Raw genomic sequence first — 68,392 nt, 5'->3', positions numbered from 1 at the left:
ATATGGAGGTTGCATGTACGTTCTTTGTAAAAGTTCTGTGTAATATGAACGCAATACCCGTTTCGAAATTAATTAAATCCCTTTATTGTTTCCCTGAAGTTTGTGAAAAAAAACTGTGTACAAAATATCTCGGATAACAATTTAACAAATCCTCCATACGCTTACCCTCCAGGGGCTATGCGATAATATTATGATGTTCGCGGCTTCGCCCCCGTAGTGAAACAAAATTCTCATCTAATGATCTTTCACAATATTTAAAAACCCATGTCACAGTCTAGTCGTCTGTCTCCAGGCACAAACATGACATCACAATCATTGTGGCGTGATAGCAAGACAAACAAACGCATTTTAATATTTATTTTTTTGGGAAATCGCGCTATACGCTCCTTAAAATATTATAAATGCAACATTTTAAGCGTATAAATATTTTATAATTCGGTGTACTGGTTTAAGTGGAATACAGATAGATACAAGTCTGATATTATATATACGTTTCTTAACGAAGACTTATTACAATACATATTCTTGTTTGTAACAAAGCTAAAGTATTTCTATAGCTCATGCGCTATTTTTCAACATACGCTACATCACTGTAAAGTATCATCGAAATCCGTTCAGTGGTTTTTGCGAGATAGAGTAACATACATGTACCTATTAATCTACATAGTTACATAATACAATTCTCATATGTAGACACTATTTAAAAAAGGAAAAAAAACAGTTTCGTATTGTGTTAATCTAATGTATAAAATTCTCATGTCACAGTTTTCGTTGCCATACTCCTCCGAAACGGCTTGACCGATTTTGATGAAATTTTTTGTGCTTATCCGGTATCTATGAGAATCGGCCAACATCTATTTTTCATACCCCTAAATGATAAGAGTAAGGAAGAACAGCGCTTGCCGGGTGCAGCTAGTACATAATATAAATAGGGTTAGTTGGTTAATTCACATCGATAGTTATACAACGTTATCGCGCTCACTCTTTCACAATACAAACAAAAGAGATAGATTGCTTTTTTGCCTTCAGCATCAGCCAGCACTGCTGGAAGCTTAACTTTAAAGTCGAGCGAACTTCACGTTAGCCGAGCTTAATTGTGAAAGTTTGTAGTCAGTTCGCTTGTAAAGAATTTTTTCAACAAAATTAAAATATAATTTCGTAAACAATAACGTTAATTCGTTTATAAACTTCGACTTGCGTCCCCCGTCGGTCTTTGTTTTATAATCAGGTGTTTTGTTCGCATCTTTAGCTGTAGTCGTATTTAACTTTCTAATCGCTGGCTTGGGATGATTACTGCGTATGGAATTGTTTATTTATTACACGCTTTTTATTAGCTTTACCTGTATGTTTGTAACCGACTTCTTTGGGCGCGATTTTGACCCACTTTAAACGGCCAGATTTCGTTCAAACTTTGTAGATTTATTGAGGACCGATGACAATACATTAATTTGATAAAATTATTCCATTTTTCAATTTGCAAAATATGATAAAAGCGTGTTTTTTAGTTTTTTTAAACTATTATTATTATTTATATTATAACTATTATTATTATTTATATTTGTGCTCAAACATTCAAATAGGTTTTGTTATAACGTAATATTCACGTATTTCGCAAATGGCGGTCTTATTATATAACAGGTATCTCATCCAGGCAACTAACACAAAAGAGAATGTTATAGGTATTAAACAAAAAGTAGAGACACCAAAAAAAGTTAAATAAACCTTTAAATAAACACTCGTTTTATTATTTCATCCTATATAAATAAAAATGAATGTTACTAAGCGTAAAACTCGAGAACAGTTCGACGAATTCGCCTAATTTTTATGTTTTATTTTATTGAGGCACAAGGAAGGTCCATATGGAGAGGAAAAGTGGTAGTAAAAATATAAAATAACTAGCATTTACCCGCGGCTTCACACGCGTTAATTCAGAGTAGTTTAATAGATATTATTATACATATAAACCTTCCTCTTGAATCACTCTATCTATTAAAAGAAACCCCATCAAATGCCGTTGTGTAGTTTAAAAAATTTGAGCATACAAAGTTACATAGGGACAGAGAAAGTGACTTTGTTTTATACTATGTAGTGACACATATATATTAACTTTCATTATGAATACATTCTTGAGCGTATTTCAGCACTAAAATACCAGTCTTTCATCTAGAATTCATATTTATTCATCAACCATCGTGTATAACGTACGAACGTATTGTCCATTGACCGAATTCCATGGTCGCATAATAACACTTTGTCTTGGCGAATAAAAAATAATACTTCATAATAATTTTCATCATATCGCGTCTTATAAATCGGCTGCCGCCGTGAGCGTGTCGCGACTGTATAAATATTAGTCCAAGAGCAAGAGCAGCTGTAATATTCAATTAAAAGTGTGATACAAAATATTAGGGCCCGGCCTCTACCGTGACTACGTTGTTCATTATTCTTTAAAAAAAAGACTGTTAGCGGTTTTTAAACGCGATTTATTCATAATATTATTTATCCATACACTTCGAACGCTTTACAAAGGGAGACTCATTTTTTCCAGTTCAAACTGGTTTTCATTGGGTTTTCTTCTGTTTGATTATACGCCAGTATACTTACATTTAGAAATTCAAGACGTTTTAACGCATTATAAACACGATCTATTTATTATGTTTTTCATGATATCAACGATTCGAAAGCTTCATAGCGAACATTGTCACATGACACGTGACTATCCGCCTCCTGGTGGAAAAATGAAGTAATACTTTTTCATATAATCCAAGTAAGTACTATAATTATATTATAGCATTGAAATGCTTTATAAATGAGAAATTTTGAAAGAATAGAAAAAATTTGATCACTCTTTCGGGTTCTTAATCATCTCAATAGATGGCGTGGGGTGCCCCTTAGGCACATGAAACCGAAAGAGTAGAAGAAATTCGATTACTGTGGCAGGATCACGGGTGGCCGAGAGGCTAGGCGTTGCTACGGTTAGGCAAGAAAAGCAGGTTCGAATCCTGCCTCGTGAACAAATTTTTTCTATTCTTTCAAAATTTCTCAAGTACTATAATTAATTAAAGAAGACATGTTTGCATGTTCTGTTTGATTGCAACAGCATGAAAGGTTAAGATACATCGATACTATTTTTAATGTCGCAAAAAACTCGAAAGAGATGAAAAATAACAAAATTATGTAAATTTTCAATAGCGAGAGGGAGCAAGCGAAGCAAGAACAATTGTAAAACCCTTAACCCCTTCTTTATTAGCATTATATTACCGAAATAACCCACGAGAATAAAACAAGAACAAAACATGCCTTTATTACTGAAATTGAAACTTTTGGTAACAAGCCAAGAATACCCAACATCACCGTTTAATAATTTCTTATTACAACGTCCGCTTTACCGTTACCGTTCCTTATATAAATACATTAATTTATTAACCTTGAAAGTTTTAATGTCACAAGCAGGAGATTAATTTAACAACATATTATTCAGTTTAAGCGTAAGTTTAGGTATAAATTAACATTAGTAATGATTTTATTTACTTTGCTGTTATTTTATATTGACATATAAATAATACAAATTAAAAAATATTATTTTATGAACATAAGTTTAAAGTATAATAATAATAGAGAATATTTATTTATCTCATTATGTAAAATAAAGTATTCTCAAAAAACATAATTTTGAAAACACGTGCATGTATATTTAAAGAAAACAATCAGCATCTCTTAAGCTCCTCCCCCACTGTTCATCCCTTCCATTAATCTAGCTATGTGAACAATATTTCTAGCTAAGTATCATTTATTCTGACAGCATATATTACTGATGTATTTTACAGATGACTAACCCTCCCCATACGTTTTGTAGTGTGGGAGTTAATTCATAATAATTCATCATCATCAGCTTATATGTGTTTTCTCTGCAGGGACACGCGTCTCCTATAAAGGATCTGGCCATATTCCATCACGCTGGTCAAGTGCGGGTTGACAGTTGTCACCTGTCGTCGAACTTGTGTATCTTCGACATGCCGGTTTCCTCACGGAGTTTTCCTTCACCATGTCGGGCGGTGGTGATGTGAATTGTGTAAATTAATTTTGGCATAACAATAATTCAAAACCCGGAAAGGACATAAGATAGTTTTTACCCCGGTAATCCCACGGTATCGGGAACTATGTGGGTAAAATCCCGGGACTGACTATCTCTTCTCTCTTACGCGGGCGAAGCCACGGACAGACAGTTAATTTTATATAATCAAATAAGAATAGATACATAGAACTAAGCCTCTTATTAATTAGTTTACTATAAATTGATTTTCTGAAATTTATTTTATCGAATGCATGCCCCGCGTCCACTAGGTGATTGCTTCCACTGGGTGAACTATAACTATTCATAATCCCTCGATCGTGCTCAAATCTAAATTCAGCTTTAATCCTAGATGAAACAAAATATATGTTTGCTTAGCTATACGGGTATTAATTTTAAATTAACCTAATTAAAAGTGAACTTTCATATTTATTAACAAAACAATTACTGCATCTAGGCTGTATCAACTTAGATATAACAAATTACCTCGCTATTTCTGTATCGGTTATTCCAAAAAGGAAATTATCATATTAATTAATAAAAAAGTACTAAGTTTTATATCATCATCATCATATTTTTCCCATTGCAGAGACACAAACTTAATAATTGGGTTCGGCCATAATGCACCACGCTGACCAAATGAGGTTGGCAGATGTCGTTGGCCTTTGATTCTTCGATATGCCGGATTCTTGCACAGATAAATTGTATAAGACATTCATTTATTGTACGCTTGTCCAGTCTCGAACCCCCAAAATTCTGAATTACATCGAGGCCATAACCACTACTCCCGCTTTTAGTTTAAACTTTTAAATCAGCAATTCAATGTGAAATGTAGCAAGCAGGTTTAGAATTTTACAAGCTATCTCATCTTGCTTTCAGATAATTTATATTACATATTTCACTTCTATTTTCAAACTTATCAAACACAGAACAATTAATTATTATCTACAAAAAAGGTCAACGTACCTGTTGAGTGATAACTCCATATCTAAAAGGAGTCCAAATGACATGAATTTCCCTATGCACACAAAAAGAAGAAAAAAAGAGGTTTTATCGATTCATAAAAACATAAAACAAACACAGTCAAATTGAGAACCTCTTTTTGGGAACGTTAATTGCAAATGAATGGTTACTAATTTCTACATATACGAAAACTTATATATACAATCTCATTAATAATAACTTACAGCACATTCAAAACTCGCTAATGTAATAGTAAAATCGCTATATAAAATTTAGAATGACTTTCACAAGCTATTTGTAGATTGCCCCATAAATTAAGGCGGCCATCGCGCCCAATTACATCACGACTGTCGTAAGATATCTTGAACAATGATTCCCCACGCTCATGTCCAACAAGGCAGGCTGTTGACAAGTTCGGAAACCTAACTGCGGACCTAACAACATAGTCTATTAAAACTTTAACTTAGTTACGTGAACGTGTTGGAGATATAGTATATTACATTAATTAAATGACTAGATTGCGGTCCCTGTACATTGCAGTTTATGTAGGTTTAGTAATTTATATGATGACTAGTTTCATCCGTTGGCTTCGCTTGGCTGCTTATTAAAAATAACTGCATTTAATAAATTATTAACTAGCTGTCTGCCCACGATGATACCTAGGGTTTTGCTAGCATATCTGTCTGCTGGGCTTTCCGATATACAAGTCCTTTCTCGAGTCTCAAACTATATAAGTGCCGATTTTAATTCAAATCGGTTAAGTGATTTATAGCGATAAGAAGACAGACAGATAGATAAATTTACCTATTTAAAATATAAGTAGCGGTTAAATATAGATTTTCTGCCAAACAGTTTTAAAAAAATTAATACTATCGAAGAAATAGATAATAATAACTGTACTGGCTTTCATAATTTAAAAATGACAACATCAGTTATGTTAATAGTTATGTTCTAAATGCATCTGAAAGTACATATACTATATACATATAGATAAATTATAACGTTTGTAGGTCTATTTGTTTATTTTAACATTCGAAACGACTTCAATTTTAACGGGACTTCTACGGTCAGATAGCGGGCTTACTTATTTTACTTCTTCTTCGCTATTTACAAACCTAATTAACTCGAAAAATACTAAAAAATATACAAATTATCATAAGATGAAAACCGGCCTACAAACTAGCTAATTTATCAATCTTTTACGCGTACTAATTTCTGTTTGTCAGTCTTTATAAATTCAAAGACATCCAACACAAAAGGTGAAATTATAAATAAACAGCGCCTACACCTGGCCGTTCCACCACTCATATTAATCTCAAATAGAAATTGGATTCCTTTATTTGCAAAACGATTATTCCACGCTCTCATTTCTCATTCACTTCTAATTTATTCCAATTATAATTGGATTGAATAAGATAATTCTTGTATGTATATATCAAACAGTCTTCGGATTCTTGGCTAAGTTGAAATAAATTGGTCGAAATAATGATACGGACTTCAGATGTTTTGTTGTTATGTGAAATTTAACGGCTTTTAACCTTGTTTTAAAGATAAGATTCTTTTGATCATTCCTTTTTAATACAGTGATTTTTAAAGCGCATTCGGGTTATTTATCTGTATATCTGTATTTTTATATATACGTCGAAAAATTGTTTCCAAACACTACTCTGCCTAAACGTGCTCCAAAATATCTTTTAACTAAAATTCGACCTATTAATTATCATCGAATAAGCTAAATTATACATGACAAGTTATCGAATATCCATTTGCGATTAAAACGGTATTTAATACATTATATTGAAGTCGTCGTAGCATGAAACGTGGCTTTAAATGCCGCATGTTTAGAAATCTATTACGATATTCATGTTTATATAAGTCATAAAGGAGTATTTAATCTGCTAAATATTATTTGTATTTAAACCACACGGGAGGAATCAGTCTCAAAAAAAAAAGGATCATTAAAATCGTCGGTCAGTCGAAACTTCTAAGTTTACAAAGCCAATAACTAATCGATTTGACATCATCTTTTTTGTAGTCAGCTGAAAACAAAATGGCTACTTATCTTAACAACAAGAAATGCATAATAATGCATAAAAAACGCTCAAAAACACGCAAACACAAAATCGCCATGTACCTACCAACCAACAACCATCGCGCCGAAACTGCAACACAAAAGCTAAAATATTCAATTCGATTTAAATAAATTAACATATACATAAAAGCCTTTCAAAAACAACGCGTACGTCGGTGAAGTTACAAAATAAATCTCGCGGTTTTGCGAACTCGTCACGAATTGCGTTCAATTGAAATAATACACTAACTTTTGATGCGGTCTCATTACTCGGCGACATTTGTCATTTCAACTCATTACCATCACGCTGGCTGCGGATAAACTTTTGAGTGTTGGGCCCGCGTCACACTAACAGTGGAACACACGGGAAGGAAGTATTTATACAAGAACGAAAGATGCATTCGAGCATGGTTCGGCACGAATTGGGCCAGCTCGCACCGGGGAAATACTACACCCCCACAGAAAACCGGCGTGAAATAGTGGCATGCCACTGTGTTTCGTACGGTGAGTGGGGGAGCCGGAGGCCCGTTTCCTTTTCCTCACCCGTCCTAGTCCATTCCTTCTTTCCAGTCGTTAATCCTTTCCTTTTCCCTTACCCCATAAAAGCGGGCAGCGCATTCACAGAGGTACTACCTTTGCGAATATTTATGGGCGGTGGTGATCGCTTACCATCAGGCGAACCACAAGCTCAGCTGCCCGCTATGACATAAAAAAAAAAACGAAAGGCAGAATCACTTGTTAAACAGGGACAGCGGAACACACTAATGAAATCTGGAGGAAAATCTGGAGGTCTTCAAGAGAAGAGTCAATCACATCTCAGCTTAACATCAGGCGAGATCGTGGTCAAGCGCTTCCCTATCATGAATAAAAAAAATGAAACATTGTACAAATATAAAATCACACAAGTATGTGAGTAAATAAATAAACACAACAAGGAAAAAAGCACAATATAAATCAAATCAAACTACATCAAAACAATCAAAGAAGCAGTAGATATTAGAAGTGTGTCATAGTAACCCCGTCAAAAAGGAGACAGCTCAGCTTATGCAATGCTTAGTAACATTGACAGCACTATTTTTAATTGCCCCATTTAAAACTAAGTTTCGAGTGGCAACGCGAAGCTTAATAGAAAACCTAATAGATATATAATAAACTTACTTTACATTTTAAAAACCTCGTCATTCTATATTTGGTTAGAAAGTAACCCTGCTAGTATTAAGATGTTTTTACTCTAGACTGGTTGGTCATTAAGCCTTCTATTGGCAATAACATGCAGTTAATTAAACGTTGTGAAAAGAAAACATTATTTGCACGATTCAATGAAACATGTTGCCACAGTAGGTATGTTTATAATACATTTGGTGGTTCAAATCCATAGAAACAACATATATATTGCGAATGATTGAGCATGTATTAAAAGAATAGTTACGTTCATTCGAAAATCGTTCGTTTTTCAAATTTTAAAATGACATAGACACAAAAGAATTGCCAAGTTCTCTCGTTCCATTTTCAAATGTTTAAATTATCGCGTATGCAAAATCAATCGGGATTGCCTCAACACGATTGGCTAAACAAAACCCTCCAGGTTACATATTACGGCTGCGACTATCGAGACTGCAACGTACTATTAATCGTAGTCTAGATCCGCAACTAATTTGAATAAGCTATAGCAATGCCTCATTACGTGTCATGAATGGAATTCGCAATTCACTCCTTCTTTTTCTTAAATAGCGACTCCCGATCCCACAGAAGACGAATTCTGCCTTCATATTTTGGTAGTCTGATAAATATTTTTTATGGATAGTGTTTCATTAAATACAATCATAATCGGCATGGAAAACTTATAATCATGCGATGTTATCGTTGGCAGATCTGAGATTAGTCTAGATGAGTCTATAATGACTACCATTTAGTTGGTCATGTTAAAGATAGGTCAATTGAATTGTAAAAGACTGTCATTTGAATGCTAATAGTGTGTCATTTTACTAGGATAGCAGACTTAGCCAACTGATTAATAAACGTACACTTTTCTAAAATTAATTAATATATGCGATACTTATATGTACTTACATTCTCAACCGGTATATGTGCGACTAATTTCAAATGTTCATTGAACGTATTCAAATAACTGAAGTAGTCAGTTTTAGCTATTTCGTCAAACATATCCATAACATCAGTCAGGGTGTTACCAGCACCGAGCACAAGATTCTGGTCCATGTAGTAACCTTTCAAGGTTGCTACAGCTGATATATCTATTAGAAGGCGAGGATATTCCAGAATGGGGTATACACCTAGAAACCAAATAAGTTTAATCGGTAACGTATTAAAAGAATCGTTTAAAACATAAATAAAAGTATTGTTTGAATCTATGAAATAAAAAAAACTGCCATCCTCTTTTATTGGTTGGGTTGGGTGCACTTGGTTTTTCAAACATAAAAACATATTAAAATATTGCAATCAATATTGCATTATTTCAAAAAAGCTTCCCGCCCACGACTTGGTGTAGGGATAAATAGACATTCTGAAGTTACTACCGCATAGCTCCATTACCGTAGGATTTCCGGGATAAAAGCTATCATATCTCTGGTTTTCAACTATCTCTTTACCAATTTTCATATTAATTAGTCCAGTTGTTTTGTTGAGAAGAAGAGACAGATACAGAGTTTTAAAATTAAATTATAATGATAAATGGCAAATAAAAAGAAAGACAATTAACATAATAGGTTTAAGAAGAATGGTTTTATCATATTATATATTATATCCATTGGTATAAAAGGATTACTTTTTAACGAAAACCTAGCGATAGATAAACTACTAGCATACATAATAGAGCAGCTACGTTTCATAACCCACTTCACTGCAAAGAAAATGGAACAGACAAACGAGTGCGAATCTAAAACAAATGAGCATCGCAGAAGTCCAACACACACCGGCGCTACAATCCGCTTGACAGACGGTATTGCTATGCAAATGCTATCACACGTAATCAGCCAGCACTAAGACTATTAGATACGTAGTACGCACACAGCGAGACAGCGAAGGCGTCGCTTTAATTCGATTCGAGTTGGTGCAAAGATGACTGTTCTATGTGATGTTTAGTTGCAATTTAGTCTGCAAGTTCGAGTGTGTGTTGAATAACTTATTAATGGTTCGCTTGTGGATTACACCTCGTGTAGCGTTTCTTCGTTAAGCGTTTGTATGAACAAGTAGTTATCTGTACCAATTTGGAATTGCTGATTGTATTAAAATAACAGATTTTTCCTAAATGCAATTGAATGTATACACGGCACTGTACCAAAACCACTAATTACAATTTATGTATATCTGTTCGTATCGGGGAACGGCTGAACCGGTTTTTACAGAACTTTCACTGGCAGATAGATACTGTAGTAATGATGATGTGCAACCGCGAGAAACAACAAGTTGAAAATAAAAACTAGTATATAAGGAACATATACACAGAAAGTTATAATCAGTTTTCAGTGCGAACACTCCTTTATATCTATAGGCTCGATGGATTTTGAACCAAGAATCAAATGACACATCTAAAACTAAAATTTATCAAGCAGTTAGTGATATAAAATATAATATACATTAAATTCTTTTACTGAAAATAAATCCTCCTTTTAACGTAGTCGGGTAAGAAATAATCTTCTATTATATCATAGAGTTGATATACATACAATCTTTACAGACTAGCATATCGTCTCCTCTATTTTTAATGTCGATGAAAAGAATACCCTTAATTACCGAGAACGCTATCTATTTAAATTTAGACAAGATCACCCACAAACAGCTGTAATTACACTAATAGATCAATCTAAACTATACGTAATTAGGTCACGCGAAAAAGCCTCGTCACGCAGATAGCAATTTGCATTGTCATGTGACGGATGAAATGGCATTAACTAGAACGTATACTTAATCAAGCCATTGTTATACCACTTGAATAAAGAAACAGAGACGGAGCTTCATGTTACAACGAGAGTAGAATAACCAGAGACAAATCTTTAGGAATCCATAGACAAAAACGACAGAGCACTCGCATCAAACGGGCCATTTGCGAAACCTCTTTCCTCTGTGTACTTCAAAGGCAAACGATTTTCACGTATTTAATACTGAACTTCAAGCGTGACGTGCTTGTATGTGTGACACACGCAATGAAAGAGGTTTTTATATATCATTATCATCATCATCATCCTCAACATTATCATTGTCATCATTATCATCGTTATCATTATCATCGTTATCATTATCATCGTCATCATCATCATCATCATTATCATCATCATCCCAATCTTGTATCCGCTGCAAGGATACGGATTACTTCATCATCTATCATTTATATCATATAGGAACAATGGTGATGTAATGTGGAAATAAATTAAAAATCTATTCCTCTAAGGCCCGATATTAGTAATAACACCTTAAAATGTATTCAGTAGAACTCAGTTTTACGTAAGCGAGCTCACATGTTAGTACTTACCTCGATTAAAGGTAAACCGAGTTTACCATTAGATTCACATTCATAGATAAACGAATTTGCAAAATATCAATTAAACTAGAAACTAATCTACTAAATTTATGTTAAATATGAAGAATACTCAAAATATTACATTTTTATACACACTTCATAATATAATGAAAATGACATTGCCGATAACAGAAATTCTCTAAACGTGTTCAAATATAACGTACAAAATCGTAGGTGCAGGATCTAAACTTGATTTTGCTGGAACTCAGTTTAAGCGTTAAAACTCGTTTTATGTGTCTTTGATTGCTGTCAAAATATTGGTGAAACCGGCCCTAAGTAAGTTAACATGAAGATAATTCCGTTCAATTTATCAAAAGTCTAATTTAATATTTTCTTGTTTGATTTTACGCGAGTATCATACATTTAGGAATTAAAGTCTCCCCGTGACCACGCTCGCTGTAAAGTGTTCGAAACGTCGGGTTAATAATATAATGAATAAATCGCGTTTAAAATCTGTTAAAAAGTATTTAATTCCTAAAAGACTATATTTAATAAATAGACTATATTAATAATATAATGAATAAATCGCGTTTAAAATCCATTAAAAAGTCTTTAATTACTTAAAGTCTAATTTAAAGTAAACAATTATAGTAAAGAAATAAAGCACAAAACTATTGCAAGTTAACAGCAAAAATTCAAACTACGTAATATTTAAAATGAAGCGAATTTTAATATTAAGCAGACAAAATGCATAATTCGTAAGATGCGTTAGTTCAATGGACCTTTTGCCTTGAGATTTATTTGTGGAGGATAATATTTTTATTGTCTGTCTTGGTTACGACAAATACTCCAGTAAGGGTTAATGCACACTCAATCTGAAACACGCTTTAGAAATAAGGACTAAAATGGTTGTTAAAGTGTCAATATTAATAACAGCGAGTGTATTTATTTAATATAATATATATTATAATCCTATCCTACTAATATTATAAATGCGAAAGTTTGTAAGGATGTGTGTGTGTGTGTGTTTGTTACTCTTTTACGAAAAAGCTACTGAACCAATTGCAATGAAATTTGGTACGTAGACAGCTGGATAACTGGAATAACATAAAGGCTTCTTTTTATCCCGATATTCCTACGGGATACTGACTTAGGCGGGTGAAACCGCGGGGCGCAGCTAATGTAATATAATAATTCTTCTTTTGATGTTATGATTAATAGGTAATATATATAATTATAAGATATAACACATTTAACTACACATTTAATATTCCTTTAAATTAAAAAAAAATAATGGAATACAAAATAGAAACTATTTGGTGTTTACAACAATTCAAAATGTCAACGATTATGGTCCTTTTAATTTTTAGTTGTATAGCATTGAAATGCGTTATAAATGAGAAGTTTTGAAAGAATAGAAAAAACGTTCTCATTTTTTTTCTATTCTATCAAAATTTCTCGATTATGGTCATTCAAAAATTCCCTGTCACCACTCTAGCATTAGCACTCTAGTATACGTTGCATAGCGCCTGTCGTATTTTATCAGGTTTCACTCTAACGCGAACGAAACGCAGCGTTTCTGACGCTTCATGAGCGTCGATCCGAACCCACTAAAATGAGAATGCACAATGACAACTGCGCTCGTCTGGCAACTCCGCCAAGTATTTTAATCAACGACAAAGTAAAGTGCTTTACGTTAAATTCGTTTAACAAACTTATAAAACAACATGTGGTTGTTAGCGACAAAAGTATGAATCTGTACTGTATGGATCAATTACTTATTTGAGTACAGAATGTATGTATGTTTGTATTGCCATATATTGTATAGTATACTTTTATTATTGAGTGTGTTTTTTTATATATAGCACATACGCACTTTTTATTTAAAGATTTTTATAAAAAAAATTCCTGCCGTTTTAAGAGTTGCCTGGTAGAGATGGCTAGTTAGCGATAAGGCCGCCTTTTGATTACGTTTAATGTAATGTTCTGCTTGTTTGTTTGTTCTTAATAGCAATTAAGAATTGCATTTGATTTAATTTCATTTCATTGCACTTTTTTATTATTATTAAATTTAAAAAATTATCAAATTGATCCTGTTGAAAACCAGCGCCAGGTAAAGTATGGCCGAAGCTGAACTAGATCCATTATGGTGGTGCTGTGGGGCACATTATTATAACACATGTTTTATTATTTTGTCTCGTTATTTTTTGTTAAGTTTAATTGTTCTGTGTATTTTCTTAGACTTTTTATGTCTTCGCGCAAGTAGTCAAGAAAACAAATAGACAATTTCAGATTTTTCGAGCATAACTCCGTTCCCATAGAATTTCCGGGATAAAAACAATCCTATGTCCTTACTGTGATCAAACTATCGGTACCAAATTTTATCTTAATCGATTCAATCGATTTAGGAGTCAAGAAGAGACAGATAGACAGAATGTCATACACTTTCGAATAGATATTAAATAAGTAGGGACTATACAGAGATAACATATGTATTTGTAAGAGTATTATCTGGATCTACTGCACTTTAATACCTACATAACAGTGACTATGCGTATGGCAAGTTTTAGCCCGATCGGACTCAGATCGAAGTTAGGACTATGTTAGGACGTTGATAGATCAGTCAGTCACGTTTGCGTTCTATATATTAGCATTTTATTATTATCTTTGATGCCAAGAATTACCCCAATAATACTAAAAAGTCTGGAGAACATAAGCTAAAATCACTACCGGCTAAATCGAATTTATAGTATTTAAAACATTAAAGATCAATTAGAACGAAAAGAAATGAGATCGTTTTTAATCGCAAAGCTTTTAATGTATGTATGTATGTTTATAAATGTATCGCGCGAATACTACCTAACAGATTTAAGTGATATTTGGCAGTGATTATTTTCTCGCGTGTTCGTCCGCGAGTAAAATCGCGCGGCACAGCTAGTTTAAACACTATTATCAGTATTGGTACAAAACATAGGCATTCACTATGTACAATTTACATTGAAGTATAGACAATTAGGTTTATAGATATAGTAATATGACTTTACGCCTCGACAAATGTTCATGGGCGATGGTAGCGCTTACCATCGTCCGTCCCACCAGCTCCATTGCCGACTGTGACATAAAAAAAGGCATATACGTATGTAAGAAGTTATATAGTCCCCAATCGCCCACTGATCATTTCCAATACATTACCCAAATAATATTGCGTCATATAATCCTTCAAGTATTCTTTTGAAGCCATTCCAATAACATGAACGGTGTTTATTGGGTTTCCGAATTGACAGGAGATTTGCTAGCGTTACGTTTATTGCGTGTTATTTATTTTATTAGGAACTAGCTGTTCGCCCCGGCTTCGCCCGTGGTACGTATATAGCCTATGTCGCTCAGAATAGTTTCAGCTATTTAATGACGAAAGAATTTTTGAAATTGGCCTAGTAGTTTTTGCGTGAAAACGTTACAAACAGACATAAGTACAAAGGTTTCCTCTTATAATATATTACTAGCTGTGACCCGCGGTTGAAACCGCGTAAGTCCGTATCCCGTAGGAATATCGGTATAAAAAGTGACTATGTGTTATTTCAGTTGTCCAGCTATCTACGAAGCAAAATAGTATTATTATTCACCAATAGATGTCAGGAAAAAAAAACACGAATACGACATTTTCTAAAAAAGATTCCTAGCTAGATCGATTTATCGCCCCCGAAACCCCCTATATACTAAATTTCATGAAAATCGTTGGAGCCGATTCAGAGATTCCAACTATATATATATATATATACAAGAATTGCTCGTTTAAAGATATAGGATTATAATACTAGTGTAAACTATCTACGTCCTCGACTTCGTTCACGCTTGTCTATGAAAGTCGAAGACGAAATTGAATGTAATAAATAATCTAGGACCAACAACGAATTTGAATCTATATTCAAATTTGAATTTAATTCTTTAAAATAAAAATTATAGCCAAATACGTGGAAGCTAGGTACATAAAAAAAAGTTTGATCAAATACAAAAAACTTTTTCATATTCGTTACGGAATTTCTCAAATCGGACGCCGCGCTTAAAACCCGCGATTAAAGCTATGCAATAGCTTAAAAACGCTTTAATGATAGAATCAAATTATCTCATATGCTCTTATGCAGAGATACGTAATCATTTAATCGTGGTTATTACAATCAGGTAATATAACACTTCTTTTAATTGGCAACTCCCGGTCCCACTGAGGGTGGATTCTGCGAGTGTCACGTTTTGTACAGGTAATCCTTTGATTACCTGTACAAAACGTGAAAAGTCTCTACTTTTGTTGTTGTTTTAAAAACAGGTTGTATTATTTTACGTACTCACATATACTCTCATCTCAGAATATGTTTTGAAATTTGTTAAATCCTGGCGATCCTTATCAATATAATGAGATAAACTCGTGAAATTATTATATTGTCACCGCTTCTTGACAGGTGTCAAAAGTTTGAAATCTTTTCGTCTAAAGTGGATCAGAATTGAGTCTAAAGGAGTCGCTGTCATACAAACATACAAGTGACGCTTATAAAAGCATGTAAAAAACAATAGGAACAACATAAGTAATACCTAAACACTCAGATGTCAAACGTACAAAGTTAACAAGCGATGGAGCGATAATATTTCAGTTCAAAAATCAACAATTGACAGTTGTCAAACTTTCAAATAAAAAATTATTGTTATTCCCAGTGGGACTGATTATTTATAGATTATGTTCTGTCAGGATTAGTGACGTCTCTGTTAAAGACCTAAATCCCACTTAAAAGTTTTAGTGCTTTTACAATAAGCAATTTAAGCAACTTTTAAGCAACAAGCCTCCAAAATTCTGTAAATAAGAAACCCATTTAATTTAAAGAGAACTTTATAAATAATTCATAAAACAAGAAAAATATATTTTCAGATGTCTGAAGAAATAAAAAACTAAAAGCGCCCCAAGTCGAGTTTAAGTAAGCGAATTTTGAAAACAGTGATTCTGTTTCGCTCAACTTCGCAGTTTCCTACAACTTACCGGAGCTTTCTTTAAACTAAGTTATAGTCTGGGAGGTGGTTGTTGACATTCACTGTATATGTGACCCAATCGTTTTCTTTTTCTACTGTTTTTTACTCTAAGTCTTTAAAATTTTATAAAATTGATACATTACTAAAATCGAACAGCATTCGCACAGGCACAAGAACTGCAAAAGTTTATGTGCCATGGTGATCGCTTACCCTCAGGGGAATCTACAGCTCAGCTGCTCGCTTTGACATCAAAAAATAAAAAGTCATAAATTGCTACAAGTTCTTCGGAAGAAAATACAGGAAACAATAATAAACAAAAGCCTCTCCTCCTTAACTCAGTTGTTTCTGATGTATTTATCCAGTCAATTTCCCGTTTATGTTGTAAACAGAGTAATGAAAGACAAATATACATTGTTTAGCAAACGAGTTTTAGCAACGTTATAGCCGGAATTTCGATCAGAACTGTTTATTCATTTACCTTACTATTTCATACAGACACCACCAAATCATTTCCATATTTGTAAAAACAATAATTGTTACAGTGTAAATTGAATTGGTTCCTACGAATCTGTTTATTTATTTGTTTATACGTTACCTTTTCCTTAACCAAGAGACGAATTTCGAAATCATTTTTACCCTCATATATTTTTCGAGAATTATATTTCTAATAGCAATTCCATTTGGAACTACTTTAATTTGCAAATCTAAGCCGAGTTTAATAAACAATCTTTTTACAAACATAAAAAAATATTCATGAGATAACGCTGTTCCTCTATCTAACAAATAGCATCACTCAATCAATCTCGCAACCGCCTCTCTGCCTACTCAGTTGTATTGTGTGCATTAAACCACATTTTCCGTGGGCTAGCCCCGAGCTCAGGGCATTTCATCTGATTCACAAACTTTGGCGACTGTATCTACGTATAGGTGTTTGGAGAGTCTCCTTGCGAGTAGTTTATATTTTTATTATAAAGACTATTACTCGCTTCTACTTGGTTAGATTTTAATACATGTGCTTTAGACAAATATAATATTAGCTGCACGCCCCATCTCCCCAGGGAAGTCATTTTTCTTAATTAAAATAATATAAAAATATCCTATATTTTGAGTTGGATCAAAATGCACATGGTGAGCAAATTTGATTAAAATCAGTTGAGTAGTTCAGGAGTCCATCGCGGACAAACAATGTGACATGTTATTTCAATATATTAAGCTTGACATCGAATACCTGCATCCTTCAGCCGGAACCACTATTTGATTCGAACTCCTATTGAAAATATGTTCTATATATCTGTTTCATAATAATCCACTACGCTGGCCAAGTGCGTATTGACAGATGTCACTTGTCAACTGTCAGCTTGACATGCCGGTTTCCTCACGATGTTTTTGCCCCACCGTTTTGAGTAGTAGCGATGTGGATGGTGCGAAAACTTATTTCTTGCTATTCAGGTTTCTAAACTCCGGCTTTTCTATTGAACTCCGAGGTCCACTGAGCCCTGTTCATGCCAACCTTATTACAAATTACCTTAATATAAAATTTCTGTGCATAAATCAAAGAATTTATTAGTGGACTGAGGGCTAAATACAATAAAAGTATAGGCATTTCACAAATGTTTATTGTTTACTTCATCGATTTTATTCAAAAAGGTGTATACAGAACTATATTTACCAATAACAAACTTCAATTAAACTGCATAAAATTCATAAAAGGACTGAAATACGTTATTATCCAATTAGATCAAACTTGAAATAGTCTTCAATAAAATTGCGATATTATAGCCGACTCCGTGCCACTGGAGACTAGAGAGAGAGATATTCGTATCCATGAAGTTTGCTTTGAAATACAAAGAAAATCTATAGAGACTACGTACACTGTACAGTCGAATAATAAATCTAACTATACGTCATTAGGAAGCATGTGTACAATTTACGTTAATGTTCCTGAAATCTATGGAGACTCCATTCTGTTTAATATTCTTATATTTATTTATCTCCGGTCATTGCTATATTAAGTGAATTAAAAAGCACGTTAGCATTCACATCATAACAATATAAGATTGGGTTATTAGGAAATAAATAATTTCTTTGAATTAAGGAAAATTTTGTTCTTAAATTGAAATATCTTTAATTGTAATAAAGACATTTTCTATTTACTTAAAAAAAACATAGGAATATTTTTCCTGCATGAATATGAAGAATTCACAAAAAAAAAACAATATTAATTTGTTCCTTTTTCATCATTTTAATTATTTTTAAATTTATTTTACCATTCTGTATTATTTTTAGCGTCAATATATTAAATTATATATTACATGACACACCCTACACCCCTGCTACACGCTCAAATTTCGCAAATATAAATCTTACCTAAAGTCACAACCTAAACCCAATCAGGATATGACAATAAAATTATAAAAAAAATGTAAGTATTTTACAATTTTTTTTAACAGTACTTAGATTTTCGAACAGACAGATGGACGTATTTTTAAACCACGCTATGCCACTGCCCTAAAATAATTCCTGAACGAAAATAAACCCCTCCACACCATTCCCTGTGCGCAAAACAAACGCTTTCATTTCGCGTTTTCGCCGGCCGTCGGAACTTATTTGCATAAGTAAAAATGGCAAATGGTCCGAAAAATTTTCCAACTCTCATTCCCCGTCACACTGAATACCATTGTATCGCTCTTTTTCTAGTGATGACGTATTGTGCATTTTACTGAAAACTGTAAAGGATCGTTTTAAACGGCTCAGCAATTTGAGATTTTAGGTGAATATTATAGTTAGTATCGGGCAGCACCTCTAGCGGTTTTTAGAGCAACTAAAAGTATTTTCGAATTACAAAGCTTCAATTTGATCAAGCATTTATCACAATCCTCAACTCTTATCTTAAAAAGTTACGTGGAGAAAAAATATACATACGGTACGATAGCTTCATTCACATTTCCCAACCATCTGACATTAGGTACCCCCATAGAGATATAGTAAACAAGCAATAACTTTAAGACTTATAGAAATTAAAAACTGTTTAACGGATTTTAAACGCGATTTATATTTATACGCGATATATTATTAACCCGACGTTTCGAACACTTTACAGCTAGCGAACCACGCTCGATTTTAGGAAATGTATAATACTCGCGAAAAATCAAACACAAGAAAATACTAACTTTAAAACTGTTTTTTTTTCTATCATTCTAAAGGAGTTCAAAGTATAAATAACATTAATAATATTTGTCTATCCTCAGAACACTCGCTTAGCTCCTTAGCTCCTCCCATAGCTCCACAGAATTCGCTACAGAATTTGCTTTCATCACGTCGAAAGTTCTCGTAAGGCGCCAGAAGCATCACTTTGGTTAGCCATTAAAGTCCCAATATGGTGTCCCTTTATTTTGGTGTCAATTTTGATAATTATGCTTTTTCCGTCATGATAGCTCGCGTGATGGTAAGCGATCATTGCATTGCCTCCGCTTAAGGGGTAAAAGATTGACGACAGGAATATAGGAATTGACTGGGAAGGATGAGGAAAGGGATACGGGTATTACAACGAACGAAACACGTGGAGTTGTAAGTGTATGCTACTATATCACGCCAACTTTTGTGGGCGTGTGGTATCTTCCACAATGCGAGCTGGCCCAATTGGTGTCAACGCGTGCTCGACTCTCACTCTCAACTATTTGATTCAACCCTATCATGACTAACCTGCAGTTCCTAATGATAAATGAGAAATGTGTACGTTTGTCTCTTTGTTCGGCCGTCTTTCACGACACCAATATGTATGAATCAATTAGTATATTCTGTAAAGAAATATAACTACAAAATATCTAAAATACTGAACGTTAAACTGTAATATATCACATTCAAATTATTTTCAATGCAGTGGTTCGCAATATTCTGATTAGATAAACAAGACTAATGATTAATATTAAGCATTCAACCATGATTTTAATAACAAACAATCACAATCAAACAATCTGTGTTCCTATTCAAATAAATGAAATTGGAGTGTATATTCTAATATTTATGGTACGAATGTGTGTGTTAAATTCATATATCTATCTATCATTGTCTCTCGTGAAAAAAAAAACAGACATATATATACTGTTTTTTTTTTTCATTTAATACTGCTCATGTAATAAGGTGTAACTAAGGCTTCTTTTATTAAAGAAAACTAATTAGATCGTAGGCGAAGTCCTGAGACTGAATACTGTCAACATTTTAACAAAATATTTACTGTATTACGATAATTAATGTCACCTTATAAATAACGAGACACCTTCCCACGAACGGTGATTAAAAACAGATTCAGACATTCTAAAGGAACAAAAAAAACAGACTTGCATACAACTATCGCGATGAAATGAATTTTGAATATGGAAGAACGCATATTAAAGTAATTCAATATAAACGAAGAAAAGAATTTCAATATAAACTTAGACACAGTGAAAACTATTTGTGTAGAGGCCGACAAACCACGCTGTGAACTCAGGTATAAAAACGAGGTAAAATCCGTGAGAATTTACTATCAAGCGTAATTTGATTAAAAAGTTATTTTATATTCTACAAGTAATTATAATAATAAACCGCTTTATTTGTTATGAAACTAAAAGCAATTTTATATTCATTCAATTTGGTCAATGGAGCATTATATAATTTAGTAAAATTTAAAAAGAATCTGTAAATGTTGTTTTTGGTTAATTAATTCCATTTCATCCTACCGAAATGGTGATGTTTCTATATTGTAAAATCATTCATAAATCGTTTAACATTGTGTTTAACATGGATGGTTACTTTTGAAATAGCGTTTATGACAAGACTGTGGTAAAACAATTAATGTTCAGAACGCAGAATGGCTTTTGTTTATTTCTACAACGCGTCTCGAGCGTTTTGATTGGAGCCATTACACGAAATGTGGATCTTTTGCTGTTATCACAACGTTAAGTGACATTTTTCAATCTATAAATGTATGTAATAAACAAATTTGAAACACATTCACGTTTCGCACTGGAAAGATACACTATAAATTAGCGTTAGATTAGAGAATTGGTTATTCAAACCGCTTCAGCTACTACACTGTTACACCTGAAGACATTGATAAAGCATCCTTAATGCATTATATATTTAAAGACCATTTCCCAAACGTACAAAGCAATTGATTGCCGTGCCTGCGTTCGAACATTCCTCTCCGTAGAACGTGGTGACGTCGCGTTTTTATGCCAAGATTGACGTGAGCAATTTCATCGTGAATAGCCAATTTTTCTCTGAACTTTTTTTGGAACAAAGAATTAGGGACAGGAATGGGGAGTGTAGCCGATAAACCTTAAGTTTGAGAGGAAGTATCGCCTTCTAGAAGTAATTTAATGGAGTAACAGATAACCGTAAAGGTTTAGATTGTTACACATTTATCATCTGATACCCAAACACCTAAAAATACGAAAGTTCAGTGTAAATGCATCAGAAGTGAACACACACACAAGAACACCTCACTTATTTTCCTATCGCCAAGATAAAACACAATGGTAAATCTGTAATATTTATCAAGCGAACTACTTCATACATGTAATTGCTTTTTTGGCTTGCACTGAACATAGACCTAAAAAGTATACTACGAATTGTGCTCCTCCGACGATTTTAGGACATAACATTAGCCAATGTGAAGAACTCTTTTAAGACAAGATGCCCAAATGACCACAAAAATTCAAACACGCTTATACAAACTGCCACATAATCCAGAATTATCTGTGTAAAATTTATGTTGACATTCTTGTATTCTATAAATCATTTCAAACTCCAGAACCACATTAACCGCACATTTAGCTAGATTATAATGCTGCAACAAGGATCTTAATGAAATAAAACTATTTACAACTCAAGCAATTTTGGCAAGAGGTAGGCGAGGTGGAGCTTCTAATTGCTACATTAAGTACTTCCATACTGTTTACCTTAACCTATAATTTGCTAACTGGAGCAAACTAACTTCGAGTAAGACCTACGTTGGTGCGTTTTATTAGAGGCTGCCTACATAGAACAGGGTAGCCAACGTTTGAGTTTAGATCGAACGTACTCAGACATTTCTCGTTCTGGAGAGCAATTGTGGATCAGCATTTCTTATGAATTCTTCTTATTCTTGGTTCTCACAGTTTGGGAGTTACTTTTCTATTGTCAAGACTGGAATAAGTGATTTTGAAACGTAAAGCTAAATAGAATAGAACTAAAATCGATCGTACAGCTTTTGGATTCAGTCGAAATGGAATTATTTAATCACGATTAACAATTGCCTTACAACTTCACAACACAAACAACAGATTTGGATATAATACCAGCTCAGATTTGCTTCCATTAATCCAATTTAAAGGAAACCATGGTTACAGCAAGTTAGTTTGAAACAGCTACCTGTCAGTATTGTGCATGCAACTATGTAGTCGACTGTACAACACAAAGAGATGGGGATTACTCCACCTGCTTCTGGGATATTTATGGACGCATGTCGATATTTAGAATATTCCGTATTGTCTCTTACAACTAGATGACTAGTACCTAATCTCTACGTAGCATAAAACATATTTGCTTCATCTGACCTATGTATGCTAAAATCTTTAAAACTACGCAACGGACTTTGATAGGGTTTTTCTGAATAGATAGAGTGATTCAAGAGGAAGGTTTGTATATACGCATGTTTAATAACATCTAATAAACTACTCCGAATTTAATACTTGCGAAGTCGCGGGCATAAGCTAGTAAATTATAACTCGGTACGCCATAAGGCATATAAAACCGAAAGAGTAAAATAAATTCGATCAGTAAGGCAGGACCATAGGTGGCCAATGACTAATGCGTCTCCCAAGTATGACGAAAGACGCAGGTTCGAAGGACGCCTCACGATCAAGATTAAGAAATAATTTTCAAATATACATAATTATTTATATAATATAAATTTATTATTTTATTAATTATAATAATAAAAACTAAACCACTTCAAATTGTCAAGACTAGATCAAATTTAAACGAAACCACATGCCCACTGATCACTTTATGAATATTCACGTGAGTTCTAATACTATCACACCTACTCCCAACTTATTATAATTAATTACTTAACGTATTGCAGTATAAAGCTGTTATACATACAATAGCCAATAAAAATAACCATTAGAAATAGATTACGCATTGCCCTTGCCCTACAAATAAATATTCATTAGCTGTATCAAATATCATAACAGTGGTTGCTACCCCGTTGAATAAGGAAGTTGGCAAGCACGCTCGATTCCTATCCAAAAGCTATCAACTGTAATCCAAGATTAATCCGACCGGTCTCGGGCAATATCAGTGATTTATCACCAAGTATTCTGTGCTGTCTGGGCTGCGACATCAATCACTGAGCACCATTTGCTATCTCTGTGCAGTAAGTGATTACCTGCGAGTGGTTCTCGTAATGGTCAGTTAAAAGATGCGTTAATTTAACGCTAATTCAGATTATGTCATATTCCTCAACGATAACTTTTATAGACGTTTAAGGTTCAACTCTTCCTACTAATATAATATAATAATTGTATGTGTGGAGGGACAGAAGTTTGTTACTCTTTCACGCAAACACAGCTTATCGTAAATATATTAAATTTGGTGAAGAGATAGATTATAGTCTGGATTAGCCTAAAGGCTACTTTTTATCCAAGTACCACGTGAGTGACGCCGCGGGTTACAGCTAGTCAATGCATATATATCTAGCTCATTTACAGTCGGACCGCGGAGCGCGCAGGTTCTCTTAATGTCCTCGAACTATCTTCGCCAATTTATTGTTCTGTCGAGTTAAAACTTGGTTTTTGGACTAATTAGTAATGTAATTGCTAGAAGTTTTGTTGAGAACTGTTTTATTTCCGGGAAATTTTAAAGTTTCAATTTGGCACGTAGTTACAGTTTTCAGTTCTTGTAATGTGCTTTAAAAGGTTTTTTGTCAAGGGGTTTAAGATAAGTGCGTTAAATATATGACACGATATATTACTTCGCTCAATTCTTGATGTTTTATTTATTATTTTATCGCCTACCTACAGTTATAATTAATTAAATGTTAAAACCAATTTCTGTCTAGCGAAACGTATCTATCGTTTTCTTAAAATAATCCACAGCCTTTTTTTAGTGTTTTAGCATTGAAATACTTTATATAATCGAATCAAACCCCATCTCGTGACCAAAATTTTTTCTATTCTTTCAAAATTTCTCAATCCTTAGTCTTATTTGCTAAAATATAACAATGTGTATGCTATGATTTAAATAGCTTTATGTGCATGTTTCATTGTTTAATTTGTATTTATAAAGTTGTATCAGCCTGTTAAATATTTGTGTTGTTCATGTTTGTGTGTAAATTTGTATTTATTGCGCTCAATTGAAATTTAATATGAGATAAAAGGCATTGGAAAAAATTGTCAAGTGTTAAACCAGTAGCGTTATTGATTCACATATATTATTTTGGAAATTTACAATATATAGAATATTTTGTTATCTATATCTATAAAAATACTAGCTGATCTGGCAAATGCTGTTCTACCTGACTCTGATCATTTAGGGATATGAAAAATAGATGTTGGCCGATTCTCAAGCCTACCCAATATGCACACAAAATATCATAAGAATCGTTCCAGTCATTTAGGAGGAGTATGGTAACCAACATTGTGACAAAAGAATTGTATATATATAGAGATATACAAACATGTAATTACCAATCTCGGACGAAATAACTATTCTATACAATTTTGCTCAAATAACCTATTGTCCTACTATCCTACTAATATTATAAATGCGAAAGTTTATAAGGATGTGTGTGTGTGTCTCTTTTTACGCAAAAACTTCTGAACCGATTGTAATGAAATTTGGTACGTAGATAGCTGGACAACTGGAATAACATATAGGCATCTTTTTATCCCGATATTCCTACGGAATACGGACTTACGCGGGTGAAACCGCGGGGCGCAGCTAGTTGCGAATAATCCTAAAGGAGATTATTTTTTTAACATTTCATCCTAATTTAATTGCTTATTTCATTATATACTGTTTAATTACTTATTGTGATAAATACTACGAAATCCGGCTCGAAGGATCAATTTGGATGTCCTTTACACAACATAAGACACCAATAAATATACATAAATATACTACAGACTCGTCTAAGATATTACGAAGAACGCTCCACTGAATCTATTATACATTCTAGAAAAAGTGTTCCCCAAATAAAGCATATAAACAGGGCAGTGTAAACAAGAGTAAAAGTTAAAAGTTATTACAAAATATTGGCTATAGACACTCGCTATGTCTGCTTGCAATTAGTGGCAGCTGCTGTCTACGTGCTCTGGCATAATGATCGCCACTGATGAATTTTAATTTATGGCTTTAAGTGACATCTTGATTAGAATTAATCCGCTATTAAAGTTGGAGTACACGAATTAAAAATGTATGGGAATAGGGAGCTACGTCAAAACGTTTTAAGAAAATTGCGCGTAATGCTTGATGAATTTGAAAATTGTATAAAAATCGAACTAGAGAAGTGAGTATATTTAATTTTAAACATTTAAACACATTGAAAGTATTAAAAGTATCTAATAGATAGGTCAGCCATGTCTAAAATGTTGAATGAAAAGGTAGAATGAAATAGATATTTAATTTACTAAAAACCTCAACATCGAAAAGTTTATATTCAATTTTCCCGCCACTTCTCCGCAAATCAAATGAACCTGATTGATCGGCGTCTTTCGTATTCATTTTCAGGGTTCCGTATAACAATGTTTTGCATCACAGTGACATAGCTTTTGTAGATAGATATATATGTTTTCTTAAATACAAAGTGTAAATGTTTTTTCGCTATTAATTTTTTTATAACTTAGAAAGACACCGATAAGTATTAAATCCTGTCTTTCCATAGTTTACATATTTATTAAGAATGGATTTTATCGTAATATATGATACTACCACAAATATAAGTTGACGTTAACGGAATTAAATACAACACATAACCAAATTAATGCTGCTTGCGGGTCGCGAACTGAAACCAAACTAAAAGTAAATTCAAATTGATATCTTGGATTTTTTTAACAAAAAATACTATTTGAAAGAAGAAATTATTTCGACAATGCCTTTACCAACACACCATAAAACGAAGATGTTTTAATTACAACATAGATCAATGACATCCATAAAAAACCTTCATGCAAGTCATCTTCTAGGTGCAGAAGTAGAAATCGAACCGAAAGAAATTATTTCTACGGTACCCATACCGTTCTGCCAATTCGCTCTTCACTTCTTTCAACTTCTACAAGACCAACCGTGTTTCCGAGATCTATGAATAAAAGAATTCCTTTTAAACTTACGTTTTTGCAAACTTCCCGCCGTTTTAATGCGGTCGACAATTTTACAATCTACAGTCTTCAAGAAATCATGAGTGGTTTGACTGTTTAATAAAATATCATTTCGACTATTTCGATTTAACGAAAAAGAGCCGTACTCAACCGTCTGATGGCAATTGAGCGATAGTTTTCTCTTTTAAATTGTGATTAAATCACATTCAAAATCTGTTAAAAAGTCTTTAATTTCTAAACATATATCCCCGTAACATCAAGTAAGAAAATAGATTTCGTCAGTACCAAATTATTTTATCGCTTTTCGTTTAATCGTTGAAATCGTTAAAAAAAACGAACTTTGAAATAAATATATATAACAACCTATATAAATAAATAAATCATTTCCTAAATTGATAATCATCTCCATATATAAAAATAAAACTCAATTTCCTTTGCTCTCAACAAAACAAAAAAGTATAAACAAGTAAAATTTAATATTAAAAAAGGCGTGGATTCTTTATAGTCAGCAATAAAATCTTAACAAAGAAGAACTACATAAATTTTCGCCAGACATTATAAAAGTGTTATCTATTTAATCTTCATGCGATTAACAGGCGCCAGTCGACATCAAGATTGTTTCGAAATATTTATGAGACAAATACTAGATCAGTAAGCATACGACGGCTTACAAGTGACAATGATATTTAAATTGATTAGACCATATTGTGACCGTAAATTCTATTTTCCGTACTCACTACTATAAAGTAGCATTATGAATCAAACAACATGCTATATATGCATCAAAATTCATTTTCATATTGCAGGAATAGAGAAAACGACCACTAAAATTCAAACAAACGTTTTACAACTTACTCGAATTACTTACCTCAGCCAGTTAACGTCATAACGATGACGTCATAAAACTCAGCAAGACTGCACACAAGAAATACTCCAGCTTAAATTACTTCTCGAACATATCTCTCGGACTACACCGCAATTTTCTTTCCAGACATCTAATATTTATGGCTCCACATAATAACTACGTGGATGTAAAATACATATGATATAAGCCCTCGTGTATACGTTAGTTAGCTAGTTTGGAATAACGCTGAAACACGGAATCTTTTGGGGATAATACTCATTATGCTTTGCTCAATTGTGCTGGTATGCATCTGGTATAAATATCGTGGAAAAAGTCTCCCGAGGCTCCCCTTTGTGTTTCAATTGAGGGAAATATGAAAAAGTAAGTGTATAATTGAATTGGCTCTCCGTTTCCTATTGAAAGTAATCCTGACGGGCTTTTACTTTGATCAAATTTTTCAGGACTGTTTCGGTAATATAATATGACAGGGTTGAAGAATTTTTATTGGGATTGTGCAATTTGATGCCAGAGGCTAAGGTACCTCGCTAACGGGTAACACGTCAGCGTTTTGAATAATTTTATAGAGGAATATTTTACGGAAATGTATTGTATACATGCTTGACATGCGACTTTTCACCTCACTGTATTGTAGCTTTTCTTTGTAGATATTTCCATCCGCTTTGATACTTCTTGCATCTTTTGCTCCCGTGACTATAAATCTCTAGACCTTATATCCATTATTCCATTTAATGACGTATCCAAATATTCATATCTTTATGCAGAATATTAGTGCGAATGTATAAAGGTGCTAGCTATATCGATTAGTTGATTCTTCAATAGTTCTTTCCCAACAGGAAAAATCATGCAGACGTATCGAAAACATTTTACATACATTTCGTAAATTCAAATTCCTAAGAATGCTCTTCTCAAACTCTTCTATGTTAATAGTTACTATTAGCACTAACACTAGCATAACTTTCCTATATTTACGTCAACTGAAACGAGTATCCAATATAAACAAATGGCTTGTTAAATTATAGTATACTAAGCTTCAACAATTACTGCATCGATCTGTACATGAGCGCTCTTAATTATCTGGAGCAATTTATGACCGCAAATGAACATCTTGGGTTGCGAGCTGCGTCAATTTGTCGCTCCTACAGTCGACAATAACATCTAATACAATAACGACATACGCTGAACCACTATAATTGGAGTGCAAGATTATGGAATTAGAGATTAAATTAAACCAGACGTAAACTAGTGAAATAGCAGCATGCCACTGTGTTTCGTACGGTAAGTGGGGGAGCCGGAGGCCCGTTTCCATTTCCTCATCATATTTCCTTAAACAAAAAAAAAACGAAATATGGAGCTCTAAAACTTTGCTCCCAATTTGTGTAAAATCCCGTGTCCCCTCGCAATAGGACAGTTACATATTTATACATCTGTTTCACTAGTTGATATTTTATACGGACAAGTAAGTGGTTAGCCTCCTATCTCTAGTCAAACCGAGGCTTTTTTATTATTTTATACCGGGAATCGAAGGCAGGGCCCCTTAGTTGTATCCCCACGCGATACCACCGCAGCAAGGAAGTCACTTCTAGTCTTTTGTAAAGTGCCTAAAAATTCACTTCAAAAAATCCAAAATATGTCGCTGGAATATTCCAGAAATAAATAAACTTTCGATACCAAAGTAATCCTTTCGAATACAAACAAGAAGTCACCTTATAGGGTAAGTGTATTGAAGAAACGTCATGATATTTGAGGAAAACTTTTACCATTACCCAGTGTCGGAAAAATGGATGAATATCATAAAATTCAGGCGTATTTTTGCAGGTCGATATTATGAAGTGAAGAGATATTGTTATTAGTACATTAAGAAATATGCTACGAGCGACTTTTTATAGGGTAGCTTGTCTTTCTTTAGCTTAAAAGTTAAGTTATGTTGTAGTTACATTGGAAACGCATATTTACCAATTTACGTTCAAGTAAATCTAGAACACATATTTTGTCAATTTCAATAATATACTAGATTCTCGACCCGCCTCCGAGTTGAGTTGCTCTCTGAGTTGACGTTTTTTGTAAGTTTCCGTTTTAAGAGTACACAAAAAATACAATACAACAATAATTATTAAGATTCTTCCTGTTTTACCCGCATACAAAATCGTAAGCCAAACCGTTCATTGCATTTCAATCTTTTAGATTTATTTTTGTAAATGGTGTCCCATGTTGATCCTGTGTCATAAAAAAATATTTTAAATTCAAACTGTGTGATACTTTGAAAGCGACAAACAAATTCCCGAGTAAATTAACAGTCTACAATTAGCGACTTATCTACATGTCACATTTTTAATATACCGCCATCTATCAGATACCAAAAGAAATATATACGACTTTATGAAATTCAAAGTTCAAATACACATTGAAAATCTGACAGATTGTCCCTAAGAAATTAAATATTTTTTCGTTGCAAAAAGTTTATAATATCTGAAATCAGACCTAAAAATTATACTATAAATTTGCTCAATATTTGCTATATCAGTATAAATCAACATACTTTCGAATTTATAACATCACTAGCCCATACACTAATATTGCTTGCACTACGTGAAACAAAGTGTGAATGAATTTTCGCAGGTACATCGCGGTTAAACACATTTCGTTTTCGTTTATTCTAATAAAATCAGATAAAGATCAATATATCAAAATAAAATGTAATTAAAATCAAAGCAAACAAATAGTATTATAAGAGCATATATAAGGGCCACCAAGTTCGATGCTAGTCACTCCCCTAAACAGTTTTCTACATTCATTTAACCTAGAATAAGAAAATCGTCTCCCATCAATTGTGATAAGGAATATTTTTGCAAAATTTGAAAAATATTGCACCAAAGAATTTCTGATAATCCTTTCTTATCGACTGCGTTCGTCATGCAAAGAGCACAACCTTCAAGATTCAGTTTCCAAGATCGTTTAGGTTTACTTTGATTCATACATAAGCCATAAGCATTTATAGAGATTAACAGATTGTGAATAATCAGCAAAAAACGAGTTTTATAATGCCTTAAAGTATATGATCTAACTGCAGTAAAAATCGTCAAGTGCTAATCGGGCTCATGGCAGAAATAGATCCGAAGCAAAAAAAAATGGTTACCTATCCAATTTATGACCTAACCAACTTTGCTTAACCTCGTAAATTCATTATTTGTTGATCGGCAACAGAACAAACCAATGTTACTGATGTTCCTGTTTTTTTGTTCGATGAGAGGGTAAGCGGGAGACCCGTTTTCCTTTCAGTACCCTTTCTCAGCCCTTTCTATTTATCTCCTCGACGATCCTTTCTTTATCCCTTTCCATTTAAAGTTTGCAGTCCATTTCTAGAGGCGTAAGACATGCAAACGACTAAGAATGCCGGCCGAGACCATGTCACGTTGATCCCTGAAACACGTAATTTTATCAAAATCGATTGAGTTGGTGAAGAGTTCATTGGGAACATACATCATGACACTGGATTTTTAAATATTAAGATGGGATTAGTTAATAATTTATCCTGTTTTTCAATTTCATTTTTTATTTATTTTAGCTTTACAATAATTTCTGTACATATCACATAAATGTAATCAGTTTATGAAATTTTATTTTTAATGCCTATCTACAATGATTTGAGATTAATAGAAAAAAAGCATATAATGATTTTATGAGTGCATTTAAACGTGTGAGTTTTCACAATATCATTCTGTATTAAGTACAAGTAGGTACGATACTAGAGAGAGGTGAGATAACATTACAGTGTACAAGAAAATTCAAGACGATACCACATCGATACTATTTACATGCCATATCAGTTGTGGAGGTGTTTTAAAAATACACCTGCCATATAATTCTCTATTTAAAAAGAAAGTGTTGGTTAAAATTAGTGACACAATAAAATACCAGATAAAGTTGTGTATTTAAAAATCTAGTTTTATCTTAGTAGTAGTAGTAGTAGTCTAGTATAGTTAATAAACTGTCAAATACTTGAGTACTAAGATTATTTTTATTTATTTTTTATTTTTTCGTTAAAAAAAGCACAATTCTTATGAGAAACCATAGATAACAAAGAAATTCACACAAATTCGTAAAAAAAAAGAATGTGTCATCGCACAATTTGTTTAAAGAGATGTAAAACATAATATAAAACCGCACCATATTTCTAAAAGCATCGAACATTCGAGATGATTTTCAAATACCAGAAATTGTAAATCAAAAACCTTTTAACGGAACGCCACAACACTAATTAAGTAAGGTACTTCATACAAACTTCCATGGAACCCAATTACGCGCGTAATACAAAATATTACGCGAAATAATAGCTGAAGTACACCCACTATACAACCGGGGATCCGGGAGTAATTTTCTTTATTAGCCGCGTCATAAAATTATTACGCCTATACCCCTTAATTTTTAATAACCGCCCGTCATTTTTTTTCATCATACCCGTTACGAGCGACTGAATAATTCCCGCGTCAATTTTAATATTTACCACATTTTCTGTATAATCTGTCCTTCGGCTTTGTCATAGTCTGTGACACATGACATGACACTTATGAAATCGTTTAGGACCCCCAAATAAATGACCTTTCGTTGAATGCATTATTCTTTCGTTTATCTCTATTTACTGTGATTCTATTTTTGTGGTTAGCTCATTAGCGTAACAATCTGGAATTCAGACTTCAAACAACAGGGGACTTAACTTAAAACCTCAGCTTGGCTCAGAAGTTTAAAAGTCTAATGATTCACGTAGCGCATTTAAAAACAGCTAACCAATGATGCCACAGGATGCTTTTTTCTTTTGTTAGTACAATATGTGCAAAAATATTAAAGGTTTTGCTTCACAATTTCATGTTCCAAATTACCATAAATAGATAATATCGACTAATAGGTCCGTTCCTATCATATTTAGTCATATTTTGGCATACAAATAAATTATATAAAATCCTTAGTTCAGGAGAATTCCACCGTACCGCAACAGATTTGCTTCTAATAGAAATTTCCTAATTCTAATTTATTCTCTACACTTCTGTTGGAACTCATAGTATACCCTTTACAGTATAAAGCTGTCCATTCAAATTCCAACATATTCCATTTACTTGTTTAATCACTTAAAAGACCTGGTTGCTTTTTGGATAAATCCTCGGACGTATAAATTTTGTACACCACTTGTGATTATAAAAGACAAGCTGCGTCCCACGGTTTCACGCGCGTAAGTCCGTATCCCGTAGGAATATCGGGATAGAAACTTGCCTGTATGTCATTCTAGTTGTCCAGCTGTCTACATACCAAATTTCGTTTCAATCGGTTCAGTACTTTTTGCGTGAAAGAGCAACAAACACACACACATCCTTACAAACTATCTCATTTATAATATTAGTAGGATGGGATACGCAGTGTTTTAGACATATCTAATATTAACAAATAAAATTTACCTCTATATCAATATTACATTAGAGGAACAATATGTGAAAAATTTATCACATACCTTCTGTGTTGTTTGTTTTTTAATCAACAGACCAGAAGTACTTAGCCGAGGTTCCCAAAACATAAGAAGGTTCTCAATTCGATACTATTTATTTTTAATCTGTTACTCTATAACTTTTGTGGGTTTTCAAGCGATTTTAATGTTTGTTGTTGATAAAACATTGTTGTTATTTGGTCCCATTTTAGAATCTGTAGTATCACTTCCCCACAGGGCGACGGTAACCGACATAACCCACGGCTCCATCCCCGGGGGCCGTGGGTATCTATGCAAGATTTCCCCACTATAAAATAAAAAAAAGGGCGTCGGTAACCTTTTTTGTAGATAATCATTATTTTAATCATATAGAATGTGGGTCAAGCCCTCTTCAGATTCTCTCCCTAAGATCTCATGTAAATTAAGAAATTCAACTAAAGTACTTATATACGAAAGCAATTAAATGATCATTCGAAGGTTTTGGAGTGAACGAATTTAATTTGGTTGGGTTTTTCGTGACATATTAAAAACTAAATTTCGCCTACATTTATTCAAAGTAGATCATACTCGGTAAATATGTATGCTTCTATATAAGTATATAAGTGTTCAAAATTATTATTTTACTCTGTATTCTAATGTTATGAAACTGCCAGATAAAAACATAAAAATCTCTACCTATCATTAGAGTAACTTTACCAATAAAGAAAACGTTTCCACGTTATTAAAATAATTTCACGAGCAGGATGAATTTTTACGCTAAGTTCAATTGTTTGTAGTTATTCAACTCGAGACTTATCTACCCTAGACATAATTAAAAAAAAATAGTCATTACTCAGTTTCACGTAAGAAATTACTGAAAAGTATTTGTACTAGATCCTTATCAATAGTGCTAACAACTGGTATCATTAATTTATTTAACGATATCAAATATAAAATATTTACCTTACCCTATAATATTAAACTAAACAGTTTGTTTCTTTGAACGCGCACATATTAAGGACTGCTGATTTTATATTTCACTGTTGGATAATCCATTTAGGAGGACAGAAATAGGAATGGATTGGGAAGGGCTAGGAGAAGGAAATAGGCCTCCGGCTCCCCCACTCACCGTACGAAACACAATAGCAAGCTATTATTCCACGCCGGTTTTCTGTGGGGGTGTGGTACTTCCCCGGTGCGAGCTGGCCCAATTCGTGCCGAAGCGTGCTCGACTACCACATCCAGGTTATATAACACGACGTGGGTGAAACCGTTGAACACATATCCACATTATTGAAAACCGTGCAATATTATACGAATAAGAATTTCCATTGTACGTAGCCGAATGCGAATATTTCATTACCCAATTCAAAGTAAAACAATAGACTGAAACTCAAAGCGCAAAGACCTAACCAGAGCATATTTTACGACTGCATACCAAAACGAAGCAATGAACGTTCCTACCCCAATAAAAGCCTAATGGATCTTCTTACGAAACTCCCATCTCAAATGCGAAAGTTCACTAATCGATTTCGATACATTTCCTTCGATTTCGACGTGTTTAATTAAATTCTTTTATTTCGCCTGTCACCTTTATTGCTTCTGTTGTTAATTGTTATTAGATACCGTACATTCATTCACGGCTTACTCAAACAATGTGACACGCGGATGTTTAATGATCTAATTAAGTATAAGTGTTGCTTTTTACTAAACTGAATCGAACTAAATCGAACTAAATCGATGTTCGTAAAAACGAAGGAGGTTTCGACTGTATTTTTTTTTTTATTTGCTACTCGTTAACTCCGTTAAGTGTCAATTTATTGACGTATTTTTGCGTTTGATATTAAATTGTTGAAAGAATTATTAAATAGCACAGATCACTGTCAGCTACAGTCGGCATTATGTTTGTTTTATTTGTTTACATAAAAAGATATATAAGTTTATATCTGCTATAAAATTATCGTTACAGACATTGCTTAGCCCGCCTTAAATATCAATTGCTAATAAATTAATTCATAAATTACTAAATTCTGAGTGTGATAGTGACAGAACGCTAATCGAAATAGAATAATTAATAGAAGTCGCACAACAGCTAAGATTTCAAATGCTAAACATATACAGATTACTAGTCTATTACTTTTTGGCCCTGGTCAACTTGGACCGTGGCAAACATTTCATTTCTAACCTACGTAAACAATCGATGCATTAAACGAAATGTTTAAAAAAAACTTCAATTTGTCACCAACATGAATTACAGAGACGTCCAAAAACGTTATCCCAAAAACTTTAGCTCTGAATTATTGCCTTCAAGAGTTATCAGATGGGAAGCAAAAAATTTGCTCACAGAAATGGGACAGAAACTTTTTGCTGGCGAATAAAAGCAATGTCTTGTACTTGAGATGAATATGGAAACCTTTGTTTTAGCAGGAGTTTGAATTTTCGCAGAGTGAGCAGAATGGTCTTCAATATTTCGTGCCCAAAGGGCGCTAAGGATATAATGGGGTCTCGCTTTTATGTCTATCATGATTAAAAAAATAACTATTACATTTATATATAGAATAACAACTTCCTTTTGGTTTTGCCCGCGATGAACATTAATAAAAACTGATTAGTTACCATAGATTATACACTTATATGTTAGTAACCTCATTGACTTTATATGCTGACACTTCACAGATAACATATACTAGCTGTGACCCGCGGTCGAAACCGCGTAAGTCCGTATCCCGTAGGAATATCGGTATAAAAAGTGCCTATGTGTTATTTCAGTTGTCCAGCTATCTACGAAGAAAATTTCATTGCAATCGGTTCAGTAGTTTTTGCGTAAACGAGTAACAGACGCACGCATACATATGCATCCATCCTCACAAACTTTCGCATTTATAGTATTATTATTCGCCAATAGATGTCAGGAAGAATCATAATAAATTGGGACTACTCAAACGCAAGTAAGTTTAAGTCGATAAAACACGAATAAAACACGAATATGACATTTTCTAAAAAAAATTCCTAGCTAGATCGATTTATCGCCCCCGAAACCCCCTATATACTAAATTTCATGAAAATCGTTGGAGCCGATTCCGAGATTCCAATTTTATATATATATATATATATATATATACAAGAATTGCTCGTTTAAAGGTATAAGATAAGAGCAGATAACACAATAACAGACTATTTACGCATTAAATATATACCAATTATCTAATTCTATTCTTATATTTTTTCAGTTTACTGTATTATGATATTCTATATGAATAAATACGATAATGTAGTCAATATAAATAAAGAATTAAAGATTATTTTGAAAAGCATTAAATTCTGCATGGAAATAAATAACCTTCATTAGTAAGTAACAAGAAAATACGATGACAGTATAAATATTCATCAAGATTTGACATACGTAAGATGCCTCTTCTGGAAAACATTACAGAAACATTAAAATTCAGACAAGATCACTTGATTATCGTCACTTTTGCATATTGAATCTCAAAACATTTATTTTTCGAATTGACTTAATCGAAACCAAAAAATACTCAATTCAGTTAAATTTTTAGTTAATGGCAATTTTGCTTTGTACAATTCTACTAGTGTCCAAATAATACTCATGACAACTATAAACCATATAAGGAATTGTCAAGTGTCAGATGCCAGTGTCAAAGAAATGTCAATTGAGTCAAGAACAACGGTCCTCCTTTAATCTCCGCAGTATCAAAGAAAGGTAATTAGCGTCAAGTTTTACAGTTCTAGTAATGCCAATTCGTGAGAACAGAGCCCCCATTCACGCTCGTAAACGAAAGCGCTTTGCGACTTAATAAGATTTTCAACTGCTAGCCTTCAAACTTCTCAATGCTAAGCTATAAAGTAGCTATTTTCATCGAGTTCGACGAAAAATTTTTGAGCTTAAAACTTTATTCCAGATAATATGGAATCCCGAGTGTCTATTTTATTATTAGAATATTTCATACACATTTTAATCCGAATGAAAAAAGGTGCAGGGCCTCAAATCGACTCTACCCACATGGTCCTAAAAATTTTACTTAGTTCTATTTTAACTGTCAAAGAAATAAATATATCAATTATACAGATTGCGCCAATGTCTACGGTATTTTCTACATCCGATTTGAAAATAACTTTAAATGCTTAAAATGTAATGCGTGTGAATTTGTGCCTACGTCCATTCTCGGTTCTTAAACTATCTCCGTACCCAATTTTATGTAAAGCGGTCTAGTAGTTCTTGAGATATTATGTATACTAACATAGATTAAATTTCATACAGATCATTAAATGAATCAAAAAACCTTGGCGATTTTTTATCGCCCAGAATCTAACCTATTACATATTTCAGAATGTTTAAATATATTTAAAAATGATGCCCTGAGTCATTATACACTAAGCCACTTATAAGATAGGTAGATACGTAAAGAGATTCAACAAAACAATAAAGTTCAATTTGAAACTAATTTGTTGCTTGGTTCCCCACCGCTTAATGGCGTGGATGTAGAAAGTTTAGGAACCTTCCTTAAAAAATTTTTTCTCATTATTATTTATTTCATTCTGTTGTATATATCTGTAGATATGATTTTATAAAACATATAGATATACCCAAAGAAGAAAGAACAAAGGAGTATCAAGTATGTATCTGTACGAATTAGGCCAGCTCTCATCGGAGAAGGTACCACACCCCGACAGAAACGCGACGTGAATTAGTAGCATGCTACTGTGTTTTGTTCAGTGAGTAGAGGAGCTGGAAGCCCGATTCCTTTTCCTTATCCTTCCAAGTCCTTTCCTTTATACTTTTAGGGGTAAAGGATCTTAATAAAAGGGGACAACGCAATTTCAGCTGCATGAACGGTGGTAATCAATTACTATTAGGCGATCCGCCGGCTCCGTTGTCCGTTGTTAAATGTTTTACTTTATTAAAATAGCTATACAGTTTTGTTTTATTTTTATTTTCAACAATACCGAATCCCCTCTCATTCAGTTCTTCGACACTATCGATATACATATTTCGATATTTTAAAGAAGCGTGAAGCACTGTTTTAGTATACCAATTTCAGAATACAAATTACGGTACACTTTCAGGGGAAATGCTTAAACACGACGCCTGTTTTCGACTTTGGACCATTTAAAACAGATAATCCGCAACTTTTCTTTTCAGGCGCCATTCTAAAAGCGGAAAGTTTATTTCGATCACGAAACTGATAGCGTTATTCGAGAAAATTCCGTGGAAGTAAATTAAGTCACGGCTGTCACGTTTGAAACGCAATAATTTTACTTTTTAATACCGTTTTTTATCGGATGGATGGTAATGGTGGGTACACACATTCAGTGATGCATACTGGCTTGACAGTTGGCTTGAACTGTCGGTCTTAGACTAACATTCTAATTTTCTTACAAAATGTTATGTTAAATATTAATAATTACCACTTCAATATAAGTACACCTACATATTTATATGTGTTTCCTAAAAATATAAATGAAAAGAAAATAAATGGTGTGGTTCACCTTGTTTATCTATAACAAGCTTCTTTAAGTGATTAAAAGAAATCAGTATTTAGCTATAATAAATAACAACAGATTTTTAAGATTTCTTTTCCTAGCAAGCATTAACAAAATTATGAATTTATACGTTATCCTTTCCTCATTTCATCTCGCAGGTCATAACGTTAAAAATAAATCTCGATCGTGTTCCGCCATTAGAACAGCAGATAATATCCCTGGAGGCACCTTCGCTGTCATCTATTAAAATATTTGTTTGTCATTTTTGCGAGGCCAGTTCTACGCATACTTATACTTATACTTCCCCGCAGCTGAATAAGATATTTGATGAAGCAATTTGAGTTCGCCTTGAATACTGATAAGTTCTAAAAATATATTCGACTATTGGTCCGCACCGGCTTCTTCTGTGGTACAAAAGTAGCCTATAGCATTCAGGGATCACGTACCTATCCAACGATAAAAGAATTTTCGGAATCCGTCCAGCAGATCCTGAGATAAAACATGTAAATAAACAAAGATACTCTTTAACTTGTTCTATTAGTTTAGATGACAGATTTTAAAGCAACGCGCTACGAATGTCCGTTACTTAAAAGGTGTTGGTTAACCTTTAAATTTATATAGTAATACATGATAATATTTATCCAACAATAATTCAAGTCTTGATAACTTTTGGTGCCTCTTCTTAACAGTCTTACGCTGTCCTAATTTCAGACCTTAGTCTCGTTTCAACAAATACAAAACTTTACTGGACCCCGCCCATTACATAAGTATATTATTATGAATGTAGATTCATCATCTAAAAAAACCCCTAGCCTATAACGCTTATCCCAAATATCCACTGCTCAAAGAAACATCTAATTACAGATCCAATAATCGCGCCCATCAGCCGTAATGGCATTTAATATCCTAGTTTTATTCGCAATAAGCTGTTAATGAGCCATTATCTTAGGTACCCTTCGACGCACTTGCCAAAACGCACCGGCTCTCAAATATCTGAGGCGTAGTTCCTCGCACACAGATGGAGTTAATAGCTAATAATTTTTGTGGTAAACTCTATGGCTTTTATTTAACATATAAGTATGCTAAACACCAGTTTGACGCATGGGAAAAAACCGTCTCGACATCGTAAAATGTGGTAATCCCAGACAAATAAACATATTTTATTGTATTTATTCAATCTGTCTACAGATTCGGGGTTTTTTGCTTTAGGCTTTTAATTGTAATATTAACAGTCTGTTTCGTTTAATGTTTAATAAATACATAATAAGGTACACCATATTTGATGTAGGTAATTTAATTTCGATGTAATTTAACACTTTGACACTGTTGTAGCTTTATTAATATCAAATAAGGTTTTACCTTTGACGATTATTGCTCCCGTTCGTTGGCGTCTATTAGTAAGCATTCCATAAACGTATTCGTGTGAAAAAATAAAGGTTATTACGTTTGTTTATGTATCAACACTGTAGTAACCTTACACATCGCAATTATTATATATAGCGGTTAGTTCTTATCTTGTAAGAAAATTCGGTCTTTTTTCTGAATAATGAATATTTTCTACAATAAAGGTACCTAGGTACCCTAGACGTTGAGTGGGGGTTTTTCCACACAAGGGTTTTCTCCACATTCTAAAATGGGACCAAATGAAAACAGTTTCCTATTAAAGAATCATCATGTTATCTGTTGATAACCCACAGAGTAACAAAAAAAAATGCTATTCAGATTCAGAACCTCCTTCGTTTCTGGAAACTTCTGTTAAAGACGAATTTCGAAACCGTAGCTGAATATTTCTAATTATAATATCATTCCGTTGAATTGAATTTGTGTTGCTTGGTTGTAATACATAGAACTTGTTAAGATTTCACCGAAGCGACGCAACACAAAGTATAAATAACTAGCTTTTCGCCCGCGGCTTCGGACACGTTGTCAAAGGAAATGCAGTCCTGATTTTGGTTTTACCTGAATTATATCTGTTACGGTACAATTTACTGGATAAAAACTTTGTACCAAATTTCATCCAAATCAGTTCTGCGGTTTAGGTGTAAAGAAGAGACAGACAGAGCTGAGAAAGCGACTACACATCTCATTGGTTTCGTCAATACCTTCGAGATAAAAAGCTAGACGTGTTTTTGGGTGGTCTCTCCCGTAGCCTTTTTTTATTATGTTTTATTTCATCATCGTCATCAGCCCATACATTTTCCCACTGCTGGGACATAGGCGGTATGAGGATACAGACAACGTTGGCCGAGTTGGCAGATGTCACATATCGTCGAACTTTTGATCCTTGGGCATGCCGGATACATCACGATATTTATCTTCATCGTTTTGAGTAGAGTTTTTGACTTACCATCATAGACTTCGTCACCCATCAGGTGGGACTGCGGTCAAACCTCTACCTATCACTACATAGTATAAAGCAAAGTCACCTTCTGCGTCTGTCCCTGTGTTTGCATGCTTAAATCGTTAAAACTACGCAACGGATTTGATGAAGTTTTTTTAATAAATATATATTTAAGAGGAAGGTTCATATGTTATGTATAACATAGAACATCTATTAAACTACTCCGATTTTAACGCATGTAAAGCCGCAGGCAAAAGCTAGTCTCTTATAAAAAAACAATAATCATAATTTAGTTTAGGCTGTTGCTTAAAAATTTATACAGGTATCGAATAAAATATATTTTCCATCGAGAATTATAAAACGTATATTAAATATTAACAATATCCTGATAAAAATCAATATACAAGGAAAATGTTTTTTAATAACGTTCTGAAATTTATGATTTCGCAATACTTTGAAAAAGAAATATCGTATTCGAGATTCACCTGGAAAAATCGCTAACAATATTCTTTTATAATGTTATATTAAAATTTAGTAATAAGAATTATGCTTCTTCACCACTTACTGATGATATTAGGCACATAATGGCGTATTTACGATTATGTGATACCTTCAAATATATATTTATAATTTTAACAGATAGTGAAACATCCAGAACTTAGAAACGGGCCTTAAATTGTTATTTGAATAGATATTTATTTAGTTACGCTAAATAGCAAAATCCTTTCCTGTTTTAATATTTGAGAACAAAACAGCAACCATTTGATATTCAAAAGAAATGATCAGGGAAAATGTTAAATATTTAAATAAACGTATTTCTAAGACAAAACCAAATTAACTTGTGGAAATTATATTCCTATAGAAAACGAGATAAAAAAGCTCTCAAAACACTCTACAAAACCACTTCCTATCTTCCAAGAATATTGCTAATGCTTCCCGTGCCTTAATTTTCTTACGTTTCGCTGTTTACTTTCCTCGTTCATTATTTTTGATGTGGATGCAATTGGTTTGAACGACGTCGTCGATATTTCTTGAGAATCAAGTGTATTGTCAATAGTATAAAGAGTTGTTGCATTATCTGTAATGGAATTTCTTTTAGCCACTTCGTAAGTCGGATGACTGTCTTCTACTTCGTTTATATCTATACTAATAAGCGGCATACCGCTCATTGCCGATTCGACCTTACTTCCAGTTAACTTCTCAACTATTTCTATGCTAATATTGTTTTGCTTATCAATTTCTTGAGACATCTTTTCTATTAATTCAATAACGCTTTTATTCAAGTCTTGTTTACCGAAATCTTCTTGGTATTTATTTCTATCAACTGTTTCTTTACTTGAATTTAATGAAATAACATCTAGTTCACCATCATCTTTACGTGTGTGATCACTGTCAACATTTCTTAAAACTTTTCTCGTTGAAACAGTCGATCTGTCGCTCTCGTTATTGATGTAAACATTCAAATCCAATGTCGCATTTTTCACGTTTTCATCCAAACTTTTGTCAATCATATTGTCAATTAAAGTTTCCAAAGAGAAATTTGCGGATTCCGTTTTATACAAATACAATGCTTCCGAGTTAACATCGCCATTTTCCCGTTTCGTCAGATACTTTTTCAAGTATTTGGGAGTAAAATTTAGCGGCTCATGTTCTGAAAACATCGACGCAAAAAACTTTGTTTGTCTCGTGTCATCGTTTCCCTTAAAATGTTTTATTTCGCTACGGGGCTGTTTGCTGTGAAATACTTGTTTATTCAGTGGCCACCTCGTTTTTGAAAGATTTATACCGTCCCCCTTCAATTTGTCCGATTTGGTATTCTTAACTTGTTCTCGTAAATTATACCTCATTTCCAATTTAGGCAGCCTCTTGTGCTTTAATACTAACTCCTTAAATGGATTTGGACGCAATATGAATTCATTTACCGGCCTCTCCGTCCTCCCTGGAACATTATTTTATAAAGTTAGAGTACGTAATCAAATTATATATCTGATCTAACTTTTTTTATCGAGTTATGCGAATAAATGTAAAGAAAATTATCACCGCTTACAATATTCATAGTAAAATGTACAACAATATTAACCTATTTCGAATATTTCAATTTCAATGGAAACAGCGAACGTTTTAGAAGTACATTTTATTTTAAAAAATTAATGTAATTAAAATAGTTTTGCGGCGGTGGCGGTAAATTTTAAATTATGTATTTTCACGATTCAAAAGCGCTTCTGAAGGAAGTCCATTTAAATGAAAAAATGTTAAAATTTGACTATGTTTGAGTTTGACAGTCATTATTACTATGACGGAAATAACGTTCATTTTTTGTTACGTAAATATTTTAAAATAAATAAACGCAACTAGAGAGTTTTGCCCGCGATACCACTCTCTCTAAAGTGAAGTATTCGTACAGATTAAATAACAACGCTTTTGAACTGTATTGAGGATATTTTATATTCAGAAAATGTAAATTTATAACTACGACTATTATCTCATTAACTACAGTTATACGAGTGTTTCAAATTAAAATGAAAACTGCTGCTTTTCGTTCAGCTTATTGAGTTGAAGCCATTGTGTAAGATTTGTGTTCTACTACAATTGTTATTGTATTGCGCACTAACTTATTATACATTTATCTACTATATAAAAATAAGTCGGGTTTTCCTTCCTGACGCTATAACTCCAGAACGCACGAACCGATTTCCATGGTTTTGCATTCGTTGGAAAGGTCTCGAGCTCCGTGAGGTTTATAGCAAAGAACATTCAGGAAAAATTTCAACAGAAAAGTGTGAAAATCATTTTTCACATACAGCCATCTGGTGGCGAAACGGAGTTCGCCGGGTTTGCTAGTCTACTATATAAAAATAAGTCGGGTTTTCCTTCCTGACGCTATAACTCCAGAACGCAGGAACCGATTTCCACGGTTTTGCATTCGTTGGAAAGGTCTCGGGCTCCGTGAGGTTTATAGCAAAGAAAATTCAGGAAAAATTTGAACAAAAAAGCGGGAAAATAATTTTTTACATACAGCCATCTGGTGGCGAAACGGAGTTCGCTGGGTTTGCTAGTTGTGAATAGTTCCTGTTCTTTAATCAAAACCCTACAATTCATATATATTATCTTCATGCTATTGACTGAAACAATTGTGATATAAGCCCTCAAATTTATTCTACACACCTTTACTATCGCGATCTTCAAATATATCGAACAGCTCTTTCTCGTGTTCAATTAAAAACATGATAGGTTGAGTTTTGTGGCCGTCAATTTTTGATATCGGGTTCTGATCGTTCTTCCTTTTGTTTATAGGCTTGAAGCAGTTGTTCGGGTAGCAGTATGTGGCCTGGTCTTGGCACATTTGGACACACACACACGCCGGCGGGTGGCTCTGGAACTCCGAGAAGACCACGTTGAAGAAGTGTTCCACTGATGACGCGCTCTCGCAGGACCTCTGCGTCATCGTGTTGGCATATTCGGAAGTGGTGGCTGATGTGAAAATTTAAAAACATTATTGTATTTATTATATTCTTATGATTGGGAATAATTAATTAAATAGAGTCCATAAAAGGCTTCATATTTAAATTACACAATTATAAATTAATTAATTTTTGTGTATGCGTACACGATAATAAAAATGTAACCTTGTCAGTTTTACCTTATTTATTTATGTATCAAGATAGAAGTTAAAACAAATATTTCAACGTGTAACACTCAAATTAGACTAATTTATTTTTAAAACAAAGCATAATTATAATTAGACCAGATAATGGACAAGCATACTCTTAAAATGTATTTTTAAATCATATAATTTTTATTGAGAGGTGTAAAGCTAAGGATTTGACTTTTAAAAGAAAAGATGGGATATGAAAAGGTTTTACGAAGGGAATAGTATGGGACTTTGGACAGATGGACCTTGAAGGGAGAAGGATACGGGCCTCCAGCTGGATAGTTACATTATTTATTAAATAATTAGCTATAATGACAACAACTAACGCAAAAGAATAAAAAACAACCGTCACTTACATTTAGCAAACACAAAAACAACACAGTAAAACACGCTAAGCCTGTACATCCCAAATTAAATAACTATTATGAGAAAAATATAAAGTAATTTCATGAAATTCACAAGTCTAACGCAGTAACGCCACTGCTTTTGTCTGAACGAAATCATAGCTTGCACTGCAATTGTTTTAAAACAAGTGACACAATGGCTGTAAGCAAATTCAAAAGGAAGTTCCCAGGGCTGAATGGGAACAATTATTGTTTAAACAAATGTATCGCACTAATATTATAAATGTGAAAGCTTGTTTGTTTCGATGTTTGAGCGTCAATCACACTGAAACGGATTTTGATATACAGAGGGAATGAGCTGACTTGGGTGTTAGGTTACTTTTTAGCCCGGTTAAATCCTCCTTTGGGATAAAACAGGAATCCTGCTATCCGGGCGGAGCCGATACGAGCGTCTAGTAAATCATATTATAATGATTTGATCAAATGTTATCGGTTCTTATTAAGACTATGAAGATTAATATGATTATAGGTAATCAAGAAATACTTAAAATATGCTATGTAAATTAACAAAGTTATTTACTTGTCATGCCATTTCTTAAATATACGATGACCATCACCTTGAAGGGAGATGTTACCTACCAAGCCCACAGGTAATTTTCTACTTAAAATTATTTGCATTGCACTACTATTACTATTAATGTTTAATCGATGGATAATATCTACCATTGAAATCGCTGCCGGCGGTTATATAGAAGATCTGTATCTTAATTTTTATATACTTCCTACACAATTATTACAATGGATACTGAAAGAAGCAAATTAAAAAGAACATACTTCTATTGTTCCTTACATATCAAAAATAAAAGGCAGATCTCAGCTCACAGACATAAGTATAAATGGAAAAGAAAGACAATCAGGTGTCTCGGCTTATAAAATGGTATTGTTACGAGAAATATTATGTTCGTATTTATAATATGAAAAAATAAATCTTCAACATGCATAGATACAAGACTAGCAATGACGGCTTTTAAATTTTTTATTGTTTTTATTGCTTACAAATAAAGTAAATTCGAAATAATTCAACCGTCATCCCAAAAACAAGTAGGATCTCATTTAACTGTAATTTTTTCTCAACCGATTGACGTGATACTTCTTGGGTTTGATGGGGAATTGTTGTCGTTTTGCCTCATTATAATATTTGATGTAGTATCTCCCCCTATGCTGCGCTAAGATGTAGTAGTGAGCAGTTCAGGGTAACATCGAGATTAAATCCAAAGAAGGCACCCCCTCTTTGTTATATGTAACTGACTACTTTAGCTTCGATTTGAATCCAAACTCAAAGGTTCAATTCAAACTCTACAGAGTTATCAATTATCGAAGATCGGTGTTATTGCAATCCTACTAATATTATAAATGAGAAAGTTTGTGAGGAAGTGTGTTTATTTGTTGCTCTTTCACGCAAAAACTACTGAACCGATTGCAATGAAATTTGGTACGTAGACAGCTGGACAATTGGAATAACATAAGAATAACATAAGCTTTTTATCCCGATATTCCTACGGGATGCGGACTTACGCGAGTGAAACCGCGGGGCGCAGCTAGTAATTTCATAAATTTATCATATCATCCTGATTAGGATCGCCATGTTTAAAATAAATCCTAACGTATACTCTGTATAGGAACAAATGGGAAAATTAAGTTGATTCTGTCATTTAAGTGTTCTTTTTAATTTTTTGAAACTACGTTTTTTAATTTTTAAGGAATATGGAATTCGAATCCGCGCCATTTTGCCAAACCTAGCATCGCCTAGGCTCTAGCATCATTTCTCATTTAAAAAGCATTAAAATGCTTAACTAAAAATTAAACTACATTTATTACGTTATGCTTAAGACCGTTCAATTTTAATAACAGTTTATTTTCATTTTTTGTCAAACTATTCTTCCTTTAGTTCTTGTCCTTCAAAGTCCGATAAGAAATATTTCCAAGAGCTAAAATTTAAAACGAAAATAAACAGCACAAATAAAATAATATCAATATTTTAGCGAGGTTTTTTATGGTTAGTAAAGCTATGTATTATTAGTTAACACAAAATATGTGCGCGGGTGAAACGCGATGGCCGGGAAAACCATAAAATGGGCTGTAAAGAGCTTGGGGCGGGCTATAATGTTTACTTGTTTTGTCACGCGTATTTGCTTTGGCGTTTCGTGTTAATCCACCCACCTAGAGTTATCTGAAATGATTATTTTTGAAAGAAAGAAATAAAGAAACATTTATTTATCAGGGACAGCACAACACATTTATGAAATAAATTTTATAAATAAAAATTAAGTACATAAGATAAGTATAAAATTACACGTTAATGAAGATAGTACAAAACATATCAAATCAAAAAAAATGGTCATCAATCTAAACCATAAAAATGTATCTCCAGTAAATTATAATATTATTTACACTGGTTAATTTAATTCGTGATTAACTTAATAAATATTTTCCAAGTTATATAATACTAGCGTAACCGGCGAACGCGATTCTGTCTCACTCTTATCATTAAGAGTTATGAAAAATAGATGTTGGCCGATTTTCAGACCTACCCGATATGCACGCAATCATGAGATTCGGTCTAGCCGTTTCGGAGAAGTATGGTAACTAACATTGTGACACGAGAATTTTATGTATACAGAGATTATCCGTCTTCAATTATGTTCTTAATCATCTTATTATACATGTATATCATATTTGATGCTTTCTCGCAAGCCTATTTCAACAAGTTACACAACACTTACCAAGTTTTCAAATTTAATCCTTGTACCATGAGATTTTGTCAACACATAGAGACATGGATAAGAAATGTCATAGTTTCTTATTTAAGTGTATAATAGAAATGCATAGATTCTGTAATATTAGAATGACTATAAAGATTATTATTTCCACTCCTATAATCATTGCCTTTAGAATATTTATTGCTCCGTGAATATTTGTAATAGCGCCATCTGTCAACATAATGTATAACTAGTACAATGGTCTCTATAGGGAAATTTGTTCGACAACAGCGTTTGTACACTGCAGTTTGTACATAAATAGAATAAAAATAATTTAAATTCAACAAAAGAAGAAACAATACAAGAATAAGTTTGTTCTTAATGGTATTTGTTACTATGATTATTTTTGTATAAGATATTATTATTAACAGGTTTTTTTACGGTTAAATAAAAATCGATAATAGGCCTTGTAGACAAAGCATCCACGCCGCTCATATTTGAAAACGTACATATCTGTACGTTGACATTTCTTTTTTTAATTAATTTTTTTTTAACTAGCAGGCGAATCACTGATGGAAAGTGACGCCCGCCGCCCATAAGCACTCGCGATGTTAGGTGCATCGCGAATGTGTTACCGGCCTTTGAGAGATAGGTATGCCCTTTATCTGAAATGATACAATTTAAAAATAATGCATTGATTGCAATGCATAAGCACCATCTTGTATTAAGCGATCGCGAATTGTAGCGCGTTCACGAGTGTCGGTTATAAAATATTGTGGACGAAAAACGATAAGCACTCTTATACAAATCAAGTATTATTTCCAACATCCATTATCTGTTCTGTTGTTACAACACATGAAAATATGATTTCGTATTTTTATAACAAATTCGATCTAATTATTATGCCTGGATGTATTTTTTTCAGCGAAACTAAGCCATGTTATCTTATAATGCACATCCTATCAAAGACAAGATGAATCGACAATATTTCGCTCTTCCTTCCTTATATTATATCCCTTAAATGGTCTACGACCAATGGCCAATCTTACAATTGAGCAAAAACGGTCCACTCACGGTCAAACCAATAAAAACTAGAAGTTGTGAATTCATCGTGACTATATTCAAATTGGTAGCAGTTAATTAATTAGTTAAATTATACTATATTATATATATACCATACCATACCATACCATACCATTAATACTAAAACAATTTTGCTCGTTATGATATGTAAAATGAATAAAATATCCAATATTATTTTGTTATATACCAATGCAATAAAAGTGAAGTCCCGTGTACCCTAGTGGGGTATAGGGCAGATGACATTCATCTGTTTCACTGGTCGATTTTCTTTATGGACAAGTAGGTAATCAGTCTTCTGTATCCTGCCAGTCTATGTTCGAACCCACGACCCCTCGGTTCTACACTCACGCTTTAACCACTATACCAAGGAGGCGGATAACCAATTATCGAAATAAATAAATCGGCAAGGGGTTTGCTTTTCACATATAAATGTTAGATAATAAAAGAAAAGCAACTAATCTTTCCATACTAATATTTACTTTTTTAGCATACTCAAACTACAAAAGCTATATATAACATATTCTACCCATAAGTAGACATAGATGTTAAAAAATTGATAAGAAGTCAATTCTGAAAGGCAAACAATGTAAAGTCATTTGCCTAACAACAATGTTAACATTATTACCTGCAGTGTGTAACAAATTAATTTTTATGGTTCAACGACAAAGCTTAACCACTTCTTAAAAACAATATTTGCATAATTCATTACAAACTCGAAAACTTTATTTAGGTGGGTGACACACGTGCGACCTATATCGATTCTTATATCTATATACCTATATCTTATATCGAACTGACTGTGGTCAATTAATGCCAGTAGGGTCTAATACCAATATAATTTTCCAATTTTGTAGACAAGCACCCCTTCAACAAGAATTGGGCCAGCTTACACCTGTGAAGATACCACACCCCTACAGACGATCGGCGTGAAATAGTATGCCCCTGTGCTGATACATGAGACCCGCATTTTTTTCCACACACAACCTAGTCCATTCGTTTGTTCCTTTCGTCAAACCTTTCCTCATCCCTTATCCCTAAAAAGTGGGCCACGTATCAGCTGAGGTCTGCCTACGCTAATTTACATGGGCGGTGGTGATCGTTTACCATCAGGCAAACCACCAACCTAGCAGTGACTCACTATGGCATAAAAAATCCTCTATCAGGACCACCTAAGCCACTCGTTACAACTTGAGTTATGGATAGAGGCACTGTTTATCGACATTAGAAAATTCGGAAAATATTTGACCTGAAAATTTTTATAGACTTTTCATTATGCGGTTATTATAAATTTATATATTTATACGGTATATGAAGTAGACTTTCCTTGGTGCATTTGTCCCGATTAATGTTATTATTTCATTGCATGCATCATGCATGAGTCACGACTGTAAACTGTTTTGGAATCATAGTATGTTTATTTCCATCGTGCTGGACTATTCTTGATGAAATATAGAGTACTGATATTCGGTCTTAATCATACTCATTAACAAGCTTTTATTAGCTTCACCTACATTTTTGTATTTAAACGACCACTATCGCAGAGTTTTAACTCAAACTTTATACACTGTTCACTGTTTTATTTAGGTAATTTATGTTTTAAGAATCACGATTTACACACAAAAAGTAACTAAAAGGATAAACACACAAACTTAAACTATAAATCATTAATAAAAGTCGCAAGTCTGAATCTGGCCTAAACTTTTCTTCCAACCAAGGCCTTATATCTGAGAGCTAGTCTAGCTCGTGGAGTATGATATATGCCGTCGAGCGGAGAACTCGTATATTAATAAACAATTTATTTGTATGAAATAAACATCATACAATACATTATTAGTATTCGTAGAGAGATTCGTGTATTAAACCACTGGTGAGTCTATATATTCTTTTATAATGCTATAATTATTAATTCATGCTTGTTTATTTTTCGTTTTGAAATTGGGTGGACATATATGAATAATAGATATTATTTAATGTGCTAAAATTATTATAACCGTTTCATTTTTATTACTGTTTAAAATGTCTGATTATAAAATAAATGTCTTGAAAGAATTTATTTACCAACATTGACAGAACAATAGACGTATAAAACATATTTAGTTGCCATTGATTTTAAATCTTACCTCTTATACTAAAACATATTCTTTCGGTCTTATTCATATAAATACTTAGTCTTTCGCACGTTTTACCCATACTTTAGTTAAGGTATTCTGTGAGCTTATGGCGTTTGATAAAATTGTTTATTCATCAAAGTTTCCTGTTCTTAAACTAAAATGCAACACTGCAATTATATCATAGTTTGTTTATTCATCAAATTGCTACTATTACACTGAAGTCAGCCAATAAACTTTCTCAAAACACTTTCTTAAACACTATTTTATCTGCAACAATGTCAATTCATTTGTTAAATAAATAATTTAATTCAAAATTAATATGACAAACACTTTTTTCTCAATTATGACAATGAGTTTTTTGCAGTGTCAAATTAAATTAAATGCAAGGAGCCGGACTTGACGCACTTAGGGTTCCGTAAAAATAAGAGAATCTACAAAAAATGGTCACCAATCTAATTAATGACTGAGGAAAGCAGACAAAGACAGACATACAGACAATTTAACGGGCGAAGTCTTAGTCGTTTTGCCCTTTAGGTACGGAGATATTACCTACATAAAAACAATTTATATCCAAAAAAAATTCTGCGTATTCAGGTAGAGATGTCAGCCACTTCTTACAATACATCACTGTTCTAATAGGGATCCAGCCTCTCTATAATAAGTTAATAAAATATTTTTTTGTTCTAAGATGCTTTTATGAATAACAATTTCCACATATTTTACTACAGCAAGTCTTTAAATGTATAATTTTATGAATGAAACTGATGAAAGTCTACTTGAATACCGAATAAACAAAGAAATGAAATCGTGATATATATATCTATTTTTATCGGTGGTATAAATAAATGACTATGAAATTTAATAATTAGTGCGGGCATCCAGCCAAGTCATGTAAAATTTCTTGACAGTTTTAACAAATGACAAATAAAAATGAAATTTATACTCTTCGATGTATCTCTGATATATTTCTATTCTAAACTCAAATGCTGTTACTACAATATCAAGGATTTTGTTTTTAAATTGCGTTTAATTAAAATATTCGGGATGCACGCACACATGTAGTTAAATTAGTGTTATTTATCGCTTTTGGCGGGCGAACCGAGATGCAGTTTTCTTTTTTATTTGTGTAGTTTTAAATGCAAAACATATTTTGTATGAGATACTGATATTTACAGTGCCTACTGTAGAATCTGTATCACTAGTTTGACTTCATGAAATATATGTAAAATTATCCCTTATCTCTGCTCGGTTGAACTCAGGAAAAACAAAGGTCACACTAAACTAATTCTATCTCCTGAAATTTTGAATGAATACAAAACGTTCATAATATTATAACAGATTTTTTGTTCTAAGACAAACAGTGTGCGAGATTTCGATTGCTAGTTGGTACTTTATATAAATAGCTGACCTTTCTCAATATAAAACTAACTGCAGTTCTCTACACGTGTTTCAACACCTTGACTGCTTAAATGATCGAGTTACAGTACCTTATTCTCGTACAAATTTGACCTCCCCAAGTTCTTGGTCAAGCAAAGTAAATACCATCTTTGGTTAGGGTCATAGCAACTAAAATAAACCATCTACTATATAAACGATCTATTTAACGTAAAATACTAATAGATATCAGTTATTTAAATAGATTCATAATATTTGAAAACATTTTAAAACATCTATTCAAATAATTTACAGGAATCGAGAGGTTTACAAACAATTTAAGACGATTTAAATGATTGCATGGAATTTGAAAGAGCTTTTGTTATTATAGCAATTTCTAGAAAATTGTGATTTAAACTGTAGGTCTACTCGCGCCTTTTCTGCGTCCTTACTCTGTGAAATAGTTCTCTGTGTTGTCACTACTCTGTGAAGTGCAAGGGCAAGGACAGCGAAATTGCGTACTTGATCCGGTCCCACAAATACTTCAATTGAAATTTAGAATGTTTACTTTTGGATCTAACATCGAATAGCATAAAATTAAGTTCTTATGAATATAATATACAGAAATTTGGATCCGACCTTCGGCTACAACTAATATAATTGACCTATATTGACAATAATTTATTTAAACTTTATTGTCCTGGATAGAATTACAAACTGAGACTAACCTAGGCTACATTATCACAAATGGCGGCAAATAATCAATGTTACAATTATAAAATGGATAAAATTTTGTCAAACGCTTTTTCAAACGCTTATAGTAATCAAATATATCTTTATTGTTTTCGTCAGTGATTATTTCAATTTTCATATTAAGGGTTTTCTTTTAAAGTAATCACAATTTAGTTCATCGTTTATATATGACAATCATAAGTATTTTAAAGGACTTTACGCCGGTTGCGCAAGCGCCCTTCAGTCTATTTGTTAATTATGACTAGCGTAATGTTGGCGTTGTAAATATCGTTTGTTGTATTTACAAAATTACAAGATACAAGGGATAACAATGTAATTTATAGTGTGATATTTGGAAATCTTGTACATGCGTATTGCATATGATGGTGCTTGATTTCAATTTAAAATATAAGTACGTTGATTTAACTGTGTATTTTTTACACTATTACAAAGCTGTACTTTTGCTGTTAAGCAAAAATCTTATATATAAAGATCAATTGCTGTTCGTTAGTCTCGCTAAAACTCGAGAATGGCTGAACGGATTTATCTTATCTTTAGAAAATTTTTCAATTTAGATGAAAATTTTGTTTCCATGTAGATAAATATGCCATTTAAAAGAACCTGGGATGCTGAATGCCCCCGAGTGTGGGAGCAATGGAAGGTGAACGACCAACAGTGGGTCCTACAGGACTTGGACCCGCGTGACGATGAAGAGGCCTTGGATATCCTGCTAGGTATCCTTGGCGCTGATGAAATGCTCTGCTTGGTTAGCCGTAAGTATATTTTATAGAGAACATTTATTTAATTAATTTAATGAAAAATTCTGATCGAATTCTATTTGAGAAATTTGAGAAATTTTGAAAGAATAGAAAAAATTTGATCACGAGGCAGGATACGAACCTGCGTTTCTTGCCTAACCGTAGCAACGCCTAGCCTCTCGGCCACCCGTGATCCTGCCACAGCAATCGAATTTCTTCTACTCTTTCGGTTTCATGTGCCTAAGGGGCACTCCACGCCATCTATTGAGATGATTAAGAACCATCACAACCAATACGAAACATTATTTCAATGATTACAATATTGTATCGATGGAACGCGGCCTTTGTTAAATTTTAATTTTTAGTTTTATAGCATTGAAATGCTTTATAAATGAGAAATTTTGAAAGAATAGAAAAAATTTGATCACGAGGCAGGATATAAAACTATATTTCAATGCTATAAAACTACAAATTTAAACGAATTCTATTTTTTTAAATAAATGGGTTTTTTATCTTATTCAGCTTTAATGCCAATCAATTAATTAATTTGATACCTCACGAAGAATTTTTTAAATATCCTTTAATATTTAATTACTTTTTGGCCTCAAAAATCCATGATTTTTTTAATTTTGATCTGTGTATTGATGTCGATAATCTTTTTTTCTATTCGTTAAAATTTCTCGATATTTCTAAAACACTAATACTTTTTATCTAAAATTTAAACTAGACCCAAGTAATCCGTAACACCAGCAAATGCTTTCAGGTGTCCAGGAAGACGAGGAAAGCCTGATCAATATGAGGAAGTTCTGGAAGGAATGCCTAGCTCAGAGGATGAGTCTTGCCCTGTATACCTGGGAGGGGGACAAGAAGATACTGGCTGCTGTGAACGTGTGTGTGGTAGCATCTGTAGGCGAAACTGTGCCAGATATCGAGGTAAATGTTTTACATCATGAAATCCGGCATGTCCAAACTCATAGTAAAAAAAATATTCATGTATAAAGTATACATACAAATGTTTATGAATAATAAATTTATATTAAACTACAACCGATTCGGAAGGTTCTTCTACCGAGTTGAATTGTCAAGATACTAGATAGATACTCTTTTAAATAATCTTTTTCCATATACAGGAACATTGTACTATGTTTCAATGAAAAATAATTATAATTGATTGGATGCCAGCAACAACTGTCCTGTGCAGGCAACTGTCCTGATGGGTTGTAATATATATTCCATGTAATCTACTATATAAAAATAAGTCGGGTTTTCCTTCCTGACGCTATAACTCCAGAACGCACGAACCGATTTCCACGGTTTTGCATTCGTTGGAAAAGTCTCGGGCTCCGTGAGGTTTATAGCAAAGAAAATTCAGGAAAAATTTGAACAAAAAAGCGGGAAAATAATTTTTTATATACAGCCATCTGGTGGCGAAACGGAGTTCGCCGGGTTTGCTAGTATTCCATATATATCCATAATTATATTCCATATAAAAAAACGAAAGTTCGATCTTTGTCTGCCAAACCACCCGTGGCCGTGGTTTGTTATGGCCTAAGCCTTGAAGACGTGTCGTTTCATTGAAAACAAATGAATAAAGTTCAATTGTTATAACGTCATAGGTATGTCCAATATATGTAAAATAAAATCGCTATAGGACTTTGCTACATACGTCGTCTCTTATTTTTATCTTTTTTTGCTACGCAATCTAGTTAAGAATAGGATTAACTCTTAAAGTCTCGTTAATGTCTCTTTAGGTAAAGATGTTAGGCATCTGTACGAAATCATATATAATTAATAAAATAACTTCTAGATCTATGATATTATCTCAATGGGTCATTTTATACATGGTGGATTATATTAAGGGCTATACTTTCACCGCTCTATAAACTGTACTGAAAAAATATTACTTTTTGAAGTGAAACTTCTTTAGAATCGTTGTGATTTCAAAGCTGATGCAACGGAAAAACGACAGGTAAGAGACGCAAATACAAAAATGTGTAGAATGAAGCCGGTAAAGAGTGAGACAGATATATACATACTATTTTATATATATTCATCTCATTCTTTTGTCGATTTACTGAAGTTTCACTTCTATCGTGTGTGAATTGCACACACACCTTTTTTTTATTATTTTTTACGTTATTTGCCATTTGAACTAACAGATAAGCGAAATACGTAGCCCAGTTTTTGGAAGTACTTAGCTGTAATTTTTGTACTAATAACAATTTATGTTTACATCGCTCTGAATGCATCATGTTCTAAATTCAAAAGTGATTCATTAATTACTGAATGGTTTTGTACGCGCTCCGCACGCGTACTTGGCGCGCCAGAGCGCTAACCCAAATAGTACTAGTTTGACTCGCTCAATATGCGTTCTATCTGACAAAGTTGTTGCGCGTAGTTCAACACATTTCGGCGACATAGCGTAGCGTCAGCTTTCCACACTGACGCGGAATTAGAACGTGTTTTATCTGACAAAATAATAGTGAGACTGTTTTATGGATAATACGACCGACGTCTGGCTATTTCTTCTTTGCATAATCAATGATTGTCTTCTAAATTCGAAAAGGGCTTTTTCATAAAATGTATTTTATTCAATTTCTATACACAAAATAAAGACAACACGAACATGGCCTATTCACATGATATGCTAGGGAAACGAATGGTATACGAAATATTTGACCTCATTTGCAGTCCTCTATCAATTATGACCTAGACACATAAAGATACTCACTTGACAATATGAAATAATCACGTTCATGGTGTCATTTTATCAAATAAATGACCTTGCAGCGGCCGACAATGATAAACTATAAACGAATCTTGCCATTTATCAACGACAATTAATCAGCTATACTAACATAAAAAAAACTGAAGAGTTAGTTTACTTAAACGCGTTAATCTCACGAACCGCAGTGCCCGTTTATAATTGGTAAATGATAAGGAAAGGATTGGCAACGTGAATTAAATAATGATCTGGGAGGGGTAAAGGATTTTGAGGCCCGTTTCCTTTTCCTCACCCATCCCAGTCCATTCCTTCTTTCCAGTCTTTAATCCTTTCCTTTTCCCTTACCCCATAAAAGCGGGCAGCACAGCACATTCGTAGAGGCTACCTTTGCGAATGTTCATGGGCGGTGATCTCTTACCATCAGGCGAACCACCAGCTCAGTTGCCCGCTATGACATAAAAAAAAAGGATACAGGCCTCCGGCTCCTCTAACCGAACGAAACACAGTAGCACGCTTATGTTTTACGCCGATCTTCTGTGGAGGTATGGTACCTTCCCCGGGCCACGTTGGAATCGAGCATGCTCGATTCCCACGCTCAACATTTATTCTACACACTAGCACACACATTCGCATATTGTTCGAATATATACATACTAGCGAGTGACCCGGGGTATGGCTTAATCTCGGAAGAACTATACTATAAAAACCCTCAATAGCAAATGAAGAAAAATAACCTCTTTCTAAGAGCCCACAGAAGGATCACCCTTATATAAACTTTGTGTTTTTGGCTACATACCGTAGAACAGATGCAAGAAATGCATCGAGTCCCTGTCAGATTAAAGGAATATCAAATATATATTCTTACCTACCTCTGTTTCAGTGGGATCAACAATTATTCCCAATAAATCCAGAAAAGGTAACCTACGAACTATGTTATATTTATGCATCCTTTGAATGCTCTAACAGCATCGTGGACTTTGTACAGTGCTCGTTTCTTTTATCTAATTACTCTACTAGATTGCAACATTCCGTCCGGGAGCCGCCTTCTTTAATCACTACTAATTCCAGTGTGGGAAAAGATAGTACAAACATTTCGATGATTGATTTTTTATTAAGGTATATAGATTTCGGTGATTCTTTATCGCTTAGCTTATCGAAAGTTATAGGATTCTTTTCATTCCAATCAATTCAAATTTTGACTTAATAACCGATGCTCCATTAAATGAAGATTCTTGTAGTGTATTTTTTATTTAAGTCATCCGTAATTTTAGAACAACGTAAAAAAAAAGATTATTCTTCGCATGGTTTGCGCATATAATGCAATTATTTCAAAACAACAATTTCGTATGTTTTATATCATTCAAATAAATAATACTAAAAGTGCAATGCAAGAAGTCTTTGCGCATGATTCTTTCCTAGTTCTTCTGAACGGAAAAGTACCTAACGACTGATTTATTTCTACCTTAGCATGATGAAGATGTAGCATGATGATTTCTTGCCAGCCTGCAGCGGCATCTTACTCTATCGAACACAACGCACACAAAATTAACATAATATGTGCAATAATCTCGTTTTCTTCTTATCTAGGTCCGTATTACGACCTGCTTCTTCTCAATCTTAAAGCTAAAGCTTGTCTTGTAGAATGTATTGGTATGCAGAACTTAGCCTTACGAACAAAGTTGATGAAACCTAGATTTTGTTTTCAATTCGACAATGATTTTGATTCGACCACGATCTTGGATTATTACTTTACAACAAATCATATAACATATAGTTTTAACACATCCGGATTGAATGGTATTATCAAAATCGATTGCAATTTTCGATCGGGATTAAATAAACTAATCCACAGCAATCTTCGCCTTAGTTGTCTTAGTTTTCTTTTAAAAATTTATTGATCTCTAAATCTATTTAACACTTAATTGGTACGTACCAATGCAGTGTTCAATAGGTTCGAATTTCTTTGAATCACATTTGGATACTGCTGGGAATAGGCCCCCAGATTACACACTGATCCAAAAGTATAATAAATAACCAACAAGGTTGATGCTATTCCTGGATTGGAGATATATTATCTGCAATAACACAATGTATCTCACAACAGAAGATGCGCGTTTTTAAATACTTGACGCAAAAAATCAGCAGCGAGCAGAAACAATAATTTGATATCAATTCCACAGATAAACGGTGCGAAATGGAAAAACGTTTTCGCAGCTTTGGACTACGTTGAGAGAAAGAGGGATCCGCATAAGTACTTAGGATTGGACACATTGTTACATGCGTTTGGACTCGTCGTGAAGAGAGAATACCGAGGCTCGAAGCTTGGCGCCAAGTTACTGGCTGCAAGGTGAGATAATTGTATTTTTAGCGCGAAAATTTGTGAGGAAATGTGTTTGTTACCTATTATTTCATGATAAAGGTGATCGGACAGCTAGTTAATGCTAATTTAGTTCTGGATTAGTTTATAAATGAGGATTTTTTAAGAATAGAAATGTATAATATTTACTGCAATCACGGTTTGAAGGTCGTTTTTAATTTATCAAGTGTGTTCAATATAGTAAAAACAACTTAAAAAAAAATTTACAATGTTACAGCTAAATATATGTTTAGGTGCTAGCGATCCGCTTGCCCCGACTCTGGCCGGCTTAACCATGGATAGCAAATATACACCCAATATTCAGTAAAAGTGCATCTCATCTTAAAGTATAAATTCGATGTAACAGTTTTTGAATCAATCCTTGTTAAATAAGTCTACATTGAAATCAGATAAAGCCAAACTCGAACTTACACAAAGTATTAAAATCATGTTTAGAATAAAGACTTACCATACTAACATTTAATTGCTTTATGATACAATCCCACGCTATCTTTCGAAGTTTATCTTTTATAAACATTGCGGTATTATTTGTTAATACAATCAATTCTGTGTTATATTTAGAATACGTCCCTAATCACTCATCTTACGTTTTGATAAGATAACTTTGATTTAAAATAGATACAGGTGCTTAATAGTAGATGTAACATTTAATGACCTATTGAACTATTACATATAAATAATGTAACCTATGTTTATTTCGTGACCGCCTCTTTTGTACAGTGGTTAACGCGTGAGCGTAGAACCGAGGGGTCCTGCGTTCGATTCCCGGTGGGGACGCAGTAAAAAAAATGGTCTCGGTCTGGCAGGGCACAGAAGGCTGATCACCTACTTGTCTATAAAAAAAATCGATCAGTGAAACAGATGTATATCATCTGCCCCATACCCCAGTACACGTACACACATACACGGGACTTCACACACTATGTTGATTTCGGGTGTATTAACAGATAATTATTACTCTTTCTGTTTCGGCTGTACAGGTATGTCTCAATACATAATTACATACTAACTTTCGCATATACTCGTATAGAAATCATATGAATTGTATTTATAATCATCATCATAATATTTTAATAGTCTAACAAGCTACATAAATTAAAAAAATGGATGAGGGGAGGGTGGTTTATTTTTGTTCGTAAAATACCATTACAATTCAACTTAATAAAATAGCAGCCATTTTATTCATTGAAACAGTATTAATATCAAAATAATTGTTATGGAAATTTATTTGTCATACAAGCTTGAATAAAGTTACAGGGCATGAATTGGTTCAAGCATCCGGGTGACAACTCACCGCAAGCATAAATTTTACAAACAAATCATAAATGCGTATAACAAAATAAATCTAAATTGCATGATAATCTCATAACATCTTATAAGATAGTGCTACCTGTAATTACTGCGGCAAAATTTTTATTACTACTACATAATGCGCTCGCGAGAGACAGTTATTTTTAATTTGCGTCATGCATGTAATTTTATCTGTAGGTACGCGTGATAGCAGACGGGAATTGTCAGACAACAGTTGGCTTATAGTATAGAAACGTTATCTCAACTGGTGTATGTAAATCATTAATCATCGCCAATAAAGCCTATAGCTTTCAGGGCTCACGTACATATCGAGATTTTTTGGAATCGGTCTAGTAGTTCCTGAGATCAAAATTCATGAGAAAAAAAATCGTCAGCTTAACATTATTAAATTAGTACATTTTTTGACAGATTCAATTTCAACAATGAAATTTAAAGACCGAACTCAAAACATATACTTACATTGATTTAATCGACCTCGACTCGAGTAAGGCAAGAAATAGGAAACCTAGGTAACTTTTTTTACAAATACTACCATAGATAACAAAAAAAAATAATTCAACTTTTTTTTAGAGAGCCGCTATGCAAATTCTACGGTGTCAAAGGAACCACAACAGTATTCACAGGGCCAGCATCACAGAAGCTGGCAGCGAAATGCGGCTTCGAAACAATAGCTGAGGCGACGCTGAAGGAAATGTTCGAGCACGGTCTCGACTTTCCACCAGATACAAATAGGTGTATTAAGCTTATGGTGAAAAAATTTGACTAAATTAATTTAAATTAATAGGACTACTGAGCCAACAGTGTAAAACATTGTCATCTCGCTCGTATATACACGATCTATGTAATGCTATTTCACTCTTAAACGCATTAAATGCTTGGCGTGGGTTTTATACGTTTTATCAACTTAAGATTTTAGGAATTGTTGATCTTTTTGATTAAATTATGATTTTCTATGATAGAAAAACGCCCGACGTCTACATTTTTTTTATTTTACTGTGATATTTATTATATAGACTCTGTTAAACAGTTAAAAAAAAGTATATTGGAATATAATTCCATTTTTAAATACAAATATGACCCCCAGTAAACGAAATCTATCAATAGATTTAAAGAATGAACGACATCATGATTCTCAAAAAGATTTTTATAGCTATAATTAGCTAATAAATAAATATTAACCAGTGTATATTTTAAAGGAAAAAACCTAGTTATAGATAGTAATCAAATTTATATAACAGCATAAATGATTTAGTAAGTTTAAAAGCCAGCAAACATTCCACAACCGCTTTTATGTAGCTAATTTACATTAAGACAAAATCCAAAGACTTATTTTAAAACAATATCAAACCATGCTTATCGCACGTTGTTTTGCAAAATATATTAATTGTATAAGCAATAAAATATAAGTGATCTTAATAATATAGGTACTTATAAGAACAATTATCAATTGCGATATGTAATCGGGTTGAATCCAATAAGAAGTAAGATACATATATTATTTGACAACTCGAATTATTACTGTCGTAATTCATAATCGATATATTCGTAAACAATTCACAACAATCGTTTATTTTATACTAACAACTGATTATGATTAATTTATCTCAAGTGCACAACAAAAACAATACTTATAAGTGCTTTCAGTAACGCCACAAACACTTCATGATTCTTCTATATAGAAAAGACCTCCTGATTCCGCTGTAGTTTTAAAAAATGACACCTAAACTTCAATGACGTACATTTTTTTTTAGTTTATAGATAATATGCGTCCCGGATCAAATCTTTTTAAATTAGGATTACTTATGTCTTTATAGATAATGCTAGATTTCATCCCCTTCAGAAATTTTAAAAATTGTTTGAGATTAATGTTGAAATCTACTATATAAAAATAAGTCGGGTTTTCCTTCCTGACGCTATAACTCCAGAACGCATTAACCGATTTCCACGGTTTTGCATTCGTTGGAAAGATCTTGGGCTCCGTGAGGTTTATAGCAAAGAAAATTCAGGAAAAATTTGAACAAAAAAGCGGGAAAATAATTTTTCACATACAGCCATCTGGTGGCGAAACGGAGTTCGCCGGGTTTGCTAGTCTCTTCATAAAAATTATATCCAAAACGATAGTGAGATTTCGCCGTGAATATCCAATGGACATGTTTAATTAGCTATCTATATTATTGGCAATTAAACAGTAGGTACGGTAAGGTTGTTTTACAATATAATTACTGGTCAGTGGACTTGAAAATAATTATTTAAAATTACAATATAAATCGTGCCATTTTTTGTTTATTGTTTATTGTTTTCTTTTTACCTTCCTCAATATTGGTAATTGTTTTTATAGGTATTAAGGGAAAATGTTAATTAATCGTTTATCGTATTGGAGTTTGTAATATTTTTTATTTTGCTATGACAATGTTGTATGGGATTTTTTAGTTTAATTAGTTTGTTCACATTATTATCGGGTCCGAGATGAGAAATATGATTCCTCGAAAAAATAAGCACTATTCTAATTATATGATGAGGTTTATTTATAAATGAAATGTTCTTTTATTGGTTAATGGGTATGAATGTTAAAATTTATTATAAAATCTGATACCAGTAAACTATGTGCAATAAAATATATTTTATAACAGAAATCTGACTTTTACTTTTGAAAATTTATATAAATGCCTTCCCCAGCATTATTTTTTCTCGACTTTCATTTATATACATATTCAGCTTTACACCTGGGCTTTCATAAAAAGAAATATCAAAAATAAGTCAAAATCGTCTCTTGACACTTTCTAGCCTCCAAACTACACACAGAACCTAAAATGGCATCAAAAAATTGCTCATTTACGGAGTGTAACACAAACAAAAAAAACACGCTTTCGCATTTATATTATTAGCCAGGATTTTTACTTAAATACTTTTGTGATGAAGTATCCTTCCTCTAATATTACTTTTTACAAATTTGTGTCAGCTACTATCTATTATAACTCAACAATAGATGGACAAATTTGTACGTGTCTAAATTTATAACATTTATCTCCACCTGAATTACAAAGCAATAGCACTTGAAGATTACGCAACGACAAAATTCGTAGGAAACAAATGCGCACCGTAATTTCGACAATTTCGGATCACAACACGAATAAAACAAACATTAGATGCAAAAAATAATCTTTATTCCCATTCAATTAGACCTCAATTCCGGAAGATTATAGTCCCAAGGGTTTGGGGGTGTTTCCTCAGTGAGACACAAGAGCAGCACGGGAGTCCTCTTTGAGACCAGCTTGCACCTTACTCTGACAGCAGGTTTATTATAACTCAACAACAGATGGAATAATTTGCATCTGTCCTAATTCGCTATATTTATCTGCGCCTGCATTACAAAGCGATAGAACACTTAAAAATTGCACGACTAAATTTGTAGTAGAATTATACATGACAAACTAAACACAGTACATATTATTTACATACACCATTGAAAATGTTATATTATAATAACTACATTTAGTTAAAATATGAAACTCAAGGTCTATTTGTGTTTTATATTATGTATTTCTCTTTGTAAATAATGACTGTTTGTTTCTGTAATAAATAAAATAAAATAAAAATAAATTATTTAGTACAAATTGTGAGAATTAATTTTGACGATATTGGAACACACCACAAATAAAACAAACATCCGATGCAAAAATAATCTTTATTCCCATTCAATTAGGTCTAAATTCTGGAAGACAATGGTCCCAAGGGTTTGGGGGTGTTTCCTCAGTGAGATACGACGAGAGCAGCACGGGAGCGCACACGGGAATCCTCTTGGAGACCAGCCACCTTGCGTCTTGCTCTGACAGCGGGAGCCGCTTCACGTCCGCGAAGCACACAGTCACTTCGTCGTTGGAGTATGGCGGCCTGGAACAGAAATATCAAACATCAAACAGACCTAAAGATTCATATTTATACTTAATGTAGCTTTTTAGGGAGTCTCTTATAGTACGGTAATAAGAGCGACATTATCGTAACTTATAACGTATCGACACTTTCCGCCCGCGGTTTCGCCCAACTGGAACTCGGTTATATCGCGCAACACGATAAGGAGTAGCCTTTAGTCTTGCGCAAGGAATAGACTATTTGTCAAAATTGGTTCAGTGGTTTAGGCGTGAAAGTGTACGGGTTGACAATAACGAACTTTCATACCCTGTATCCTTACCTAAGTTCATTTCAATATTCATACCAAATTTCATAAAAATTGGTTCAGAAGTATAGGCGTGAAAGCGAAACAGATAGACAGACCGACAGAGTTACTTTTGCACTTATTAATATCATAAAGGTGAAGAGTTTGATAATTTGTTTGAACGCACTAATTTCAGGAAGTATTGGTCCGATTAGAAAAACTCTTTCAGTGTTAGATAGCCAAATGAGGAAGGTTATAGGCTATATATATATAACCGGGTTGGATTGTTAGTAGAATATAAGTAGGTATGTAGGGGTAAAACGGTGCACTGACTGTAGGTCGGGCGCGGCGCCGCCGCCCGCGCGCAGCAGGCGCGCCAGCAGGCGGCGGCGCGGCGCGGGCACGTGCAGCAGCGCGGCGAGCCCCGCGAAGGGGCCGGGCGCGCCGCGCGCCGCCGCCGCGCGCCAGCGGTGCGCGCCGCGCGCCAGCGCCGCCTCGCCGCCCGCCAGCGCCGGCAGCGCGGCGGCGCGCGGGTTGCCCCACTCGAACTCCTCCTCCCGCAGGAAGCGGCCGGCGGCGCGGCTGCGCGCCACGTAGGCGGGGTGCAGCACCCACTTGCCGGCCGCCACGGAGCAGAGCATCTTCTCGCTGCGGCCGGGCAGCGCGCACAGCAGGTGCGTGGCCGACTCGTCCATCTCCGCGCCCTCGCACACCGCGCCGCCGAGGTGCTCTATCATTGCGATTATCTCCTCGCGATTCTGGAATGTTCGATCGGACGACACACTTCAATAATGCTGAAGAGGATTTAATAACCACCACGAATATTTAATAAAGGTTAAATATAAAGGCTTATTTTTTATTATAAAATAAAGGATTGTAAATGATATTACATTACAAATATGAACAATAAACTAAGCTAAAACACGGTCTCCTTCGCTTTTTGTATTCAATTCATAAATATCACATGTAATGATTCATCTAAAACTATGCAAATAACTCACATCCACATTGGAAGACAGCATGAACCTCTTGACCTCCGGCTGCGTGGCAGCGTCACTTCGCTGCGGCGTGGTATCATCCCAGCCCACTGTGTTAGGTTGAGATTCCGGACCCGCTTCCACTTCTGAACCTTGGACTGCTGAAATATCAATTTTTAATTATAAGAACTACTGGGTTGTAGGGATGAGGAATATAGAATTTGTTATCTTCGTTCTTTTTTAAATATTTAGCTTAACGCTAAAAATTAAAACATGTGTTACAGCTATAAAATATTGTAAACTTCAATTATTAGAGTAATGTTTCATCATGGTTGAAATGATTTAACTTTTAATTTAGCTTTCAATAGATGGCGTGGCGTACTGAAGAAGGATTATAGTTGCCTAGCGGTTTAGGACCTACCCGCGACGATAAGACGAAAGACCCGGGTTCGAATCCAGCCCAATAATCGAAATTCTTAAATTCTATATTTTTTTCACATATAACTTAGCTAAGTATATGTATATGCCCATTGGACCTAACTTAAACATAAAAAAAAATTTCAAACAAATATCGACTATATCACAAAGGCATACGGTTCATAATCACTCACCAGGCGTGACGCTAATAGAGTCGCGCGTTCGCTTCGCTCGCTGCGAACTAAGTCGATTGCTCAACGCCGCGCTGAGTTTCTGTAACTGCGCGTCCACCGTCGCCGGGATGCTTGGTCGGCTGCTGCTGTTCGTGTTGCTGCTTGTGTTGGTGCTGTTGCTGATGTTGTTTCTATTGTTGGCGTTGCTGTTGGTGTAGTTTTTACTGTTGGTGTTGATGTTGTTGCTGATGTTGCTCATGCTGTTGCCGTCAGTGTCCTCATTGATGTTCATACAGCTGGGGCTCTAAATGATGATAATAATTTTAAAGTGTATAGTCACACAGTAGGCGAATTCGTTTCACCAATTTTATCGTTAACTATACATTTAGTACATGAACTACAAAATGCGAAAATATTTTGAAAATACGGCTTAATATATAATTCTTCTAAGGTATATAAGATATTAATAGTAAAATGCCTTAAACAACGGTACTACACATAAACTACACACTTACTTGATGACTATGAGACATTTTCGCCATCTTCGAAGGCGGTGTTTCGACATCATCCTAAAACGTTAATGTAGTAATTGTAATTACAAATGTAGTAATTGCTTTTTTAATAGTTTCTAAGTCGATGGTTAGAAACAGTTTTGTTTGTCCATCAAATTTATATAGCATATATAAGTTTACAATATAAATTCAATTAGTACTTTAAAACAGAGCTTCCTCTACAGAGCATTATCTAAAAAATTGTATCAGTTCTAATTTGTGAACCAAAAATAAACAAAAAATGTGCAAAAAGTTGCACAATTTTATTCAGTTTGTCATTCTTTCAATATCAGGTACCCACTCACTCATTCCTCCACCCATTAATGCACCTATTCACGCACTCACTCACTCAATCCCTACTCACTCGTTCACCCACTCACTCACTCACTCAACGACTCACCTGTAAGTGCAATTTCCTGGGAGCGACGGTGTGCCCCGAGGGCGGCGTGGACGAGCTGCCGTTGAACTGCGCGAGATACCGGTTCATAATCTCCGATAACGGCTGCGGAGTTTTAGAAGCAAGATTTTTAGTAAATGATAAAAGTTGGAATTGAAGACATAATCTCGTACTCTGTATGTTGTGTTCTTATTTTAGCTTAACCTCTATTTCTATTAACTTCTAGTTCTATTTTAGCTCAAATCACTTCAAAATCGCGCCTATCGCTGTTCGAATTCTTTTTATAAATTCAAACTCGATTCGATTTTTCCCAGTTGAAAAATTCAAACGGGAAACGAATTATCAATCTCAAACTCAAGCCATATTGTGTTTAATGCATTTAATGCATTGTTAAGTATAAACATATACAAACAAGTATTTACCGTCTGTTTATCCTTAGGCGGTTCCTGTTTCGACGGCAGCTCATTGACCACCTTCCACAATCTCTTCCTGGACTCCGGGGAGAGCCGCCCCGAACCCGGCCGCAACGCAGCACCGAACCCACTGTCTGGGGTCTCTATTTGTCTCGCGACTGAAAAATGTGCATTTTTCTCAATTATAACCTCAAAATTAAAATACTTAACAGCAAGAAAACTTCTGTAGACATATTTGACGACCAAAATCTACCATTTTTTAATTTGCCGTGGAGATGAAAGTTTTATTCCATTTTTAAATACACAAAGTAGTTAAGAGCATTGTCAATCTATTTATTATAATATCTATTTATCAATTACTGCTTAGACAACAATTATTATAACCTGTACATATCTAATATATATACATGTATAATCTTAGGCAAATTTAACAATTAGCGCGAATATATTGAGATACATACTGAGATAAAGAAAAAATTCATTTAAAAAACAACTAATTCTAAATTTCATTGTCATACTTATTCTTTTAGCCATTAATCATTTATCTCTTTCACGAATCTTGTACTCACAAGGATCATTCGGCGTCCGCACAGGGTCAGAGGGCATCTCACCGCGTCGCAAAGCTTGCAAGCGGCGCCGCGTGGTGGGACTGTACACCGCTAAGTTAGGCGTGGACAAAGCCTCGTCTGGAGTGCGTACTGCTACCTCTGTACATGATGTGGGAATAAAAGAAAACACGATCATTTAAAAATGCTCCCATTTTAAAATACAACAGTGAAATAGTCTTTTTTTTCTTTTCTGTCATAAGCGGGTAACTGAGCTAGTAGTTCACCTGATGGTTATCACAACCGCTTATGCACAGAGGCACTACCTCTGCGAATGCGTTGCCTGCTTTTAAGGGGAAAGGGGCAAGGAAAGGATTGATCACAGGAAAAAAGAAATGGACGGGGAGCGGTGAGGAAAAGGAAACGCTAAATTTAAGTACGACCACC

General features: G+C 33.8%; 3 protein-coding genes across 5 annotated transcripts in view; 1 reads left to right on the top strand and 2 right to left on the bottom strand.

The window, feature by feature from the left end:
- Positions 1-11,279: 11,279 nt before the first annotated feature.
- On the bottom strand, positions 11,280-44,579 carry LOC119829861 (activating signal cointegrator 1 complex subunit 3-like). The gene is made up of 4 exons (XM_038352559.1): positions 44,259-44,579; positions 42,532-43,032; positions 42,050-42,450; positions 11,280-11,414 (listed from the first exon to the last, which is right to left on the bottom strand). The coding sequence occupies exons 1-4, from the start codon at positions 44,536-44,538 to the stop codon at positions 11,280-11,282; spliced, it is 1,317 nt and encodes a 438-aa protein (XP_038208487.1). The 5' UTR covers positions 44,539-44,579.
- A 6,094-nt stretch (positions 44,580-50,673) lies between these two features.
- On the top strand, positions 50,674-62,167 carry LOC119830457. Of its 2 annotated transcripts, XM_038353485.1 has the most exons (6): positions 50,674-50,798; positions 53,747-53,921; positions 54,670-54,839; positions 57,512-57,547; positions 58,812-58,978; positions 60,890-62,167. In XM_038353485.1, the coding sequence occupies exons 2-6, from the start codon at positions 53,753-53,755 to the stop codon at positions 61,083-61,085; spliced, it is 738 nt and encodes a 245-aa protein (XP_038209413.1). In that variant the 5' UTR covers positions 50,674-50,798; positions 53,747-53,752; the 3' UTR covers positions 61,086-62,167. The 2 variants fall into 2 exon arrangements, with proteins under 2 accessions (XP_038209413.1, XP_038209414.1); XM_038353486.1 differs by lacking the exon at positions 57,512-57,547.
- Positions 62,168-63,987: 1,820 nt separating this feature from the next.
- LOC119830422 (DNA topoisomerase 2-binding protein 1) overlaps positions 63,988-68,392 on the bottom strand; it is a 16,059-nt gene continuing 11,654 nt past the window's right edge. The window contains exons 18-25 of one of the 2 annotated variants that reach the window (XM_038353445.1): positions 67,970-68,107; positions 67,410-67,558; positions 66,991-67,092; positions 66,555-66,608; positions 66,061-66,343; positions 65,474-65,610; positions 64,806-65,230; positions 63,988-64,210 (exon numbers count right to left, since the gene is read on the bottom strand). In XM_038353445.1, the coding sequence (XP_038209373.1) occupies positions 64,015-64,210; positions 64,806-65,230; positions 65,474-65,610; positions 66,061-66,343; positions 66,555-66,608; positions 66,991-67,092; positions 67,410-67,558; positions 67,970-68,107 (1,484 nt within the window). In that variant the 3' untranslated portion in view covers positions 63,988-64,014. The remainder of the gene's footprint in view (positions 64,211-64,805; positions 65,231-65,473; positions 65,611-66,060; positions 66,344-66,554; positions 66,609-66,990; positions 67,093-67,409; positions 67,559-67,969; positions 68,108-68,392) is intronic. The other variant, XM_038353447.1, reaches the window with a different exon arrangement.

This window comes from Zerene cesonia, chromosome 11 (assembly GCF_012273895.1).
Source record: "Zerene cesonia ecotype Mississippi chromosome 11, Zerene_cesonia_1.1, whole genome shotgun sequence".
Classification (NCBI taxonomy): domain Eukaryota; kingdom Metazoa; phylum Arthropoda; class Insecta; order Lepidoptera; family Pieridae; genus Zerene; species Zerene cesonia.
This window is presented reverse-complemented; position numbering and strand designations above follow the sequence as displayed.

Bases quoted from the DNA above. Each gene is read 5' to 3' on its own strand.
- LOC119829861 (XM_038352559.1), bottom strand. From the start codon at position 44,538: ATGACGCAGAGGTCCTGCGAGAGCGCGTCATCAGTGGAACACTTCTTC. The intron at 42,451-42,531 runs GCGACAGATCGA...ATGGTGAACTAG, and splicing joins TGTTTACATCAATAACGAGA to ATGTTATTTCATTAAATTCA. The intron at 11,415-42,049 runs GTAAGAAAATTA...GTATCCTTGCAG, and splicing joins AGGAAAGTAAACAGCGAAAC to CGGATACAAGATTGGGATGA.
- LOC119830457 (XM_038353485.1), top strand. From the start codon at position 53,753: ATGCCATTTAAAAGAACCTGGGATGCTGAATGCCCCCGAGTGTGGGAG. The intron at 53,922-54,669 runs GTAAGTATATTT...AAATGCTTTCAG, and splicing joins AATGCTCTGCTTGGTTAGCC to GTGTCCAGGAAGACGAGGAA. The intron at 57,548-58,811 runs GTAACCTACGAA...TCAATTCCACAG, and splicing joins TCCCAATAAATCCAGAAAAG to ATAAACGGTGCGAAATGGAA.